The 72,089-nt window shown below is 40.3% G+C and overlaps 2 long non-coding RNA genes across 3 annotated transcripts in view; both read left to right on the top strand.

Moving 5' to 3' along the window:
* LOC112666036 (uncharacterized) overlaps positions 1-7,847 on the top strand; it is an 8,081-nt gene extending 234 nt beyond the window's left edge. Inside the window, exons 2-4 of the long non-coding RNA XR_003140679.3 lie at positions 327-554; positions 665-758; positions 5,755-7,847. This is a non-coding gene — a long non-coding RNA (uncharacterized LOC112666036). The remainder of the gene's footprint in view (positions 1-326; positions 555-664; positions 759-5,754) is intronic.
* A 14,575-nt stretch (positions 7,848-22,422) lies between these two features.
* Positions 22,423-69,321, top strand: LOC112666037 (uncharacterized). 2 transcript variants are annotated; one of them, XR_003140680.3, is made up of 7 exons: positions 22,423-22,573; positions 47,795-47,872; positions 62,755-62,825; positions 64,322-64,395; positions 65,931-66,049; positions 66,244-66,320; positions 67,611-69,321. It is a non-coding gene; the product is annotated as an uncharacterized LOC112666037 (long non-coding RNA). The 2 variants fall into 2 exon arrangements; XR_004807506.2 differs by having other exon boundaries at positions 22,434-22,502.
* The last annotated feature ends 2,768 nt before the right edge of the window (positions 69,322-72,089 follow it).

Raw genomic sequence — 72,089 nt, 5'->3', positions numbered from 1 at the left:
GTCTGAGATGCAAGCCTGGTCAGAGATTAGATCACATAAGATAAATTACCGTAATTCCCCTATTATTTCTGATTACGGTTTGAATAGGACTTTGGGTCACAAGCCACCATTTGCAAAGAACCCAAAGAAAATTTCGTAAAGTTCACAGCATCTCTGAAGGCTGTTTTGATACTTTTTCTCAGAAAGGCAACCCTTCAAAAATATTGAATAAAATCTTATTACTTTCATAAAATTCCTTCATTAGCTTATTAAAATTTTTTTTAATTAAAGTCTTTTTCCGTTTGCTTATTTTGTGATTAAATGTGACGATTTTCCTGGTTCCACAGACCAGCCTGGCTGCGTGCGACCATGAGACAGACTTGTAGCTCCTGAGAAGATGGAAATAGGAGAGTTCAGGGAACGAGCACGGTAGACGTGATTGCTCTGGTCACTGTCTGAACCTGTGGAGGAGACCATCAGTCTTCCCCGGAGACCAGAGCACAGGAGACCTCACACTATGGCTGCTTCTCCATTTGATTCCATCTACTAGATGGGATGATGCATAGCTATTTCAGGTAAGTTTTTCAGATTAGTGGTTTAGAGTCATTGTTTTAGTTTTATTAAGGAAAATGTTAAATGTTCTAAAAATAAAGCAGTTATTTTCATTACCTCTTCTTTCTCTTAGTATTTTGAGGTCCTATATGCAGCTTCTATCTCCTCCTTTATCAGGGAACTGCCTATAGCATCACCTGGATATTCAGCAGGCACTGCTAACTTAGGTAAGCTCTCCTGGCACATATTGATGAAGAATCTGTTGGGTGGTAAACTGGCAGAAACACGGTCCCTGACCTCAAAGAGCGGAGTTTTAAAAGGGCAGACTCAGGGTGCCTGGGTGGCTCAGAGGTTGAACGTCTGCCTTTGGCTTAGGTCATGATCCTGGGGTCCTGGGATCGAGTCCCACATCGGGCTCCCTACGGGGAGCCTGCTTCTCCCTCTGCCTGTGTCTCTGCCTCTCTCTCTGTGTCTCTCATAAATAAATAAATAAAATCTTTAAAAAGAAGAAAAAATAAATAAAAGAGAGACTCAAAATATGTCATTTCAAAACAATAGGGTAGCTACCAAGTCAGAATTATCCCCAGGGTGCCATGGGAAGCGTGGAAGAGGGAACCTGCTTTTGGAAGGAGAAAAAGTGGAGGAGACAGTGTCTAAACTTAGTCCTGAATTGCACATACTTTGAGTGCAATTGAGCTCTATGAGCCTTAGTTTCCTCATTTGTGCAATGGTTATAGTAATAATCATCTACCTTTAGGTCAATGTGGGAATAGGAAAGTTAACATACGCACATAATTAATTTGACCAATGCAATGCCCAACATATAGAATTTATATGAGCCGAGTTGTACACTGAGTGGAAGCTGCAGTTTGAACTACATGGTGACAGTCTTGTGTCTGTGCTCTGAATCACAGTGCTATCCTGTGAAGGTTGGGAGAGATGACAAAGCGTGTGCAGGAAGAGGGAAGAGTGTTGCAAAGGTATAGATAGGTGAAATGGTACAGATAATGAAGGAGACACCAAAAGTCCTGACTTACTAGAGTGTATGTAAGGTCCAAGGCAGAGGGTGTCAGGAGATGAGGCTGGAGCATCAGCAGAGCCTGGGACACAGAAAGACCCATAGCCATTCTAAGGAGCTTGATCTGCATCATCCGAGCAATAAGTTTCTTTCTTTCTTTCTTTCTTTCTTTCTTTCTTTCTTTCTTTCTTTCTTCTTTCTTTCTTCTTTCTTTCTTTCTTTCTTCCTTTCTTTCTTTCTTTCTTTCTTTCTTTCTTCCTTTCTTTCTTTCTTTTTTTTTTTTTTGATTTTATTTACTTATTCATGAGAGGTGCAGAGAGAGAGAGAGAGAGAGAGAGAGAGGCAGAGACACCGGCAGAGGGAGGAGCAGGCTCCATGCAGGGAGCCCGATGTAGGACTCGATCCCAGGACCCCTGAGCCAAAGGCAGATGCTCAACCACTGAACCACCCAGGCATCCCTGAGCAATGGGTTTCAAGCAGAGGGTGCAGGTGGTGTGTGTCAGGGGAACAAGTAGAACTCGTTTTGAGACATCACTCTTGCCACTCTTGAGTGGCAACAGGATGAGGCTGCGGGCAGAGCAGCTGAAAGTAGCATGAGCTGTTGGACTACAGATAAACAGGAGCTAACACCACTGGAGAGCAGTGATAAGCTTTGAGAAACACAGAGGCTGACTGGCTGGGCCTGGAGGTGGCCTCTGGCGAGGCCTGCCCTGACATTCATGCTCTTGTGTAGCTTCCTCTTGCCCTGTACCAGAGGGGCCCATTGTGACCAATGGCGTATGGTAGAAATGGTGCTAGGTCACTCTTGCAATTAGGTTACAAAAGAGTATGCCTTGCATTCAAGCTCTTTCTCTCGGATCACTCGCTGTTGGAGAGGCCCGCATGGCAGGGGACTGAGGCCTCCAGCCAACAGCTGGAGAGCACCTGTGGTCTGCCAACAACAGGAGTGAGCTGGGAAGCAGCTCCTCCCTCCAGATCCAGCTGAGCCTTGAGGTGCCTGCACCTCCGGCTGGCAGTTTGACGGCTGCCCCCGACAGACTTTCTCTACTAAGTCCCGGCCTCATGCCTGACCCTCAGGAATTGCGTGCGATAATAAATAGTTGTTTTCTCATGCTGCCTAAATTTGAGTGTAATTCGTGATGCAACAGCAAGTTCAGTAACTCAAGGAATGGCAGGAAATGGCAGAGGTCTGTGATGATGTCCAGGTTCGGGTGGCTGAGTGGACAGGAGTGTCAGCAACTGAACCAGGCCCAGGGCCAATCTGAACTCGTAGCTTTACACTGATTGAAGTTGATCTTCATAAAGTACCATCTGCCACTGTCTTATTTATTTATTTATTTATTTATTTATTTATTTATTTATTCTTAATTTTTTAAATAAATTTATTTTTTATTGGTGTTCAATTTGCCAACATATAGAATAACATCAAGTGCTCATCCCATCAAGTTGCCACTGTCTTTTTCAAATGAAGTCTAAGCTCCTGAAGCTTGTGTTCAAATCTCCCCATTCTTTCCCCGATTCATCGGCTCACCTCCTTCCCCTCACATCCCCAGCCTTTACCCTGCATCTCATCCCTCCTGCTACGACTGGCCAAACCTTTGCTCCTACTGTTTCTGCCTCCTGCAAAGCTTTCTACTTTTTTTTTTTTTTAAAGATTTTATTTATTTATTTTTTATTTATTGTTTTATTTATTTATTTATTTTTTTTTAATTTATTTTTTATTGGTGTTCAATTTACTAACATACAGAATAACCCCCAGTGCCCGTCACCCATTCACTCCCACCCCCCGCCCTCCTCCCCTTCTACCACCCCTAGTTCGTTTCCCAGAGTTAGCAGTCTTTACGTTCTGTCTCCCTTTCTGATATTTCCCACACATTTCTTCTCCCAGCTTTCTACTTTTGGTCAGGCTTTCGGCTCTCTGTCCATAGCCTGTTTTGACACTTACTTCTTTCCTGAAAACTTTTTGTATCTAAGTAACTAAATATGACTTGGCTTTCCTTTGAGGTCCTCACAGGACATTTATATCTTTTTGGTGGCACTTGGATTACTTGCGTATGAGTGTTCTTGCCTTTTCTCTTACTGGACCTTGAACTTTTCTTGGTTGGGGCTATGTCTTACTCATCTTTGCCTGGCACATGGAAGAGTGCCCAATAAATGTTTGATGAGCAAATGAATTTGCTTTCTTGGCTAAGCCTCCCTAAACTGGTCAGCTTCCCATGATTTGCTATGCTCTTTCTTAATCTCTTTGGTCAAAATTTTATCATCCAGCTACATAAATAAACTACATGAATAAAATAAGCAAATGAATATAATCTACTGTATTTGCATCAAAGTCGGTGTCACTGTGATCTATGTCAAATAGAAAGAAAAATAAAAACCAATTTAATACTTAGTGGTCTGGAAAAATCAAATCTGTTGATACACATGGATAAAAAGTTTTTAGCAACCCAAATCTACCATTTGCAGACCACTTCCTATGTTCCTGGCTGTACAACTCTCATAAATGCTATCTTTAATTCTCACAAGAAATCTAAGATCCTGGAACTATCATCAATTTCCGTTTTAGGAATTGAGAACTTACAGTGTAAACAAGTTGAGTTTCTTGCCTAACGTTGCAGCAGTAGCAGAGGAGTAGTTGGAACTTGAACTAGAATCTATACTACCATTAAATGCTCCTTCCATACTACCATTGCTGTAGGGTGGCCTTAGTTTTGTACATGTTTCCTTGGGGAGGGGTGGGTGCTTGTGATTTATTTTTTAAGAGCATTTGCCTCGAACAAAGACAACTACCCATGCAAGAAGAGGTGGGTTTATATCATTTTGTGCTTACTGGGAATGCAAGAGCACTCTTCCCGACAGGTGTGGCACGCCATTTCCACATGTCCAACCTGGTGTGTTTTTCCCAACACTAACAATCTACTCCTTTTTACTTCTGCCTCTCATACACCCTTTCTCAAAGAGCACCCTGGTTGATCGTCAGCCTAGTGCAAACGCATCTAGAAATACCCAATGTTAGGATACTTGAAGTCATTCTGTTTTCCTTTCTGTTGAGAGGCCAGAATGTCGATGTGGTGGAGGGGATAGAGGTGAGCAACGTTCTGGCCCCCATCTGTACCAGCACCAAGTTGTTAAATCCAGTACAGCCTCCAATTTGTAACCTTTCTAATGGTGCCTTTTTCATCACTATACTTTCTAGCTCAGTGGCTGGCAGAGAGCTCAGGAATTTGAACTGAACCTCAGAGTTCTGGGCATGTGCTGTTCATTAGAACATTCTGCAGAGATGAAATGTTCCTTATTTATGCCGTCACAGGTGGTTCTTGAGCACTTCAAAGCTGGTTTGTGTATCTAAGGAACTGATTTTTAAGTTTTATTTAATTCAAATTAATTTAAATTTAAATAGCCACATATGGCTGGTGGCAAGGTATTAGCACATTTCTTGGCTGCAACCTATTTATCTTAGAGAGTTATGGTGAGGAATAAATGAAGTGCTAGAAATAAAAGGCAGCATCATGATATAAAATCAGATGGCTTGGTGTAAATACCAGCTCCATCCCCCGTTATCTCTGTGACCTGTGTAGTGTGTTTACTTAGCCTCCCTGAGCCTCAGTCTCTTCATCTGAAAAATGGGTTTCACAATAACTCTCTCTCACAGAGGAGTCAGTTGGATTAAATAAGACAACAGAATACAAACTGTTTAGCATGCCACTTGGCACATAGTAAGCCCTCAACAAATGATAACGTTTTTTATAAATTGAGAGTGTTCTGAAAAGCATAGATAGGATTATTAGTAGGTAGTGATGTGGCCCATGATCACTCCACTGAGCTATGCCTTCTCTGGAGAGGATGTGGCCATGTTAGCCTCTTTCTCTTTGACAGCTCTCTTTTGCGGTCATGTATTAAAGAGCTCACAAAAATCTGGTGCTTCAGACGCATCCCTGAAACATTTCTCAGCTCATGGAACAAGTCTGGCTTCTCTGGGGTGAGCAGCACACTGTTCCTTTCCTGTCGTGGGGTTGTACTGAGATCTGCTCCTTAGGTCTCCTCTTGCCTGCCTCCTGACACTGGTTACTTCTCCTTGGAGACTTTGCAGTGGAGATGGGTTTTGTCTGGACAAGCTGAGGCTGGTCTGGCTGCCACAGCAGCAAACATCCTCGATTGTTTCTCTCATGCTGGCTGCTAATCCCCTTTTCTGTTTATCCCCTCAGGAGCCAAGGCTGTAGGTGTGTACCATGGGGCTTTGAGAGAGAAAAAGCAGACGTTCCCTAGATGTCATTGCCAAGGCACCAGCCATATTTGTGGTGTTATGGATATGGCCCCAAGATGGCACGAGCTTCCAGTTGTCAGAGACAGCCCACTGGCTCTCGTTACTGAAGCTGCCACCAGCATTTTACAGCTTCCTCCTGCCAGCCACTGGCCTGGGAAAGTTCAAATCAGTGGAAAGAAGCTGGAGCAAGTGAACTATTCAGAGAGCCTGGGAATACATCCCAGCCCTCTTTGCTCTATGGTCCCAACTTGGCCCTGTGGCCATTTTGCAGATCTATCCTGCAGGAGGTAAGCTGAGGAAGAGATGGACTGGCTCACAGACCTTGAATACTTTTTTTTAGCAAACAGTTGTTGAGGGCCAGGCACTGGTAAGTGCTGATGGGTGAAGAGAGAGCCTGAAAGCCAATCCTGTGGATCTTATTTATTGACTTGGTTCTTTATCATCTGCCCCTGCCAACAGAATGTAAGCACCCCAGGGGCAGGGATTTTGTCTAGTATGTTCCTTAATGTATCCTCAAATCATGGCACACTGACACTCCATGACAAATATGTGTTGAGTAAAGGAATGAAGGATTCTTTCCTAATTATTGAATATTGTACACAAAGCATGTATCCTGAAGGCCCTTGACTACAAATCTGCCTCCAGAAGAACCAGAAATATTGATGTAGGAAACACATTAATTCATTGATTCAATGATGCTCAGCAACTCCCTTCCTTCTTACTATCCTTCTCCTTCTCTCCTTTCCTTTCTTTTCTTTGCCCTGTCCTCCTCCTCTCCTTCCTCCCTTCTGTCATTCCTTCACCTGCTTACTTTTTCTTTCATCTAATAGTCACTGGGCACACGAGTAACAAGGCACTCTGAAGTGTACATGGATGAGACACAATCTTAAAGACATTTGTCTTTGCTCATCCAGTGTGTTTGAAAGAAACAGGGGCCTCTATACTGTGTGAAGGATGGAAGTTTATTGGTGCTTGAAGAATTTGTTGAAAGATGGGATTGAAACTAGAGATACAAGTTGAACGAGGCAGTTTATAGCAATGTCCTGAAAATCACCCAAGGGAAAAAAATGTAAGAAGGGAAGATATAATCTTACTGTGATATTTTTATGGTAAGAATATTTCCTGGACTAAGTCACAGGTTCAGAATACACAACACAAATCCATTCTATTGAAAAGCCAAACTAAATTCTTTTTGAACATGAAGATCTGATGTCAGCAGGTAATAATACAAGCCTTTTGGGGTCTAGGGTAGCCAACATAGAGTAGATTAGTCTAAAGCAGGGGTTAACAAATTATGGGCCACAGACCAAGTGTGGCTTACTATCTGTTTTTATATAAATAAGTTTCATTAGTAGGCAGTGATAAGTTTCATTGTTTCATGAATCACTTCTGGTTGTCTTCATACTGCAGCAGCAGAGTTGAGTAGTTGTGACAGAGACCATATGGCCTGCAAAGCCAAAAACACCTATTATCTGGCCTTATAGAGAAAGTTTGCTGACCTCTGGTCTAAAGGAAAGATGTTCTGATGCCAAATGAGATCCTTTAGAAAAGAAAACACTCCTCACATTCAGTTTGGTACATTTATGTTTATACACCTGCTTTCCCTATCAGTGAAAGGCAGCCAACTGTTCATATCATTACATCATCAGCCCCCAATATGTTATTGTTCCCTGTAACGCTTTCTGCAATATGGCCACTAAATTAATGATCTGAGATAATTTCCCGCAAACTAAATTGTTGAACGATCAAAGTATTTTCACTCTAGGTTTCCTATTGCGCTGCCCTTTTGCTCACTCATGCCAGAGCTGGATAAAACACTCATATCACCTCATGTTTATCTTGAGGCTTGACTTGGCATACAGCAGCCGTATAACTGACGATTTCTTCACCTGTGCTTGTTTTGTGGTTACTGGTCTCAAAATGCCCATAAACTTGATTAAACTTGTCCCTTCTATGCCTTCTCATTTTGCATGTGGATTGTTTATGATTTTGAGTTATGTAATTCTTGGTTTCTCAATAAAGTAATCAGCAGGTGGTATGCCTCTTTGTTTTCAAAGTTACCTCCCTGCGTAAAAAATTTGGAGCCAGGTGTCTCACTGAGTTCATCAGACCCCTGCGTCCAGACCTCCTAGGCCTTTCTTATAACCCAGCCCCAATCTTTAAGAATTGAAAATAAATATTTCCAAAGAAGGGCTGAAGCTTTTTGGCTATTCTCCCTTCTTTTACCACATTGCAGAAACTGAAAAATGAGATCCCCCCTTCACTGTTTTGGTGATAAAGCCTTGTTAGAAAGATAATTATTTAAACAGATGTTTCCAGATACACATTTAATATGAGCCTCACAATCCAGCAGAGTTCTCTTCATTCTTCTGCAAATGAGGGAACTGACACTCAGTTCCAGTAATTTACCCAAAGGGGCACAGCTTTTGAGATGCAAAGGCAAGAATCAAACCCAAGATTTTTCCACTCTGTTGTTCTTCCTCTCAACAAAAGTGTGAGAATGAAGACTACAGAGTTGTCTGTGATCAATATCTAGAGAGAGTTAATATCCTGTAGTCAGAGGTTTAGAGAATCCTACTAGAAATGGAAGTTGGTTTATATAATTTTAACAAGTGTGCAATGAACGATTACTTTTGTTGTCATTTCAATGAAAGTGGAAATGGTATTTGGAAGATGGTGGTGGAATAAATTAAATTTGATTTTCATTGGAGACTTACTGTAAAGGAAGAAGCCAAATCTGGATGATGGGTCAAAGTTAGCTTTAAGAACACAAATATTCTTTAAGTTAGAGAGAGTTTGGTAAAGCGCAATGGATCTCACTAAAAAGTCAGTGATAATTGCTCTATGAATATCAACTCTCTTCTGTCCATTGGCCCCTTATCTTTCCCTCTTCCTTTTCTTGCTTTCTTCTCTCATTCATTCACAAATTTGTTGAGTGCTGATCAAAAAACCAGGCTTTCAGTGAAATCTTGGAGATATAAGGACAATCTGACATAAATCTTGCTCTCTAGAGTCTGAAGTTTAGGGCTTTGATGTTGAAACCATTCTCCCCATTTTCCCACTGTTGTGGATGCAGAATTAGGGGGATAGTACTGAAATACAACCCAACGTATTTCGAGGGTCCAAAAACATTATGGTGTACATCAAGAAATTTGCCTTTACAGCGTGAAGTCTTATCCTAGGAATTGCCTACACAGACCTCTCTGTGCCTTCTCACTGCTCTCTTGTCTTCCCAGTCCCTAGAACCACAATTCCAAACTGACTTTCTTTTGATCCCTGAGGGTGTAGGCTAAGGGAGATACAGGGAATAGCTGGTTTATATCAGCTTCCCAAGCAACCCAAAGGCAGGGAGAAGATATACAAATATAATATTGCTATACTGAGTTAAATCCACATTCTCCTTTCTACAATTCATTCTCATTTCAAGATCCCAAAAAAGATTGGGTAAATGGAGAGGAGAAGATATCATAAACATCCTAGTTCCCATGAATAACTTGGAATACTTCATTGATCCATTTTTAAAAAAACCTTTAGAATACTTTCACTGCTTTAAAGAATTACATGTCTATAGAAAGTACAACATCAAGAGTGGATTCAATGTAAGCTGTGGATCTTGGGTGTCAGTGTAGGTTCATCAATTATAACAAATGTATTAACTCTGGAGCAGGATGTTCCTAGTGGGGGAAATTAAACATGTGCACACGTGTGTGTGTGTGTGTGTGTGTAGGGGAGTAGGTGGTATCTAGGAACACTTAGCTCAATTTGTTTTGAACTTCAAACTGCTCTAAAAAATAAAGTTCATTTAAAAAATCATGCACATTCATAGGCTTATTGGGAAAACTTGTCAAAACCCTAGAAAAGCATAGAAAGCAGCTAAAAATCACCCACCATCCCTCTGTCTTCAATGTGAGATGAGTAGGATCGATTTGGTGACCATCCTTCAGTGCATCTCTCAGACCATATCTATATGTTTACAAATTTCCATAGGAAATAAGGTTGGATGTGTATGTGTGTGTGTATGTATATGTATACTCATGTTTGATTCTATGCATTTTCATGTTAATATTCATGTGCGTAATTTTTAATGGCTGCATGGTATTGGGGATATGAATATGTCATAATTTATCTAGGAGGTCTCTTATTTGAGAATCACTTAGGATTTTTTCTTTTTTTAAAAATATTTTATTTATTTATTTGAGAGAGAGAGAAAGCATATGCATGTGCAAGAGCAGGGGGACAGGCAAAGGGTGAGGGAAGAGCAGACTCCCCGTAGAGCAGGGAGCCCCATGCAGGGCTCTATCCCAGGACCCCAGGATCATGACCTGAGCTGAAAGCAGATGCTTAACTGACTGAGCCACCTAGATGCCCCTAGGATTTATTTTTTCTCATATAAATAAGGCCTCTTACAGTATTCTTTGAATCTGTGTATCTTTCCAGTCCATACCACATCTTGGGGGAGATTATGAGTTAGGCTTAATATGACCTGTGTGAATTCATATATACCATGTGTACTTCTAGGCAGGGAACCTTGAATAATTCTAGACCTAACATTTCTATTAGAGAAATAGGGGAGCAGGTATGACTGTGAGATCACACACATAATGCCTATAGCTCAGACACTTAGGCTCTGGTAAATAATAGCTGCTAATAGGATCTTTGTTGTTTCTTTTGTTTTGGTCCATGTCCCTTTGCTAAGAAAGATCTGAGTATGTGGCACAGGATGGTCTGAACCACAGAAGATGCAAAGAGAATCACATTTCTATTCTTTAAAAGTGTCTGGCTCTGGCTGTAAATAGTTTTAGAAGCAAAGGGTCAGCTCTAGAATGCAATTCACTCAACCATCCTCTTTAGAGACATGGTGAAAGGACTATAAAACAGCATCATGTAGACCACATAGCCAGTGGCCACCAAAATAATGGTCAGACAGGTTTTCTTGTTTGTTGGGCTTCCATAAATATTACTCCCTGTCAGCCTATGACTCTGTCTTAGGGCTGAAGGTCAGTACCAGATTAGTCCTTAACAAAAGCCTCTGGTACTGTCTGCTTTATCTTCTTCAGTTGTAACACAGTTGTAAAAAACACAAAACAAAACAAAACCCCAAAGAAACAACCAACAAAAACAAACCCTAAAACAAAACCTTTAACACCTAGCTGTCTCTGCCTGAATCTGCCATACATTTTGTAAGATCATGTGAGGCTCCTGTTTATGCTGTGATTTTGAACATTGACTTCAGGAAAGAAAAAAAAAATTCTTGCTATTGGTCCAGGCTCCGATTTATGGCTCTGTTCTGAGTCCCGAAATGAGATGGAAGCAATGAGATTAGTTTGGGGCTGTGAAAAGCAAGTAACATGTGCCAATGTTCAGTGACCTAAGATCAGTAGAGCAGGACAAAAAAGTTAGATGAAGACAGAGAAATGGAGAACGCCTTTGTGTCTGCCATTGTGACTCTCCTTGTGTCTGGGATGGTATTCGTTTAAACATCACAAGTCATCGTGTTTTATTAGCACTAGAGAAAACAGAATGGATAGCATTAGATTTGATACTAGGATTAGAAATAACAGCAACAAAGTTTTGCCCGGCTGCCTCCCTGACCCCTACTCAGTAACTTGTCTCACCAGTCATGGCTTCTCCCACATGAAGTCTCTATCATCTCCATCATGAACAGAGTGATACTTTCTGAATCGAAATATTGTTTTATCTCAAACAAATTTAATTACAAATAATAGTTATGACTACTATTTATTGAACACCTATGGAGCACCTGGAACTGAACTAGGTCCTGGGTACACAGGAATCAATCAATCTTTATTAAAAGCTCACTCCATGCTTTTAATGGAGGTATTACTCTAATTGCTGAAGATATGGCAGAAAACAAGATATCTGAAGTCCCTGCTTAAAACTTCCATTCCCGTAAAAGGAGACCACCAACATGTTCATAAACAGTCAATGCCATGCAGAGAATTAAAATATGGTAATAGAGAGTGAGTGACTGGGTTATCAAGCAAAGCCCCTCAGGAGGGGTTATATTGAATGTGAAACTTTAATGAAAGGAAAATCCATCTCATTGAGGGTGAGAATTTAATCCTTGGGATAACCTGGTCAACTCAGTTTCAAAGAGGAGGAAAATGAAGCTCAGGGAGGCTAGGTAACTTCTCCACAAGTAGGGATGGGATTCAAATACTGTTTGCGCATCCAGTAAGTCCCACCATCTTGGGAATGATGATGGCAGTCTGTTCACAAATGTCTCTCAAGACAAGAGACAAGAGATCTTCAAGTGTGTACCTGCCACACTGTGGGAAGGAACTAGAGAAGGCAGGTGATTTGGGACATGGAATCTCAGAGTTTACTACTGCAGGTATAACCAGCCTGAGGGAAATACATTTGCAAAAAGAAAGTGAGTTGACTTTCTGGTGAGTGTCCAAAGGGCTTGTCCAGTTGGAGAACAGGGGATGGCTGGAGTGCACACGGGGCCAAGCCTCACCCAAATGGCCAGTGTTTGATTATAGTGCTCTGTGGTCTGGCACCTTCCATTTGCATCGCTGGAGGTAACTACTTTGGACTACTGAGCTTCACATTTAATATTTATTTAAGAGGAATGATCTCTAAGGAGATTCTGTCTTTTGAGAGTTTCATGACCTGTTTTCTTTGGCTCATTAGCTTACTGTCCCAAAGAGGAAAATATGAAAGAAAAAAAATCTCATCAGGCTCAAAATCTCACACATTTTGGCGATCTCTATCTTTTGAGGGAAGCATCTTTTTGCTTTCTGCAAACCTGTGATCAGGGATTTATGATAAACTTAGACAACTCCTTAGAGCAGGGACCTGTTTTATTAGTTTCTGTATCATCCATATGTTTGTATAAACATACTCAAGTTTAAGAATCTCTGGTTTAGGACAGTGGTTCTCAACTTTGGAAACATATTAGAGTCAGTCACTCACTGAGATTCAAAAAAATCTTGTTCACTGGTTATATCCCAGTCCCATCAAATTAGATTCTCTGGTAGTGAAACTCACACACCTGTAATTTTTTTTAAAGATTTTATTTATTTATTCATTAGAGACAGAGAGGGAGAGAAAGAGGGAGAGAGAGAGAGAGAGACAGAGACATAGGCTCCTTGCAGGGAGCCCGATGTGGGGACTCGATCCCAAGACTCTAGGATCACGCCTGGGGCCAAAGGCAGGCGCTAAACCGCTGAGCCACCCAGGGATCCCACACACTTGTAGTTTTTAAAGCTCCTTGTGCGACTCTGATATGCAGTCAAGATGGAATTGCACTGGTCTGGAGCCTTTCTATGGCATAATTGGTCATTGGGCAAAATTCAAAATAGGGAAGTTAGCTCTGGATTTCATCTACAGAAATACATAATTTTCAAGTTTTTAAGAGCCATCCTTAACCATTAGTCATATTTGGTCCTTTGATCAGAAAGGAAATTTTACCAAACAAAGAGAATGTATGCCTGCAATTATCTTTACAGATTTTTTGGGTAACTTGCTAAAAGGTAGACTCCAGGGCCCTACTTAGGTAGTCATTGATTCAGCAGGGTCAAGGAGAGGCCTGGGAAACTGTCTTTTTAATATGTACTTAGGTGATTCTGATGTAATTTGCCCTTGATCCACCTTTGGGAAATAACACTTTAGACTAGAACTTTTCAACTAGGAATATTTTGTGTTTCACTTTTAGGGCACATTTGTCTGCAAGTGTTTGCAGACATTTTTGATCATAACAACCGGTGTGCGTGAGTGTGTGTGTCTGTGCGCTATAGGGATCTAGTGAGTAGAGGCCATGGGGGCTGTTTAGCATCTTACAAAGCAGAGGGCAGAACCTCCAACAAAGAATTATCTGGTTCAAAATGTCAAGAGTGCTGAGGCTGAGAAACCCTGTCTTACATTCACATCTCATCCAAATCAAATTCCTTCTCTGCTGGCCTCACAGGAAAGACATCACCCTCTTTAGAGCTTCCATAGCTTTTTCCAAATTAACAATCATCTTCATGTGTATGTTTCATCTCCCTGATAGCAGGAACTTTATTTTAGGCCAAGATCCTTGCTCCATTCATTTTTGAGTCTCCCTCCAGCATGTAGTCCTAGCACCATGAATGTTTATCCATTTCAAACAAAATTCATTTTGAAATAGTCTTTGGGACTGACAACAAAATGGCTTTGTGACTGGTAAACCATAACTAGTGTCTACAAGGGAGAAGGAAAACCCAGGGGCCTAATATTTTAGTCTAGAAGTTTGCTAGAAATCCTCCAAGCTTCATCTGGGAAAATGTCTCTCTCTCTCCATATATATATAAAATATATACATATTTTTTCTCTGTGTGTGATATATATATAAAATATATATTTTTTTAAGATTTTACTTATTTATTTATTTATTGACAGAGAGATCACAAGCAGAGGGAGAAGTAGAGGGAGAGAGAGAAGCAGGTTCCCCATAGAACAGAGGGCCCAATGCAGGCCCCAGTCTCAGGACGCTGGGATCATGACCTGATCCGAGGGCAGATGCTTAACCAACCAAGCCACCCAGGTGCTCCTTTTTTTTTTTTTTCAACATTCACCAAATATTACAGTTACTTCTGAATCAGCCTGGGGTATCTGTGGGTGAGCCAGCCATGGACCACCCAAGGAGCTCCATCATTCCCTGAAGGAACCTCACTGGCTGGGTCTGCTGTAGAAACTGGCTACCAGTTGGCACCTTTGAGCAAACTCACTTAGTCCCTAAGCCAATCCCAAATTCCAGGAAATAAAAATTCAACAAATAGTTCTACACAGATCTGTGAGGGAATTAAGCAAGAAACAGTGCTCTCACTGCCTCTAAAAATAGCAGGTAATTACCTTTGAAGAACTTTTAAGAAGATGCACTTAATGGCACAGAGTACAGCAGCAAAGGACTCATTTGTTTGTTGATAGGAGTTGTCTCTATGTCATCAGGAGACTCTGGAGTGTTGGAAACCCAATCAATATTTGAGTACTATGGAGTTACTATGCTACTGGGCTGACCATAGTCAAAAGCAAGAAACTGCCCTTAGTGAGGCTGACCTGACCACATTTTTTACTAAATTGGTCATGTTAGTTTTCCCAACTTTGATTTTTGCTCCCATTTTTACACTTGGCACAAATACTGTGGTGAAATGCATTCACTACTCTTTTGCTTTACGTGTTAGAACAATCTCTCAGTGCCATCAGCTCTTTAAATGCTACTTTGGAGATATTCCAATTCCAGCAAGATTGAATACAGAAATGAGATACTCCACAGATTGGTTGTGAGGGTTCACCAATTTAGCAACTTGCCCCCGTCAGTTAATCGCCCACAGAATACTGGGTTAAGAAGAAATTACTTTTTCTTCTTCCTCGTGCTTTAATTTTCCATCTAGGCAATATGCACTAAAAGACTTGGAATTATGAAAAGTATGAAAAAATGTGTTGTTTCAAATAGTTGGCTGGGTTGTTCATCAGCCGGAGGCCCAGCACAGGTGTGAATATTTGTTTATAATCTAAACACAGCCGAGTAAACAGTCCCATTTTGCACCCATCTTTTCTTTCCATACAATGCTTGGAATATTTTCTTTGTGATGGTCAGTGACTTTGTTTAACTTTTAAAAAGGCTGAATGGGAAGGAAGGGCCTGGAGACTCGTAACTGTTTGTACAAGGCCCTAAAGTGACTGACAGCTGAACTAAGCTGGCCATAGAGCCCTGACATTTTGTCAGCTCCCCTGAGGAGTCAGATGTGATGTCCACTGCTCACCTGTCAAGTGCTGATAGAAAAACAACTCTGTCACATGTAGCCTTCGAGGCTACTCACATGACCCCTAACCCTGGGACCCCTTCGGAGTTCTCCACGGAGTATCAAAATCCTTTCAAATATTTCCAGCTGGACACCTTCTTGAGCTGTAATGGCAGTTTAGCTTCTTGCCATCGGTGGTCATTGTTGAGGGAAACCACCCCCTACCCCCACCCCCTCCACTGCCCTGGGCAAGGTCAAATTTTGGAACCTTGTTGACAGCAAGAGAGAGGGGCTATGCTTACTGGCCAATAAACATCCTACGAATGGAAAAGTGTCTCTTCAGGGTAGCAAGAAAATAATTCAGTTGATTGAGTCCATTCAGAGTACGAATGAATAAATTTCATGGAGGAGAACAAAATCATCTTAAAACTATAACATTTGAGGTCTCACAGGGTTCTAAGGAGTCCCTGGGTTAGTTACAGCATTCCTCAGGACAAACTAAAATGGCATTGGGCAGAATGTCCCCAAACCAACAGATCCACAACGGGCTAGTTGAAGCCAGAATATTTCCACTGCTCGTTCCAGAGATGGTTCCTTTTTTCTCTGGTTTCCCAGATTGTCAGACTAAAGGGCCTAAGCATTTGCTGTGCACATGGAAGCTCAGACTCTTAATTCCTTAACAGAAATTTCCATCAAAATGAGCTAAAAATAGCCAAATGAAAGGAAAGTCATGAACTGTATCTTTCGACAGTATGATCATCATTTCCTTCATTTTACAGATGAAGAAATTGCGATCCAGAGAAGGGAAGTGGCTTTGCCCCCAGCTATAGAAGTGGTAAAGGACCAACTGTCAATGAAGACTTGAATTTCCTCCTTCCCTCCCTCCTTCCCTTTCTCCCTCTTTCTTTCTTTCTTTCTTTCTTTCTTTCTTTCTTTCTTTCTTTCTTTCTTTCTTTCTTTCTTTTTCTTTCCCTTTCTTTCTTTCTTTCTTTCTTTCTTTCTTTCTTTCTTTTAGAGAGAGAGAGAGAGAGAGAGAGAGCACAAGCAGGGGGAGGGGCATAGGGAGAGGGAGAAGTAGACTCCCCCCACTGAGCAGGGAGCCTGACAGTGCTCAATCCCAGGATCCTGGGACCATGACCTGAGCCAAAGGCAGATGTTTAATTGACTGAGAAACCCAAGTGCCTCTCCTTCATTTCTTTAAAGCCTCGTCCTTAAAAGTCACTGCTGATTTCTAAATCTAAATTCATACATTATTGTATCCTATAGATACAACCTGTTTTATAATGTGTGATTGTTTAAAAATAAGCTAGCGGATCATAATAATTATATTTTTGGGGAAAATCAACTGTGAAAGATTACTTCTCATGTTTTTTCCCCCCTTTGGTGCCATTTATGACAGCATCTAATACTAATTCAAGTGCTTGAACTACCTGAATCACAATTCAGTCTGATACCTGGAATTGACATCATATTTGTCTGTCTGTTCTAGGACAACTCCCCATAGAATGAGCTTTGTGATTTTCCCACCTTCCTTAGCAAGTCAATTTAGCTCCTCCAGCCTCCCTGGTAGAGCCTAGTTTTTATTTATTTATTTATTTATTTATTTATTTATTTATTTATTTGGCATTTTTTTGCACATTTCCTTTTGAGAGACTGTGAACCATCCTCCTGAAGTGGCTCAGCTTCCTTAGTTACCAAGGCCCTGGACAAATCAGCCCACTTCTCATTTCCTGGCCCAGGCACTGAGCTGAGATGTCAACCCAGATCTTTAACATCAGAACCCTGGGCTCTTACCGTGTTATTCAAACGATTGAGTCTCATGATCTGGGAAACTGGTGATGGATAAGGATCAATCTCTAGAAGGAACAATAGAAATGTTCCGGATCAAACAAAATTTCTGTATATCTGTCAGTTTGTGAACATACCTTTTGAGACCATTTAGTTTATCTTGAGAAATGCTGTTAAGGTTTTAACTCCAAAGGATACTGTGCTATCTTGCTCTTCCATGTACCAGCAACATCAACTTCACTTTGAACAAGATCCTCAGGTGATTCATGTGAACAATAAAGTTTGAGAAAAGCCTTGGAGGTTGGAGAGAGCCACAAAAGTTACTCTTTAACTTTGCCTCCCTTGTTCATGGCTAAGTAGGTAAGGTTTTTCCAACCATTTATTTTTCTTCTCCACTACCACTAGGCTCATCCCTTCCCTCCTCTTTCAGTTTCCTTGTCCTGTCTACCCACCACTAACCCCCTTCTACTTAAGTCCTTAAAATCCTATTTGTTTGACATGAAATATTGTTGTATATTCTGGTCTGTTTTCTAGAAACCTTTAATGTATTTATAGAATTCCCTTTTTCAAGTAGAGGTCACTCACTCTTCCTTATTTCGTATAACACAAGACAAAAAACAAGAGTCAGATTTCCCCTTACTTCTTTTGGTTGCTTCCAAGATCACATTCATTCTAGAACTATTTCTAAATTTTTTTTTTTATTTACTTATGAGACAGAGAGAGAGAGAGAGAGGCAGAGCCACAGGCAGAGGGAGAAGCAGGCTCCATGCAGGGAGCCCGACGTGGGACTCGATCCCGGGCTCCAGGATCACACCCCAGGCTGAAGGCAGGTGCTTAACCGCTGAGCCACCCAGGGATCCTCTCTAGAACTATTTCTTTGAGGATTTTTAAAATACAGCAGAGAAAAGCTCGATAAACTTATGTGTATTAAAATGAAGAACATAGGTAAAATTAAGAACAAATGCAGCAAGAGCAAAAGGAAAGAACAGAGTTTTTAAATGCACACACAATTCAGAATTGTATCCAGAATGTGTAGTGAAATCCTAAATATGAATACAACAAAACCCAATTTAAAGGAGATGGGAAAAACGTTTGAAGCAGTCCTCAGATCAGGAAGCATGAGTATCACACATGAAAATGAAAAGATGCTGAACTATGCTACTAATTAGGGACACATATGCTAAAGCCTTAGTAAATACCATTTCGCACCCAATTAAGAAGCTGGACAACATCAAGTATGATGATACTGAGTATTGGAAACTTAGGCTCCTGGATGGAGTATCAATGTTGATGACAGCATTAGAGAGCAATTGGTGTATCTAGTTAAGCTGAAGAGCCCTTACTCTGTGACCCAACCGTGTCATTGCTGGGTGAGTCCAGAGCAACTGTTAGCCAGATGCACAAGAACTATGTATGAAATGTTCACTGGAGCAATATCTGAGATGACAAGAGTTGTAAACAACTTCATGCTCACCAGGAAGAAGGATACACTGTGTGTTTATCCAGTAAAAAACTACACAGCAATTGTATGTGGATGAAACTGAAGTAGGTATATGTGTATGTTTATATATTTATATTTATATATCTCAACTTGGATCCATTTCACCGTGTAATGTTCAATTCATTAATGGTAGAAGAATATAAAGCATACCATTTATGCAAAATTTAAAAACATTGAAAACAAAGCTTTGTTTAAGGATATACGTATATGTAGTAAAAACATAAAGCAATGCTTGGTGATGATAAACATCACATTTAGGACAGTCGTTATTTTGGTGGAATAGGAAGGAGGACAAATCTATGAGGATTTACGGAAGAGGTTGCAATAATGTTAGTGCAGAGCTTTATTTCTTAAGCTGAGTGATAGATACAAAGGTATTTATTATATTTTCTTTATATTGTGTTGGAGTCTGAATATTGATTATATAATATTAAGACAAAAGAACTTTTCCTTTTAAGACTGTGTGACTCAGAGCAGATTCTCATCCCATCTTTGATGAACTCTCACCATATCCAGCCTATAGTTTTCCTCTCCGTGTTTCCTATCATCGCCTGCATAATTTCAGCAACCCTGTTGCTCAGTCAATGACCCCGCAGGTCCTAGTCCTTCTATGCTCCAGCAATCTTGAACATCACTTGCCCAAGGAACTCAACAGGTTGCATTTTGGATTGTGTCACCCAGAACATGTCTACCTAACATCCCCCTGACTCTCTTCTTCTATTTCTTCCACGTTCTTGCTTATCTGTACTTTGACCTTCTGGTGAGCTCAATTTCTTTGACCTCCAATCCTCTCCTGAGTTATTTTCTGCCTTCTTAACCACCCTGGACCCATAGTCAATACCTTAGCACTTTGATCACACTCACCTTGCCTAACTCTGATTGCCCATTCTCTTGAATCCTGGCCTACGATATGGAATAATGCTCACAGAAACCACATAACAGTCCTGACTGGCATCATTACAAATCCATTTTCTACAGAGCAGCTAGGCTCCAGGCTCTGACACCAGTCTTTTCACTCACTCCTCGTTGAAATCATTCCTAGCCTTCAATATCAATGGGCAATGGTTCCCCTTGTTCTAGAATGGTGAGTTAACTGTGTCCTGCAGAACTAAGGTTTCGGGGAGAGGAGTGGGATATGCTTCAAGAGTAGCTCAAGAAGTCTTCTCAGGAAGGCTCTGGGTTGCCATTCTCACTTCAGTCAAAGAAGATCCACTTTAACCATTTAAAATATTGGTCTTCCAAATAAGATTGCAACCAATCGGGATCCCTGGGTGGCGCAGTGGTATGGCGCCTGCCTTTGGCCCAGGGAGCGATCCTGGAGACCCAGGATCGAATCCCACGTTGGGCTCCCGGTGCATGGAGCCTGCTTCTCCCTCTGCCTGTGTCTCTGCCTCTCTCTCTCTGTGTGACTATCATAAATAAATAAAAATTAAAAAAAAAAAAAGGATTGGCTACATTCAGTTTAAAAAAAAAAAAAAAAAGATTGCAACCAATCAATCAGCCAATCAGTAAAGGTGTGGGGGGACCAGTTCAGGCATTTTAAACCCTTCGGTGGCTTTCCATTGCATTTGATATAGAATACAATCCCTTAGCATGGAGTCTGTGGGACCTGGCCCTGTCTCCTTCCTGACTTCATCTCATGCTTCTCACCTGTGGTGAGAACGCTATCCTCCCACTGCCCTTCGGCTCCTACCTCTAGGCCTGTGTGACGTACCACATACCTGCTGATGTACTTGTTTCCTTGTTCTATGTCTGACTCCTCGTTTTCAAGTATCTGCTTATATGTCACCTTCCCTGGTCTTCCTCATTATTCTCCATCACACTATTTTACTCATTTCCTTCATAGTACTTCTTGCCATCACCTTTGTCAAATATTCTGTTTGCTTCCTCATTTAGTATCTGTCTCTCCCACCCCTACATTGTAATTCTCTTGCAGGGAGGCCTCACGTTCGTTTTGTTTAGCATTCAGTGGCAGAGTGAAAGGGTGGCTTCAACCCCTCCTCAGGTCCTTCAAAGTAGGATCTTCACCCCAAACCACCTCAAATAAATTAGTAACTAAAAAGGAAACAACACTCTTGCTGTGCACGTGCGGCTTCATGGAAAGCGCTGCATCCCTTTCCTTTTCAGCCAGATGCTGCCCCTGGACCTTCGCCACAGAGAAATTTGGGAGCTGCCCTGGGATCAGCTGATCCCTAGTGGATCCTATTCACATTAATAGGAGGTACTCAGGAAATATTTTTTTTTTTGAATGAATGAATCAATAAATCTTTGAAAGTTTGAAAAAGCAGCAGCCTAGGGAATAAAGTTCATCTCGCGTAGATCAATCTGAGCAAGAAAAGTAGTTGACGTCAATCTTCTCTCCTCTCCTCATCATCTACTACCTACCCTGCTAGTCTATTCCGGGACAAAGGACAATTAGACAGAATGAATATGCAACCCTGACTTCTAATATGTGTGCTATGTTGAGTCTTCTGATGTGATATGATGCATCAGGACACTTGCAAAGGTCTGTGGTGAAAGATTCACTGATTTTGGAATAAGTTGGTTAATTACTTCAGTGTTTCAAGACACAACTCAAGCATCCTCAGTTTATCTCGAAATAAGTGGCAAGCTTTCAGAGGTTGGAATGGCTGCGGTTACAGTGGATCACACAATTTTACCACTGCACTGCAGGACAGAGAACAGTAGTTATTACTTCAAACACAGGAGGCAGATTAGATATGATCAGTAGTTAAGAAAGCCAAACCCCAAACAGAAAAATCTCAATTATACCCTGTGTATACCTGGGTTGTCATGGCCACACCTTCCCTTGGCAAGTGTGTCCAAGTACATTTTCTCCCTAGGCTGCCTTTCCTCTTGCCTGCTGTGATTGTCCTCAAGGCTTATAATGAAACATGGTGAGATAGCAAACATGTGGTTTGTGTGGGTGTATTTGTTTTTCTGTACAAACAAGATTGAATCCTTTAGAAGAAATACACAAGCAGGAATTGGCTTCAGGCAAAAAACAGGGTGAAGCAATGGTGAAGGTGGGTGGGTGGGTGGGTGCAGGGTGCTCAGGCATGTGAGCTGGGCATCTGGATTAATACAGGGATTGAAACTGAAATGGAAGAGGGGGGAGTTTTTTTTTTTTGTAGGGTGGGTGAGTATGATGATTTCGTAGCTACTTTTTGGAGGGAATAAGTGTCATGAACCAGGTACTAGGTTCTTTAAGTTCAGATTGCTTATTAAGCCTTTCAGAAATACCATGAAACGGGCACTCGTTATCTGCATTTGACATGTGAAGATAGTGAGGCTCAAAGAGGTTAACTCATTTGCATAAGGTGCCACAGTTAGTGCCAGAGCCAAAATTTTAATCTAGGATTGTCCACCTCCAAAGTTTGGGCTCATAACCACTGTTCGGCACTCTGCTTCCAATTGGGAGAATAGTCCAGATTCCAAAGGAGAAGTTAAGTTTACAACTAAAGAGAGACATTTCTTAGGAGATAGCAAGAGACAGAAGTCAATCTCTGGCAGTTTCATTAAGGTATGTCATAAAGGAGAGACCTGAGGAGTACACAAAGCATGATCCATGAGTCATCAGCATCACCTGAGCATCACCCTAGACTCACTGAAACAGAGCTTGCATTTTAACAGGATCCTCAAGTGATTCCTATACACAACAAAGCCCGAGACGTACTGCTTTAGAATTTATATTATGCCATCTTGGCAACTTGGTGAACTCCTATTCATTCTTCAAAGCCCAGGTCAGATATCTTTCTTTTTAATTCCAGTATAATTAACACACAGTGTTATATTACTTTCAAGGGTACAATATAGTGATTCAACACTTCCATACATCACCTGGTGCTCATCACAACAAGTGCACTCCTTCGTCCCCATCATTCCCTTTACCATCCCCCTACTTACATCCCCTCTGGTAGCCATCAGCTCATTCTCTATAGTGAAGAGTCTGTTTCTTGGTCTTCCTCTCTCTTTTTTTCCCTCTTCGATCGTTTGTTTTGTTTCTTAAATTCCACATATGAGTGAAATCATATGGTATTTGTCTTCCTCTGACAGGACCTCCTACTTATCTCTATCCTGTGCTCATCACACTGTGCTTGTTTACCTGTCCTTGAGAAGGGGGTATCTTTGTATTCTAGCATCAGTCAACTATGTCCCTTCAACATGATAGGTTCCAAAAAGTATTCAATTATTTAATTTAGTTAATTGTTATTCAAATTAAGTCTCTCTTGGACAGTAGCTTTTAAATTTTCCTGTGCCCAAAAGTCACCTGATAAGCTTGTTAAACTGGAGCTGTGGACCCCGCACCCATAGATTCTGATTCTGCATATTTAGTTGGGTCTCAGGAATTTGCATTTAAAAAATGTTATTTATTTATTTATTTATTTGATTTTATTCTTAAGTAATCTCTGCACCCAACATGGAGCTCAGACCTATAATCCTGAGATCAAGAGTGGAACATTCCACCTACAGAGCCAACTAGGTTCCACAGGAATTAGCATTTTTAACTAGTAGCCCTAAGTATTTCGGGTGCGTATAGTCAATGTAAAAATCTTGTTTAGAAATATTTCTAAACTGGAGCCTGGGATTTTGAGCTTCTGGTCAAGGGGGCTGCTATTGTTCTGCTTATTATACTGGGCTCTATGTTGTCCAGACACCAAAAGTGACCAAATCTGTCAGTGAGGGAGCTGCTCGAGTATGTTTGGACTATGTTTCAGGAAGGACTATTGTTCTCTTTATAGAGAGATGAATATGTGGTCAATTTTAGGCCCTAACAGTCTGAGTTACTCTACTGATAGGCAGCTCCACTGTTGTAGAAGTCTCCCTCCTTCCATTGACCCAGTGGCGCCAGTATTCGGGCGACACATAAGTATTTTCCATATGTACAGCTCTGATTGTGCAAGTGCTGCTAAGTGCCAGGCAATGGGTGATATTTATTTAATTCATACAACAATGCTAGGGGGCAACACTATCTCCCTTTTAATGACAAGGAAACTGAGCCTTGGAGACATTTCACAACTTACTTGGAGTCACAGTTAAAAAGGGGCTGACCTTGGTTTCTCTGATTCCAAAGTTCTTGCTTCCTTCTTGTTTGTCTCTGTTTCCTCAGCTACACTTTCTGCCCCAAATCCCCCGGGGATGGGCACAGCTGGGGATAGTTAGAACCTTCCATAACATCCATTCCCTGCACTTCTATTCTAAGCAGCATCCATAACCACTTTTCTCCAGCTGTAGAGTGTATCTATACTAACACAATTCTGTTCCTAAGAGAGTTTTTAACTGGTTTGACTTTTCCCTTAGCTGGTGGTCTGAGTCCCTACATATCTTCATGGCTGGAAGAAAAGGCACATGGAGACATATTTCTGAGTTGTTACAACAACTGACTGAAATCACAAGAGTGGAGGCAATCAATCCAATCCAAGAAATTGGATCGGCAGGGCTGTAGCTGCTTTAGTTAGCTATCTAAATTTCTCAGGAAACAAAGCAAAGTTGTTTTTTCTTGGGAGGTAGGGTTTATTATTCTGGTGGGTAGGAGGAAAGAATGGGTTAAATATAATATGGTATATTCTTAAAATGAGACACTATGCTGCTGAATTTTCTTCAATGTCTACTATACCAATAGGCTTAATTCCTGTCTTCATAGAATTTACTATGTATTAGATGAAGTGGAACAATGTAGATCTATATATTCTATCAAAGAAAGTCATCCAAGGTATGTTGTAACAATGCAAAATGTAATTCTCAGAGGAATAAATAAAAAAGAGAAAAATGTTCAGGAAAAAAGTCTCTACAGATAGATAAATTTGCCTGATTGTTGTACACAATGTTATTAATGGCAGTTATCTTCAAGGACTAGGAATGGGTTGGGTTAGAGATGGAGGAATGGATGAGAATAATGGACTTCGTGCATTTTTGTGGCAGGGATTGACAACTGTCCTCCCTCAAATCCCTTCTTCAGTTAAAAAACAAGGGAGAACATTTTCTAGACTCCCTGTGGCTCAGTGTAGCCGCGTGACTAAGTTCTGGGCAAGCAGGAAGTTAAAAGTATTGTAGAGGACAGGTAGCAGGGCCCCTAAAAAGGGAGGGGACTAGCCCTATTGCCCATATTCCTTTCTGCTGCCTGGAATGTGGATTGATGGTGTGGCTCCAGCAGCCATGTGGGGACCAAGAGTCTGTCTTGAGGGAGGGAGCCACAAACAGGAGAATACAGGAGGAAGAGCGTTAGGTCTTCCCCATACCAATCTACTACTGCTCTGCTGTCTACTTTGGGAGTCATAAGCCACATGTGGATATTTTAATTTAAATTAATTAAAGTCACATAAAATAAAAATTTCGGTTCCTCAGCCCCACTAGCTACATCTCAAGTGTTCAATAGCTATGCAGTGGCCAGTGGCTACTGAATCGGACAACACAGATCCCAGAACATTCCCATTATCACAGAAAGGTCTCTAGTGCTGCTCTACTGCTTGCTTCTAGACTACAAGAGAGACTAAATCCCCATATATTTATGTCTTTGTTACTAGTAGCTGAGTTAAACACACATTATACAAATTCTTTTTACGAATACACATAACAATTATATCTTATTAAACTAATACAGTTTTGAATACATGATTGAATATCAAATATGGATTAAAATAGATAAAGATGTACTATATGTAACCTGGTAATAAAATAATAGAGGAATATTGCGTCAAGAACAGATTTTAAAAAGCCTATGGTATATAAGAGATCTGGAAAATTATAAACCTTTAGATTTGTCTCCTTGTTCAAAAGCAAAAGCCTGGGCACCCAGAGTTTATATAACCTCCACTTTGAATTGACGTAGACCACACACCAGGTAGGCATACACATTTCTATAGAGTTGTTGTCTACACATTCAGCTATGGAGCATATTAAGAATGTTCTAAGAGATACAGTTAACATTCACGGGAGACACTTTTATAAGGATAAGATATGGTCTAGTGCTCTTTAGCTATTCATCAAACTCTCTGCTGTTTGCATTTTGAAAATATACAATGACATTACATTTTAAATACACTGAGTTATACTGTGCTTTCTTTGAACCTGCAGCAAAATTATGATACCATTGTGTATTTTTAAAGATTAAATATTTCTCATATTTTTGTGCTACAGCAAGCAAACCAAAGGCTTTTAGCATTCCAGGTCTTGTAGACAATTTCAACAAGGTTGTTTATTCTTCATTCGACGTGTGCGGGATTCAGGGAAGTCATTTTCATTCTTCTAAGAAGGTGCCACCCAGGTAATCTCTGACAAATGAACGTCAATGCATTTTCTCATCAGTCTGGAAAATGCAGCATATAAAACCCATGTATCGGGGCTGAGGTAGCCAAGGGCAGATGGACCAAGATCCTATGGCAGATGCTTATAACAAAACAGAGAAACCTGCAACTTACTTTTAACAGGGCACCAAATGTACTAAGTCCCTAAACTCCCCATCTGGTACTCTGCCAGCACAGACCAAGGACATGTGTCTTCTCCCCCTCTTGTGTGTGTGTGTGTGTGTGTGTGTGTGAGTATGTGTGCACATGTGCATGCATTTTAGTTTTCAGGACATGATGATATGACATATATGCTATTACTGTACATTTTTATTTTTAATTCTGCTGAAAGTCTTAGAAGCTCATTGAGATGGATGAATATTGAAAGCCGGGCAAGTGTGTTCTCAGCCGGCAATTGGTACTATTCTGAAATCCCTTTTTTGTTACGCTGGGAAAGAAAGCGGTTACAATGGTGGGTTCGGTATGACCACCACTTCCTTTTCACCTTTGCCAGAGAAAGAAAGGGATGAGAGCAAAGACTAATGGTGGCTGAGGGCTCTGGGTCCCACTCCTAATTTTGACTTAACATTTCATTGTTTTTCCTTCCATCCTCAACAGCGATGGTGATTTTTTGGGTGCAAACTTTAGGATCTGGGACTATGGCCTACTGTCCATTCAGTGCATCACGTCTGATATCAAGAAAATGCTAAGAGCAATTTAAATTTTTACTGAAGTCTCTTGAAATAACGTGCAAAGGGGATTCAGCCTTCGTAACTTTGTAGAATCCTCTTTCCCCCTCTTTGTCCCTTGTCTCTGGAAGGCAACCACCTCTTGCTATACTTCCCCACAGCCCCCTACTCTTTCCAAACTCCCTCTTATATAAAGATTTCTCCATTTTTCACACCGTTTTTCAATTCTCCTTTGCTATTACCAGCACTAACACAACCGAAGGCCTCGAGGGTAGAGCAGGCACCTTGGGAAGCTCCATGGGAAGCAGTGGGAAGGCAAAAACATGAGTGACTTGCATCCTGAGTTGTTTTTTTGTTTTTTGTTTTTTTTATTTCTGATACAAAACCTCTAACACCTTTCTGACTCATCCCTCCCTCTTCAGACGTCCATGCCCCCTTACTCTTACCCGATCTGCAACTTTGCCAGTTTCTTCCCAACTACTGACCCCCATCCCACTACTAGCCACTTGTCTCTTCTTTTCTCCCACCTTCCTCTGCTATGTGACCCTGAGCTAGTCACCCTCATCCCAAGCCCTTGGTTCCCTTAGCTGGAGACAAGGCATGTTCTAGAAGGTCTCTGAGTGTGCTCTTATTCTGCAGTTACAAGATTCAGGTCACACCTGCTCAAGAAAAATACATGTAACTTGGTTAAAATTGAGCACCTGGACATCGTTACCCTTTCTACTTTGAAGTATTTTTAATGGCACAGATAACACATGAGTATTTATTCCTACGCAAAGTGAAAGCACTGTAGATAAGACTCAGATTGTTCCTTCTACCCAGCCCAACCCATACCGCCTTCTTGTTTTCAAGATCAAAGAAACACAAAACCCTCCAAACTTTATCTACTTTACTTCTTTAGGAGTATGACCTGTGCTTTTCCCGGCAGTTTTCTGTTTCTATTTTTTTTTAAGATTTATTTATTTATTTTAGAGAGCGGGAGAGAGAATGTGAGTGGGGGGAGGAGCAGAAGAAGAAAATTTTCATCTTCAAAATGATTCCCCACCGAGCGTGGACCCTGACATGGGGTTTAATCCTGTGACCTGTGAGATCACGACCTGAAACTAAGAGTCAGATGCTCAACCGACTAAGCCACTGAGGCGCTCCCATTTTCTTTCTACCCATACGCGTATCCGAAGAAACTGTGTCATATTGTTTTGTGAGGTTTTCAAAAATATATACATGCAGTTTCTGTACATTTTTATTTTCCGGTCCTACTGACTGGCTGAGGGGGCTCATCCAAATAAGAGCTGAAAGTTGCGCAAGTGTGTTGGTGGTAGGCCATTGATGGTGTTATCGATGTAAAAACAAAAATATAAATGGTATATACTGGGCTTGTCGTTTTGCACTTGCTTTTCCCTCCCCTTACTACCAGTTGTTACAGAACATAGGTCACTCTTTTTAACAGCTTGCTAGTATTCCATGTAGGAATCATAATCACAGCCACAATTTATGGTCTGTAGATTATTTGCCAAGAAGTGTTCTTTCTGAATCCTTGTGGAACTCCATGACGTAACTGTTCCCATTTAACAAAGGAGAAATCTCAGAACCAATATAAAAACACCACGCTTTATTTCATCTCCTGCTGGCCACGGAAGGTGTTTCCAGCTGCTTCCATGACAAACATGCTACCAAACCTCCTTGTCCAGGTGTTGCTATGAGAATGGTATGAGGATGAGTGTAGGCATGGGCATGAAAGGAAATTGCTGAGGGTGACATATGTGCATTTTTAGGTTTAAGAGATACTGCCAAACTGCCTTTGATGATCTTATCAAGTGAAACTGTGAACACTAAGAAGGGAGAGGATGTGCTATGAAGTAGGGAGAGGCTGGCAAGGTGGCCGGAAAAGGGACACCCCAAACTCTAATTTCGTTCATTTTTTAAGGATTATTTATTTATTTATTAATGAGAGACACAGAGAGAGAGGCAGAGACACAGGCAGAGGGAGAAACAGGCTTCCTGTGAGGAGCCTGATGTAGGACTCGATCTCAGGACTCCGGGATCACGCCCTGAGCCAAAGGTGGATGCCCAACCGTTGAGCCACCCAGAAGTCCCTTCATCCATTTTTCAACTGTGTATAAGAACAATCCTGGGTAAAGGCAGAAGTTTCCCACTATTTCTTCCAAGTCCCCTAAACTCTAAGGCATCTTCCTGCTTCTGCTTTGCCTTCCTCAGCCCATAAGACCCTCCACCCTCTCAGCAGTGCATCTGGGCACCAGCTGTGCCAGCTTTGTTAGGCTTAGGAAAGACGTCAAGCCCTTCAGTATTTACTTTATCCCAAGAACATTAAGGAAGGTAGACAGCCCTCCGTCCCTATGCACCATTTACACAGATGTCAGGCTGTGGATGTGGGTTCATTTTTCATTGGGTAATCTGCAGGTATGAATTAAACCATAACCTGCCTTGCTGACACCACGGCATCAATATTTTCTCAGACTGGAACATGGTCTCCCTGTTCTTATCCACCACTTAAAAATAAACTTAACATATGGCGTTTGTCTTATGGCAAAGGAATGCAATGTGTTTTTCTTGACATATGACTCAATTCAAACATTAGGCAAAACTTTGATATTTCAGAGAAGTTTGCTGCTGGAGGGAATATGCTTGCTACCTTCCCCATTAAACGGGCTAATTCCTTGAGGCAAATATCCGGAATGAAATCCGGAACTGAGATGTTCCAAGTTTCTCAGATAATTGAGTTCCTTAAATCACAATATGTGTGGTACAGACCCTAGGGTACTGCTGGATACTCCATGAGACATCTTAAAATAGTCAAAAGAATATACAAACTGGGTACAAGTTGGGAACACACATGGTGATATTTATACAGCTTTCCCAAAGACCCCACAATGCTTGACCAATCATTTAAACATGCCCCAATGTCACCACACAGATGGAGGCAAAGCAAAGAGGACCATAGACACATAGCAAATACTTGCAAGTGAGGGGGGCTTGGCAGGCCCAATCAGTAAAGCGTGAGGGTTTTTTTTAGTGTTTTTTTTTTTTTTTTTTTTTTAGAGAGAGAGAGAGATTGAGCATGAGCAGAGGAAGGGACAGAGGGAGAGAGAGAACCCCAAGCAGACTCTACAATCAGCTCAGAGCCCAATTCAGGTTCAATCTCATGACCTGAGCCAAAATCAAGAGTGGAATGCTTAACCAACTGCTGTAATTCTCGGGGTTGTGAATTCAAGCCCCACATTGGAGGGTAGAGTTTACTTTAAAAAAAAAAAAAAGGCTTGCACGTGGAGAAAACATTCAAATATTCAAATACAAGCAGAAAAACAATAATGAAATAACTACCACTTACTGGGTGTTTATGAGACTCAAAGCACAATGTTTAGTGCTCTGCCTTTGTGGTCATATTTAATACTCACAACAACCTCTGAAGCTGGTAATGTCATCACATCTCCATTTTGGTTTTTTTTTTAATTTTTTTTTTAATTTTTATTTATTTATGATAGTCACACACACAGAGAGAGAGAGAGAGAGGCAGAGACACAGGCAGAGGGAGGAGCAGGCTCCATGCACCGGGAGCCCGATGTGGGATTCGATCCTGGGTCTCCAGGATCACGCCCTGGGCCAAAGGCAGGCGCTAAACCGCTGCGCCACCCAGGGATCCCAACATCTCCATTTTGCATATGAGGAAACTGATTTAGAAGGTCAACTCTTCTGCCCAAAGGTATCCAGCTATTGAAAAGGATAGGCTTAGGATCCAAATCCACTTGTATCTGATTCCAGAGCCTGGCCCCACTTTGCTAATCCTTAGCAGAGACTTATTATTATATGTCACCAGACAGAGGAGATTTTAAAACCCAGGCCTCAAAATGTCACGACAATTCTGTGAATTTTACCTCCATGCAACTTCTAGACTTTCTAATCTGCCTTAGTTCAGGTCTGCCCATTCTTACCTGGTGCACTGAAGTAGGCTCCTAGCTGCTCACTCTATTTCCTAATTTATTCTCCAAGGCTACTGGGAAAGCGACCTTTCAGGGAGAAACAAGTATTGTGCACCCCCTTGCTCATAAATCTTCGGTGGTTCTTACATGTAGTTCCCACAATGGCTTGGACGGTGCTTTAGGGACAATGAGCCTCCATGGGACACCTAGTGAATGGCTCAGCATTTTCCAAACTATCCCCTCCGCCCCCTTACCAGATGGAGTTTCTGAAATTAAGTATCCAAGGTCACAGCTATACATCCAGCAATGTTAAATACTAGAAAGTGCCTTCTTTAGAATCTGAAAGGTTAAGCTCTGTCTTTATTAGCTCCACAACCTTGGAAGAGTCCTTCTTTTTCTTCATGCATCCCTCTTATCTGGTCAGTGTGAAGTTAGAGGTTGCATATACGTCTGAGGTATATAGCATTCTAATATTATTGATAAAGATTGTGAGAACATTCCATCGGTCATTTACACCTTAGTAACTTGATAGAGCTCGACCATTTTCCCTGTGACAGGAAGGTGGGAGCAGGGTATTGAGGGAAGAAAAGTTTTCGTGGGCAAGATAAAGGAGGAGCCCCACCTGGTAGAAGGCTGGTGGTGATAAGTTGCCCCTGTTGGGGGCCCTGGCATCCTAGAGGTGTCTGTGGGAGGACAGAAGCTCCTACAAGAGGAAAGAATACATAACAAGAAAGTCCACAAACACTTTATTGACTTCATCATTCTGCTTAGGGTGAACCTGGGATCCACATTGAGCTGTTGTGGGCCTGGGAGAAGCAGAAACACATGGGGAGTAAGTGGTGGATACAGCTACCATAGTTTCTGGTGCAAACCATCCTTGCCGAAAACATTTTGATCCTGGGGCCTTTGGGGAAAATTTTCAGGTACTTATTTCTGAGAAACAAGTCATCCTCAAACAGCAATGATTTATTTCTCCCAATGTGTGTGTGGGGGGGTGGCAGCCAATGTGGTTCTTTTGCTGGTCTTGCCTGAGGTTGCTCATGTAGCTGCAGTTATGTGACAGATTGGGGCTGAAAGTTCCAGAGAACTTCATTTAAATGGTGGGCGGTTGGTGCCAGCTGTTAATGGGCAGCGTGTCTCAGCTCTCCATTACATGCACCACCCGCCAGCCCATGCTCCAACAGGCTAGATGGGGCTTCTCCACAGCATGGAGGTCTCAGGATTCTAAGACAGTGGGAACTGAAGCCACGGTCTCCTATGGCCAGGGCTCAGAGCTCATACATCACTTCCACCACTTTTGATTGGTCAAAAGACGTCACCAGACTAGCACAGATTGTGGGGTGGTAGGAAGGAATGCAATATCCTATTGCAGAGATGCATGCATAGGGGCCATTATTGTATCAATCTATGACAGGGGGTATTCCTTCACACAGGCCCTATTTCCAGAAAGTTCTGTCCCCATCAGCCTAAGGGTTTTACCGTATTTGGCTTTTTGGAATCAACAGGATATTTAATGGCCTTTAGTCAATGTGGTTAGTTAATGACCAAACAAGGGGCAAAGCCAAAGCATAAATTTTGTACTAGAGTTTTCACGGTCTTTGGATTGACTTCTGTCACCTTCCCACTCTTTCGCCTCCTGAAAAGCATTTGGGCTGTATATGGTATATGTGTAGGATGTTGACCTAACGTCATCCAAATACATCCTATTTTTCAATTAGGAAAAAGCAAATTATTTTGACACTTTAATATTGGCTTTACCACCTTTAGGAAGAGGTTCTAATTCTAAAGATGTTCTATCATCATAATATAAGGCAGTGATCCATGGGCCCAGGCTTGGAGTAGCATCAAATTTAATGTGTAAGGCATTCTAATCTGAACTTGCATCTCTTGAGGGACATTGGAAAAGATTCGATTCCTAAGCCAAAGTACCATGTCCTCTCCGTTGCTAACTCTCTCATACCTTGAAGTTGCCCACATTCTTTCCCTGCTGCTCCATATTCTCTTCAGACTCTCTTCGATGTTCCCAAATGGTAGGCCCCACTCTTCTCTTCTTGCTCTTTCCTTTGCCACATGAGTTTTTCCCCCTCTAGAACTCTAGAAGTGGCTCTTAAGGCTTTCTGAAATAAATTCTTTTTCTGAGTCCTTCATCCCCCTGATTAGCTAATGTAACCAATGACATTTGGGTCCATAAATTTTTTTTGTTGTTGTAGGAGATGTCCTGTGTATTACAGGACATTTAGCAGCATTCTTGGTCTCCATCTACTAGATGCCAGTAACATTTCCCCCCAGGTGTGACAACCAAAAATGTCTTAGGACATTGCCAAATGTTCCCTGGGTGGCCAAACCAATCCCAGCTGAGAACCACTGGATTATCTCAATCTGTCTATTAAAGGCCCTAGGAGACTGAGGAGGAGAGATAAATGCTTTACCTGGGCAGTGGCCAATGCCAGTTTTCCATAGTGTGAAGGAAAGAGAAATAAACTGAAAATATATTTATTAGTTAATAATTTATATCTGTTATAGTACCATAATCCAGCAGTATGGTTAGGAAAGAAAAATGACTCAAATATGAGTTAAAGTATATGCCCTCAGCTCTAGCCTAAGATGAGCATGAGAAGCTAATGAAAAGTTACCAGCTGGTACCATGAAACAATCAGGGACCATTGGGTTCAGGTATGAGATCTGCCACTTGTCATGAAATTCCACAGATCTGGGCTGGACAATGACCTTGAGTATTTGGAAAGGCTCTTTAGGTGTTTCTGATGTGCCCTTCTGGTTAAGAACCTCATACTAAAGGCTCAATAAATGGAGGTGGCTATGATGGAGACCACATTAGTTAGAATGGAAGATGAGGGGCTTGAGATATCAGGTGGATCACTGTTTAGCTCTATGACCTTGACACTGGCATTTTGCCTTCTAGAACTCATTTTTCTTATTTTCCAAACAAGGGGTTTGGTCAAATCTGTGCCACTTGAAGTGTGGTTCAGGAGTACCTGGGATGTTGATCAAAATGCAGATATCTGGGCTCTGATTCACATTTAATAAGTTGGTATCTCTCAAAGTGGGAATCCAGAGATCTACATTTTAAAAACACATCCTAAATTTTTCCTACACAAAAGCAGTAACCATTTAAAGATTATTTCCAGGTATCAGATTCTATTCTATTCTAGCTTTTTTTGATATCATAATACCTACCCATGACATGAGTTTTGTTTTTATTGTACCCATTTTACAGATGAAGAAACTGAGGCTCACATCAAGTGACTTCCTCAAGGTCTCAGAGTAAATGTTGGGGACCAGTTTCCAATCCAAGTAGTGTGGCTGCAGAACCCCAACCTCTAACCCTTGTACACTCTGCCTCTCTTTTGAATACTGATCTTTGAGAGCCTCTGGACTTTTAACAATTACAAGGGCTCCTGACACCTTGCAAATTTTAAGTCTAATTAAAGTTCTTCAGAACAATTTGCCTCTGTTGTCAGCCATGATGGCTTCACGAAAGGACAGCTTTGGTGGGGGGGTGGGGAGAAGGGAGAAAGGAAGAGGAGAGGTCACTAAAATAAACATGAGAAGAACTTGGCTTCCCAACATGAGCAGTTTTTCTTATTAAGCACCTTTCTCCAGACCATCGTGTGGCTAATTCATTGCCATATTTCATTACAGAAACTAACTGAAAGATTCTAAATAAGTACTTTTCCGTCAGAGGTTGCAGTTAATTTCAACTTCAATACTTAGTGATGTTTCTGACTTCATGCTGATTGATGATGAAATGCCAAGGAGTCACATGGAGACGGCTTTTCCTCTCCATCCTCTCGTTTTCTTTCTCAGATAGACTGTGTAAAACAGCCTTGCTGGAGAGTCTGGGAGATGCATTTGTTTTGATTTTCTTCATTAATGTTTTATCCATTCAGGATAAATCACGGAGAACGCACACCAGGCTGGACATTTGCAAGCAGATTCTGCAAAATCAAGTCAAATTCAGGAATAATCTGGTTATACCAATTCATCATGTCTAGCATTACTGACCATATTCAGACAATGTAATTCCTATTACACCTGCTTTTAGAAAAAAAAAAATCTAGTCAGTAACCCTAAATTAAATTAACATTTTTAGTGTATATAATTTGTAGTTCGGAATGAGCTATAATTATCATTTAGGGAAAACCATATGGAAAGCATTACCAGCCTTCACTAAGTCTCGGGTTTTAACAGTGATCCATGACTCAAAATGCTTTATCCAAACAGGTTGTAAATTGTGAGACAAGCAAGATGCCTTTCAGTCATTTTTATATTAATTCCAAATGAAGAATTCATTGTCTTTTCAAATTATAATAAATTGGAGAGCAATTTCCCACTAAACAAATCAAGGAAATTGAAAAATTGCTTCTCTGGGAGCTGTTTTCTACGTACATTTTTAAAAAGCACTCTCTCTCTTTTTAAGACGTGCTTCTATTATTCTTGATGTGTATACTAATAGACATCTGCATTGCCAAAACAATTTTCTTCCTCTTCTTTAAAGTGGAAGGTGAACTCTGAAAAATGTTTAATGTTCAATGTAATTTCATTCTAGGGGGGATCTGGAGCCTGCAATGAGAGCTCACATTTAAGAACCTCAATGAATACTTAGATTAGCTTCCAAAGCTACCTCCCTTCTCTCTCAAAGATGCACTTCACTTCCTGGGGAATCACAGGACTGTTTGTATCATGGTGAGGCCACAGATTCACCAAAGTTGTGCTTTGTGGGCACTCAGGCATCCTCAAAATTCTTGAGATTGCTAAATTAAGCTGAGATTTTAAATGATATACATAATAATCCCATAAAATAGGGAGGAAATGGTAACAAACAAGGACAATATTGAAAACCAAAATGAAGAGAAACCCAAGCCAAGAAACAGTGTTATTGCATAGAAGATAACTAAAAGCAAACAAAACAAGTTTTAAAAATAATATTTACTTTGCCTTTTGAAAAAATCTGACCTCCTTGCCACCTCCTCATGTAGAAATATGGGAAGATTCTTTGAAGAAGAGAAGAGGGGCCTATTTGTGTATTGATATTTCATAACCAATTCAGCTAAATATTTTGATTTACTTCTGCAACTGACTTGATCTCTGGGTAAGGTTATCTGGACCCAAGACTCTCCTGTGCCAAGCCTATTTTTATGGTTATTGACACTATGGAAATTTCTGACTTCAATGTGCATGTTTTAGAAAATGAGTCAGGAGCTTTCCATACTACATGCAGCTTTTCTGAAGAGACTGGGTGGCAACCTCTAGAACAAAACATCTTTGGTTGGAAGAGGAGTTTGTCCAGTGAGCCATATGTGGTCAGAGGAGTTACTGAATTTTGAGGGTCTTTTCTGAAGGTGCCATGAAGGGTTTCTCTGAAGGGTGACCTGTTGGCAGGACTTGTTCTTGGGTTGGTCTTTGGATGTGGGGATATTTTAACCTGATGGTTAAAAATCAAGTGACAAATCAAGTGACAGACATGACATCAAACTGTCAGTTGAATGCCTGTTGTCTCCCATGAAATTGTCCTGTTTTTGTGGCATGAAGACAGTCTTATGGAGAAGGGTAATTTTTGTATGGAAAATAAGTAACTGTCACCATGTGATAGATATTCCTTATGGCTTCATCATTCCAACAAATCCTCCCAATTTGTGTCAATACAAATACAAACACAAACACAGACTTTTAGAATTAATAATGAGAGTTACCAATATACCAATGCCAACTAAGTCCAAAGCCAAGATACAGACTATCTTGGAGATCAGTTGTAGGACAACGCTGGTTCCAAAGCTCCATTCCAGATGGGAACCAAAGAGGGTTGGCTTTAGCCAAGCACTGATATGGCATGATGTTAGCAGACTCTTGCCAGCAGGATTCCATATAATTTGGACAAAGAACATGAGAAAGTTCATTATAGATCTTTACCAAGGATAGGGAAGAGGACATCCTGTTATTTGTCTCTGTTTCTTCTTTACTCCTTCCCTCCCATGCTTCTTTTCTTTTTCCTCTTTTATAGATTAAGCATGGTTTTGACATAGTAAAAGTTTAGAAGCACTGAAAAAATGTTTAATATTTTCCCCTTGATGATTCTCAGAGTAGTAATCCACAGAATTGTGAACGAAGTCCAAAGATTTCATTGCATTTCTTTTATGTCTCTATATAAAGTGCCTGTCACAGCAAGTATTAGAAATATGTTTGCCATTATTATAACAATTACTGTGAGGAATAAGTGAGATAATGCATATAAATCCTTCAGCAGAATGGCTGCCACATAATATGTGCTCAATAAATGGTATAGGCTGGAGATATACATTCTTATAAATCACATAATAAAAGATATAAATTTACTTTTATTATATTATTGTCTTTGCTTCTCAAACTTCTGTTTGACCTCTAAAACCCCAGCTTGAGTTTAGCCTTCTGTATCACCCTCAAACAGAACTAATTATTCTTTCTTCTTCTTCTTCTTCTTCTTCTTCTTCTTCTTCTTCTTCTTCTTCTTCTTCTTCTTCTTTCTTAGAGAAAGAAAGAGAGCACAGAAGAGCAGGGGTGCAGGTGGTGAGAGGCAGAGGAAGAAGGGGAGAGAATCCTCTCTTGAGGGGCTCTATCTCACGACCCTGAGATCATGACCTGAACCGTAAAAAAGAGTCAGATGCTTAACCAACTCAGCCACTGAAGCAAACTAATTATTCTATCTTCTACGGCACATGGGTACTTATATAAGCACTTATTATATTGTATTATAATGAGCTCTTCACTGGTGTCCACTCTGATAGGTCCTGAGATCCTGGAAGCAAGGATTCTGCTGTATTCAGCATCGGACTTCCTACAGCACAGGGTAGAGTCTGGCCATGTGTAAGTTGCTCTAGAGACTTCTGTTAAATTGAACAAAACCACTAGGCTAGAGACAAAGGGAATGCTCCCATCTTTGTGCCCAAATGAAGATGGGAATGTGAAGAATGTTTTTCTTTGAAAAAAGGGAATCTCAGGGGCTTATTTGAAAACAGGCTGAATGCTTAGAGAAATGAGTGCCAAAAGCAACGTATAAGCAGCTCAGGCCTGGTGCAGCCCCAGTGCTAGAGAGTATCCCAATCTCCGTCTTTGAGCAGCTGCAAAACAGATGGGAATGAGTGTGGCTCAGTCACGCTGCCACTGGATTGGGGAAAAAAGGGCCAGGCTCAAAAGGAAAAGAATGTTCTCTCCCACGTGTTCGTTTGAAAATAAAATTTTCTTTCAAGATCACCGCCACCATACCAACATAACTTGATGTGAGTTTTGGTGCTTCAAGCAGGCAAGAAAGAGTCTAAAAAGCACTGAAAACGATCTTACATGCCCCTCATGGCAGTTGTGAGGCTGACATGTGAGCCATCTTGCCTAAAGATGTCCTTTCATCTTCCCCAAGGCCTTGCATTTCTTCAGCCCACAGAGTGACGTGATTTGGACAAACGTAGTCAGAGTGGCGGGAAGGATCCGAGCAGAGAGCTTTGGTCCAGAAAATGTCCATTTATGGGGCTGAGTCTGCAAAAAAGTGCAATAGTTTGGCCCTGAACCAATGCCACACAAGCAAAATTCTGAGCAGCTGTGTGTGAGTGTCCCCCCCACCTCCAATGCCCCCTAGGCTGAGAGATTGGCCTTCATCTCTACTGCCTGACTACAGGAGAATTCGCCAAGTTAGCTGGCTCTTCTTAACCACATCATCATAAGCCCTATCCCCAGTCCACGAAACAAAGTCTAGCTTTTCTCCTCTGGTTAATGAACTGAGTGTCGCATCCATTCAACATCAACTGGGCTGTGAACCAGAATGGTGCGAGGTGAAATGACACACAAAGTTGAAGAAGCAGTTGTCTTGAAGGAACTCCCAATCTTGTTGGTGACAAGGATTGTAAACATGTGGTTAGAACACCATTTAATAGAAGTCTCCACAGAAAAATATGTTCAAATAATTATCAACAGTGACACAAGAAGAGTAATTCTATTAAACTCCCTCGGTGGATTGGTAAGATGAGAATCTTTGGTTTCCTGGGGGGCACTGGTGGAGGTTCGTACCAAGTATGGATTCTAGAAGAGGAATCGGATGTAAGAGTAGAGGCCATTGTGCTATAAACTGTTTAAACAGCGATCAATTACACGATAGGTCTTAGGGAAGTAGCTTGTTTGCATTGAACTTTTCCTCATGAAACTGGGTGGGTGGTTTGTAGGATTTTAATGGCATTTGTCTAGCACTACCATAGTCTTAATTTATTCCAGGTATTAGGCTTTTGCACACATGGTTCCAATCCAGAAATTTCTTTCTGTATGATAACCATGTGCCTGAAGTTCCTATTCCTTGTGTAGTTCAGCAGAAAGTACATTTAAGCTCGGCATTCCATTTCCACACATTCTGGATAGCCGTTTATTTGTTCCAACCCCTTGAAGGTGCTCCAGGCTCTGTAAAGGATCTATATTCATTAAGGAGCTGGTGGTCAGGGCAGAGGAAACTCAAGACAGTTGAGAGGAAGAATGTATTGTCTTAACCTCCAAACATGAACTCACAAGGGGAGAGGATAGAAAGGAGGATAGAAAATGATCCATAGGCAGAAGAGTTCAGGAGCCTTGTCTAACCTCTGGAGTGGTCTCCAAGTTTGTAAGATTGTAGATTCATGTGGGCCCCAAGAGGTTCTGATTTGTGTCCTTCAGAGTCTTTACACTGAAGCATCTTTCAGGACAACTCTATCGATGAGCAATAAGGATCATCTCTTACAGAAATATATCGATATATTATGAGGGTCCCATGTCTTTGTTTTGTTTCTCCATCTTACCAAAAATTCTGTCTCCTTACCAGGGCCATAGATAGGTGGGTAGGAGAAAGTGGGACAGCTGGAAAGAAAAAGAAAGGCAAGACGAGGAGAGAGGCAGAGGAAATAAGAGCAGGTGAATGGGTGAGGATGAGATTGGAAGTGGTGAGAAAGGAGAAACAATCCAAAATTGCCACAAATGTATTCCAGGGGAAACTTCTAGGTAGATAGACTTTGGGGCAGGGTGGGGAGGGGAGAGGAGGCTGTTACTCTTTAAGAATAAAACTAAAAATGAAGACAGGATGGCTCAGCAGTTGAGCATCTGCCTTCGGCTCAGGTTGTGATCCCGGAGTCCCGGGATCAAGTCCCACATCGGTCTCCCCACAGGGAGCCTGCTTCTCCCTCTGCCTATGTCTCTGCCTCTCTCTGTGTGTCTCTCATGAATAAATAAAATCTTTTAAAAAATAAAAAATAAAAATGAAAACAATAATTATTCTGACAATTAAAAATTACTGCAATTCATAGATAAAACGAGACTTTCTATTCATAGCAGAGTGGCAAATTTCTTCTGCAAAGGGTAGGTAGCAAATATTCATGGCTTGGTGGTCCTGTGGTCTCTGTCACGGCTACTCAACTCTGAGGTCACATCTCAAAAGCAGCCACAAATGATGCATAAATGAATGAGTATGGTCGGATTTGGGCCTCCAATAGTAATAACTGCTTTCAATACATCTTTTGAAGATTTTATTTACTTATTTTAGAGAAAGAGAGAGACTGGAAAGAGTACACAAGTTGGGGGACGGGCAGAGGGAGAGGGATAGTCATCTCAAGTGACTCCTCCAGACTTGGAGCTCATGACCTGAGCTGAAATCAAGAGTTGGACGCTGGGCAGCCCAGGGGGCTCAGCGGTTTAGTGCCGCCTTCAGCCCAGGGTGTGATCCTGGAGTCCCAGGATCGAGTCCCACATCCGGCTCCCTGCATGGAGCCTGCTTCTCCCTCTGCCTGTGTCTCTGCCTCTCTCTCTCTCTCTCTCTGTGTCTCTCATGGATAAATAAAATTTTTAAAAATCTTAAAAAAAAAAAAGAGTTGGATGCTTAACCGACTGGGCCACCCAGGTGCCCCTCAATATATCTTTGATTCAAATCAGAAATGTGGGGCACCTTCATGGCTCAGTGGTTGAGCATCTGCCTTTGGCTCAGGGCGTGATCCTGGGTCCTGAGATCAAGTCCCACATCGGGCTCCTGGTGAGGAGCCTGCTTCTCCCTCTGCCTGTGTCTCTGCCTCTCTCTCTGTGTCTCTCATGAATAAATAAATAAAATCTTTAAAAAAAAAAAAAAAAAAGAGAAGAAGAAATGTGTCCTGGGACCCATTTCATCATTTTCCCAAGGTTGATAGGCCATAGTTATGTGGTAAGTCAGGAAACTTCATGTTTTGTGTTTGAGATGATTTGGGCATGATTTGGGGCATGATTTGGGGCATGATTTGGGGCATGATTCTTTCTCCCAACTTCTCACTCGTTACATTAATTTGGATCTTGTATATTTTTAAAGAAGGGAGGTAGCTTTGTGCCACAAGAGAATAAGAGATCGATAGATTTTTGGTGCCATCTTTTTGGAGGCTCAAAGTAAAGATACTGTGAGCACATGGATGGTCTTTTTCCAGAAACACAGCTAAGAACTTGACAGAAATTATATATAATTTTCCCAGAAGTTGTATGATCTAATTTCCATCCTTACAAGAATAGCTCATACTATAGCTTTTCATGATCTCCCTTAGAAATCCTAACCTTCAAAGAACACTTGTTTTGTACTTCTGTCCTTGTGTATGTCCTTGAGCTCTGTGAAATTGTGGGTCAGGCACCGAGTTACAGAACCTACTTTGCCAAAGGATAAAATAAAGAGTGAGAAAGTTGAGACAATTTCCCCTTAGAGAGTTCCAGAAAAATAGGGTCCTGAGCATATTCCAAGCCATCCAGGCACCAACTCCCCAGTCTTTACTTTTCCCTTAGCGCCAAGGTTGAAATAGAATGACTTGGATGTCAGATAGGTTACATTAAAATCACCATGTTGCAAAGAAAATCCCTAAAGGGTAAGAATATTTCCAAGCTCTAGCCAATGGTCTATTGATTTAAAACAGTAATAGATAAAGCAAAATTCCTGCACAAGAAAAGGATCTGACAAGGCCCTTGGAGGTCATTTCAATAGGATTTCTGGGCCCTGGCAAGTGTAAAGGTTCCCAGCGTATCAACAGAGACATTTCAAAGAAGGATTTTATTTTAGTTACAGCAATGACTCACTGTGAGAACAAGGACAATAGCAGCCCAAGAACCTGACAGTTATCAGAGCAAGGAAGGGACATTTGACAAACGGAACCCTTTCTTGATAATCTCAACAATGTAATCTGCCAATGTGTGTGCAACTCCACCTCAGAGGCTGTGGGCCAAGTGTAGGGGCTGCCCAGAGGACGTGCTGGCCTCAGAATATCTGGAGGTCATACACTTTTTTTTTTCTTTCCCACCAGCTTTCTGCCTCTAAAGATGAGCTGGGAAATTGCTTTCTTTCCAAATTACATTTTGAAAACCTTACTTAATCTTCAGCAATAGTAACAAATGTTGAGAAATCAACCTGTATTGTTGGAAAATGTTGAAATTTGTTCAGATTCTCCCACAAGCCCTTTGCCTTATCAGCTGTTGAAAATTTTTCTTTTCTTCCAGCCTTGTTCATGTTTTTCCAAGCAGAGTTTATATGAATGGAAGTGCACAAAGCCTAAGAGTTCGGCTAGATGAATTTTTAATAAAGCTGAACACAAAATTAGCCAGGATCAAGATAAAAAAAATATTACTAGCATCCTTGAAAACACCTATTGGACACCCCCCCCCCCACACACACACACACCTGTACCAACCAGTCTTCTAAGCAGAGATTGCTTTGTAGCAGAGGCTCAGTTGAGGGTGATCCTTGTCTGCCAGGGCATTTGCCAATGCCTGGAGACATTGCTGGCTGTCACAGAAGGGGAGTCGGTACCGCTGGCATCTAGGGAGCCCACGGATGCTGCTAAACACCAGACAACGCACAGCCCCTGATCACAGAGGGTTAAGTGGTCCCAAATCTCACTAATGCCAAGGCTGAGAAAGCCTCCTTCACAAAGAGCACCAGTCAGGATGTTTTCCTTTGGGTCTGGCTTCTCTCATGCATTGTGATTTCTGTGAAGTTCATCCCCATTGTTTCATGTATGGAAACTGTACTCATTCTCACTGCTGCGAGCATTCCTTTACTTGATTTTTAGAAAGTTTTTCTTCTCTTTTCAGATTTTAACTCGAAGATGTTTTTCAAAATATACAGGTCTTTTTCAAAATTTCAAATCTTGATTCTATGACTTGTGCTTTAGACACCTTAAAAATTGCATTGCTGGTTTATTGTGACAAAAATTACTATATTACTCACTTGTGTGTTTGGACGCATATCTGGTTTGTTTGTTCTTTTGCCTCTTCGTTCATTCAGGTAACCAATAAGTAGCCATTTCCTGCCAAGCTCTTGCAGGTGCTGGAGGATGTAGAGATAAATAAGGAACTTACTTTCTGGCACTTTTCTTGGGTACCAACAAAAGCACACTCAACTGTTAGGGTCGGGGGTGAAAGTGATGTCACACTTGGGAGTGAGACTGGGTTGGGTACAGTAAATATGCAAAAAGGATGCCACCATTTTACCTTCTCACTTATTGTCTGGGTTTGCTTTTATACTTTTATACTGCTTCCTCCAACATCTTTTCATCATGATCTTACAAACAACCTGAAAACTCCTGAAAAGCCAGCACTTTGGGAATATGTGCTTAGGGGGAAGCAACTGCTTCCAACAATTTATCTTCTACCCACTGCCATCTACTTCAGAGTTCCTACAATGGATGTTACCTAATTGGCAAGGTAATACATTCATTTGGGACCTCAGTCACTAAAAGCTAGAGAGGATTCCAAGTTAACCTATTTCCATGTAAATTTTATACCAGTTCCTAAAGCAAGTTGCAATGCAGTGATGTCCTAGACCAGGGTTTTTCAATCTTAGTATTATTGACATTTTGGGCCATTAAATCCTCTGTTGTGGGGTACTGTTATATGCACTGTTGGATGTTTTGCAACATCCCTGACCTCTACTCTCTAGATGTCAAAAATACCACCCTTGCTCTCCATTGGTGGCAACCATAATTGTCTCCACACATTGCCTCATGTCCCCAGGATGGGTGGGGCAAAATCATCCCCACGGTGAGAACTACTGTCCTAATGTACAAGATGCATTTCTTTACCAAGCAAAAATTTCCAGTGCTTTATTATTAAACAGCCCAGCTTAATAAAATTATTGAGATTTGAATGCAGGCAGAGGGGTTATCTTGGATATTCATTTTGTTTAAGAAAGTAGATTTAGGAACTGTAATAAACATAGCAACCAATGAAATGATCATTTGGAGATCAGACTCAAAACAGCTATGGCCCGCTTCCACGGTTCTGTTTTCCTACGTAGAGCTTTGGAATGTTTAAAGGTCAGCTTTGGAAGATAAACCTTTCAGTTCATAGCCTCTGTTTTGGCTTGGACCTAGGTTTAGTCTGGGATGTCTGCGACGCTGAGATCTGAGGACATTTCCTTTTGCTTAACTTTTTGGTAGACAGTGTTTCTATTCTGCTTCAATGTTCCATCCCAGGATCATGGTTTTCAACACTGAGGTTCCTGAACATCCTAACATTGGAGGAAAATCAGCCTTTGGTAGATAGGGAAGGAAAGAGCTAAAATTCGTTCAACACTTACTCTCTTCCTGACACTGTGCTAATCATCCTATACACTTTTTTCTTGAATCCTCATAGCAATCTTAGGGGTAAATATTATGATGCACATTATTCCTAATGAGGGAATTGAGGTCAAACAATTTGTTTAAGGCAAAATAGCTGACTTGTGGTCGAGCTGGGGTTTGAACCCAAAGGTGATGGATTCGAGAAAGCTGCAGATTCTTTGTCACACTGCTCCTCAGTTCATTTCCTCTGACCTTGAACCTTGGCTGGCTCTGTGACTGGTTTTGATCAACAAGAAAGAAGCAGTTCTTTTTTTAAAATATATTTTATTTAAATTCAATTTGCCAACATATAGTATAACACTCAGTGCTCATCCCATCAAGTGCCCTCCTCTGTGCCTGTCACCCAGTTACCCCATCCCCCCACCCACCTCCCCTTCTGCAACCCTTTGTTTGTTTCCCAGAGTTAGGAGTCTCTCATGATTTGTTCCTTTCTCTAATTCCCCCCCCCCTCAGTTTCCCTCCTTTCCCTTATAGTACCTTTCACCATTTCTTTCTTTCTTTTTTTTTTTTTTTTTGGTACCTTTCACCATTTCTTATATTCCACATATGAGCGAAACCATATGATAATTGTCTTTCTCTGATTGACTTATTTCACTCAGCATGGTACTAGAATGAGGCAGTTCTTTTTTTTTTAATTTATTTTTTATTGGTGTTCAATTTACTTCATCTTTCTTTTTTTTTTTTAATTTATTTTTTATTGGGAGTGAGGCAGTTCTTAAGAGATCTGTGGTCTCCACTTTTCTTTCTCTTGGACTATTCCCTTACACTTATGCAGCAAGATGCCATGTAAGTGGTTTGATTATCCTAAGGCTTCCTTACTCTGAAGAAGCCCAAGTTAACTGATGTGGAGAGAAAGCTAACCATGAGGAGAAGCAGAAGGTACCAGAAATGTGAATGAAGCCTTCTCAGACCTTCCAGCCTGATGCAGTTTAGAGCTCAATGAATGACCTCACCTGATGCCATGCAGGGCAATAGCTTCATCCTTTAGCTTCATCCTGCCAAGCACTGCTCACATTCCTCACACACAAAATTGCGAGGAAATAAATTGGTTGCTGTTTTAAGCCACTAAGTTCTGGGGTTGTTGGTTATACAACAATGGATAAGTAAAACACTAGGTTTGCTGACCTGCAACCCCAGGTAGTTTATAGGAAGGCTAGAGGATAGAGGTCAGGGGAACTAAACAGCGGTTTCTCCAGGCCCTTGGGTTTCATGGGTGAGAGTGGATGAAGCTCTGCTCCCAGTTCACAAACTCTGGGATTCCAAATGTTCAAGAAGCCTTGCAAAGCCTGTATTTTTGACAAGTTTTCTTTAAGGCTTTTCTTATAGATCTCTCCAGAATCCCTAGATTGCATTAATAATCTAATACAGTGGATTCTCTAGCTGGACAGTTAAAGCAATATTTCCCAAACTAAGGAAAAGATGTTTTATGAATATAGTTAAACAACTAAGAGTTATGTAATTATTTTATGGTTACCTTCCACTTATAGCAAGTGATGTTGCCTTCCATATGCCAATGATAGAAGTGTTAAGACAACTTTAAGTTTAAAAAAGTGAATTAATTAAAAAAAAAAACCCATGGAGTAAGTAATAGTACCATTAGTATGGAAACAAGGCTACAATATAGTGAAGGTGGTGGATCAATAATTCAAGCTTGGGGAATATCCAACAACACAAAGAAAGAAAAATGCCATTGTAACAGTCATCTTTCTCATTCTTTCTTTTTGACCTGGTTATTCACTCCTGGGGCTGGCATATCTCACAAGGGGACTACTCTTGGTATATGAATCATTACTCATCATGGGCAGCAATACTGACACTATTGAATTTGACTCAAGACAAATTCCAGAGGGAGAAGTAGCATACAAGGACAAAGGGGTGGGGGTGGGGGGGTGGGGGGAGACAGAGTGTGGAATATTTGAAGTTGGGAAGTGATGTATTTAGATAGGAGTATTATGTTTCATTTGGAAAGCCTGAACAATAATTAACGTGACAGGTTTTGGCTACAAGGGTAGTAGGGGAAAACATGGAAAAGCACTGAGCCAGAAGTCAACTAGCAGGCTCTAGACATGTGGGCATGGCCAATGCTTCTGACTAGGTCTGGTTTGTAGACACCACTGCGAAACCTGGCTTTTGCCACCACTCTTGGGCAATCTTACCCTGGATACTACAATTGCTAACCTGCAATTGGATGGTGATTCATGCTCTTTGCATTTACAGTAACACAAGCATAGAAATAAATCTGCACATATATGCAGATTCACAAGAGTGACTCTTATGGGTAGGAATTAGTGAGACTTTCAATTCTTAATGTTTGCATTTTTACAATAACATGTATTACATGTCTAAACAAAAAATTTTTTAAGTTGAATAATAAAGAAAAATTAGAGTATGTGTATAAATATATATATACACACACACATCTTATAGCTTCCATTTCTCCATAGAACCGTGACTAACACAACAATTAATATATGTAAAAAACAAACAAACAAATGCTAAATTCCTTACTGCATTTGCCCCCACAACAAGACTCCAAGTTATGCAGGATAAGCAATATTCTTTTTCCTGAGTGAGGAAGCTGAGACATACAAAAGCTAACTGCCCCCTCCCCTGACAAAGAGGTTATTCATAATGCAGTGGGGCAAGTATCCTCCTGCCACCATTTCTTGTTCCTGCAGAGCTTGTAACATAGCATCACAGGCACCTCACCATTTTGCTCGTTAATATCTAACTGCAGATATCTCTGGGATCACTGGATGTATTATGAAATGGACTTGACATAGAAGACTCCTGCGCAAGCTACTGAGGTCTTTTTACCTCGGATATACAAGTGTGCCATGCCACCCCCACCCCCATCTCTTCTCTTGCATAGAACCTGACTCCTGGTGGTTCTTCACACAATATCTACACATTATACTGAACTCTCCAACATGCTGCTAACTGGTTATGCTCTAAGACCTCTAGAAAAGCTGACAGCTTAAGAGAAAGAATGAGAACACAGACAAATTTTGTGTTTTATACATGTACACACACACACACATACATATATAATTTTCAATTGATTTGCTTGCATAATAGGGGTAATGGGGAAATCATAGTCTTTCAGTGTAAAGGCTTCTATTTCTAACTGCTACTGAACCTTTTGTCTTAGGAACGTACTGTTCTCCTTTGGTATTTGGGTTGGTGTAGAACAATTTATGTTGTGCAAAGAAATCATAAGTAGGCACTATCCTATTCCTCAGCCTGACACATGCCTCTGGTTTTCTGGAACATTCAATCCAGTTCTGTTTCCTTCCTCTGTCCTTACCCCTCACTTCAAGGCCAAACAGAGCCTGGGTTAAGGCTTTTGGTGATCGGATAAGGAAAGACCATTATTTTAGATTGATATGGGTTTTACTTGAGTTCGCATCTACTTTAAGACATTTGTCCTCCTTTATCTTTCAGATCTAAAGGTCATTTCACAGGTTGCAAACATCATTGCACAATGACTCTATTTGAAATTCAGAAGATAGTGGAGTCAAGGTAAAGACTATTTCCTGCAATACATATTATGCCTATAAGATTGAAAGAGATAGAGTGATCTAGGTAAATGGCATAGCTAGAGAGTGGCAGATTGATGTTGGATATTCTATATCCAAGGCTTTCCCTTTAGTACCAATCATGTCTTTCATCTAATCAAGCACATTTTTTTTTTTATAGAACACCTTTTATGTGCATAACACAGTAATGAAAAAACCACACACAGTTCCTGCTCTTATAGAGCTTATATTCTACTGTGGTATCTTTCTTTCTTTTAAGGATTGTAATTGTTTATTTGAAGAGAAAGCATGAGAGAGGGACGCACAAGCAGAAGGGAGGGGTAGAGGGAGAAGCAGACTCCCTGCAGGGAGCCGCTGTGCAACTCCATCCCAGCACCCTGAGCCGAAGGCAGATGCAGAATCCAGTGAGCCAATCAGGTGTCCTCTTTTTTTTAATTAAAGATTTTATTTATTTGAGAGACAGAGAGCACAAGCAGGTAGGGGAGAGCCAGAGGAAGAAGCAAACTCCTCACTGAATAGGGACCCCCTAGGACCCTGGGATCACAACCAGAGCTGAAGGCAGATGCTTAACTGACCCAGGCACCTGCCTGGGGTTATCTTTCTGAAGCAAGTTGTCTAAGTGGTTCCCAACCAGGGTTAATTGTGGCCCCTCAGAGGATATTTGGAATGTGTGGAGATACTTTTATTGTCCTAACCAAAAAGGGGAAATGCTACTGTCATCCAGTAGGTAGAAGCCAGGGAGGGATGTTGCTAAATCTCCTACAATCCACTGGACAGCCCTGTCAACAAAGAATTACCAATCCCAAATGTCAATAGTGCTAGTATTGAGAAACCTTGGCTTGGATCAACTATTTTCTTCAATATAGATATAAAGAATAGAATTTAAAATTTATCTTAAATAAGGAGCCCCAGATACTCATGATGGAGGTCCTATCATGCAGAAACTTTTTTGGTGAATTGGAGCAGGAACATGAAGGGATTTTTCCAAAAGATAAATATCAAAAATATGAATTCAGTAAAAGTGAGGGAGGACTCATTCAGGTACACACAATATTGTGTTGCTAATAGCGACATGCTACATGTGCACCTCTGAATTTCCCAATAATCCAATCACAAGGAAAATGAGAACCACACATTCAAATAACTAACGGTCCACTCTTGCCATGAAATTGGAACACTGCCATCTCATAGTCTGTGAACTATTTAATTTAAAAGTCTAATTTCTACAGAAGCAAGGAATCATTGTAGATAAAAATGACGTCTTAGTAAGATGGTGGGATGGCTGAGTCTACAGTTTTCTCTTCCTAGGGAAGAGAGAAAGGTGGAAATGAAGTTACTGTCCTGAGCCTTGCAACCGTCACCCCACCACCCCAAGCTATCTAGTTACACAAGGGTGGCATAGATTGCGAAGGCTTAGTGCAATAGTTTTCTCAGGCCAGGACAGATACACGGATGGTTCAACTACCTTTGCCCTCTTTTTGACTGTAACATGTCCAGCTTTTTCTTAAACACAAGTTTTGGGATGCTAATAGCTCCTATAGAAGGAATGAGCAGGAAGTTAAGTAACATTAAGCGAATCAGTAGCTGGGAATAGACATTAACATTATGCTTACATTCATAAACATATATGACCTTGGACAAGCTATTTTCTCTCTTTGATCTTTAATCTCCTTGTATGTAAAATAAGAAGGATGGATTAGATGATTTATGAAATCCTATGACTCACATATTGACAGAATAAATTATGCTTATTGTGAGTAAGAGGTGTTCAGGATGATCCCTTCTCTTCATTCTCTTGCTCTTTCTCTGTCTCTTCTGCTTAGTTTTAAAGACAAAGTGTTTAATAAAATGAACAGGATGTTACTTGTCTCTGTAAAAAGCAGACTGACACTAGGCTACATGAGCTCTTAACTTTAGGTCAAGTACTAAATTTCAAACCAATAAAAATATGTCAAGACAAAAGCTGAGAGTTAATACAAGGCCAGAGGTCATACTCCTACCTTATTTGCTCTGCTCATGGTCAAGTTTGCTCTAAATGAGAACTTTTAAAATTGCATTAAGAGTGCCATGCAACCCCCTTATTATAACTGGAAAGTCATCTGAAGCCCCTCTAAGTGGAACCTTCTTCTTCCTAACAGGGGTAGAGTTGTAGTTAAGTATGGAGGTACACTCAGGTTCTATCTAGAGTCTTTATTTTCAGTTGGGTGTTTGTATTGTGCACTTTTGGCTGGGTTGATCCCATTGGTTTGTGAGGGTGTGTGTGCTGGGCATAAGCCTCAAATCAAAACCAGCAACTTCCGTTCATAGACTTTTTCAATCTGCATGGTTTTTCTGAAAATATTCAGTTCTCCAACTCAACTCAAGTGATCAAGAGATTCCAAAAAATGACACCAAATCCAAGAAGAGTGGTACCATCACTATTTCTCTGCTGAAGATGACTGCAGGGCTCTTCTTTGGCATTGAGCAATGTTTTTGTCAGGACTGACTTCCCTTGGCCCTGACAGTCTCCCACCAACTTTAGTGAAGGAGGTAACCTGTAGGAGATGCTGGATATTCAGGGCATATTAGCTGATTTTCAGAGCCCTTTTTCTCACATCCACACTCTGGTCTGGGGAGTTCCCTAAAAAAGTCCTGACAGCAGAACAAAGCATATTGTCTGTCTAGATAGTGCTTCTAGCAGTCTCTAGACTAAATCACGAAGGAGTCAATTCTCATTGCAGGAATTCACAAGGAAAACAGACCTTCCCTTACCCAGGGCAGGAACAAAATAGGCAATTTATCACCCAGCAATAAGCCCCAGGTTAGTAAATTCCAGTTCTTATTTTATGGCCCTCAAAGAACCAGGTCAAGCAAACTCTATGCCCCCAAGTAACCCTGAAACCAGGTGGTTCCAGCTCTTTAGGCTCCTTTCCCAAAAATCTGTACAGCAGCTTCCTGGAGCTGGCTGGAAGGAGTTGATACTATTGGAATTTGGCCTGGGTTTGTAAATCTTTAGCTAATAGGGGCCTAATGCAATGCTCCTTTTAAAAATTGGAAAGATAATGAATGTTACTTCAAATTACCCTGGGGCTTTGCAACCTTTGTGATTTCCTGCTCTCCCCATGGAAGACATTCTTTTTTCTCACCATCTGCGGCACCTCTGTAGGTGAGCTGTACAATGTGCCATGCCTTAAAAAAAAATGTCTTATTGTTTGAGTCTCTCATAGTTGTCTTTCAACATGCTGATTTTCTCTGGCTACACTTTTGGAAACTGGCAGCCTTAGGGAGGATTTTGTGACCAGTATTATGATTTTGCTGTGAGCTTGCCCATCCTCTTCTGATTCCGGTAGAGTCAGTCCTGTTGGGTCTTGATGCTTATTCTCTTTTCTGTTTACTCCACAGGGGATTTCATCACTGTGCCTCAGGAAATGGACTGCATACAATTTTCTGTATATATGATAGGACTCAGTCTCAAAGTATATTCCAAGTATTGGGCAATCTCTCTTCAGCCTCCTTCCAAATGGTACTTCCATGCCATTTTTTTTTTTTTTTACCTGCTTTCAATGGCAGGTTTTGCCTCACTTGCATATCAAAGAAGCTGATGTTGGATTTTTTTTTTTTTTTTTTTTTTTAAAGCTCTAGATTGAGGATGATGTAGTTTGAGGGCTGGAAAGTGACTTTCTGGGGAGGCTTCTTTCTTTCTTCAGGACCTCCTTTGGTTTGGTTCCATCATTTAGAATCTGGAGTTGTGTCTAGTTGGAGAAGGATCCACTGTAATTTAATGACTAGACTTATTACAGATTTGGTAGAGTGAGTATCCCAGGATGGCTCTTGGATCATACCCATCTAACTCAGGTATTCACAAGAGCTGGTCTCTTTTTCCACTCAAGCTTTTCTAGTGTGATTAAGGACAGTTCTAACTGTAGATCAGAGCACCTAGAGATGGCAGTTTTCCTATTACTCAAAGGAACAGAACAGAGAGGTCTTTTCATCATTAATCAACATCAAATGTTGGGAAGTCCCAATTAGTATTTCTGGGCCCAGTGAAACTAAGTCTGGGCTAATTTCAAACCCCAAGGGATCTTGCAGCAAGGCTGCTCGGCCATCTGAAATCCTTTCTGGGAGCACAAAGAAAGCTCTCAGATGAGTCCAGTCTCTATTTCTGGAGCATCTGTGGTCGTTAGGATTGATTGTGTAGACATGGCTCACAGTCCCAACTTTCTTTTCTTTTCTTTTCTTTTCTTTTCTTTTCTTTTCTTTTCTTTTCTTTTCTTATTATTCTTTTAGGAGAGACTTAAGTCTTCTTATCTGGTTTTGGAAACAGTGATGAGACCAGGTGACCTCTGCATTTTAATTCCAAAATGCAATATGTGAAAGTGAATTCACAGGATAAAAATTCCCAAAACATGTCAGCAATTTTATGCACTGTTACTTTTCTGCTCTAAATTCTGTAATGGTTCCTTATTTCACTCAGGGTAAAAGCACAGCTCTTACAGGGGCTTCAAGGTTCAAAGCTTCTGGCCCCATTGTGCCTTCTGGCCTCATCTCATATGACTGGGCTTCCTGCTAACTCCTTTCTGTTTCCCAAGCATGCAGGCATATGCTTGCTATAGAGCCTATGTTTTAGATGCTCCTTCTATCCCCAGATATCCATCCACATGATTCACTCCTTATCTTCTCCGAGGGTCTGCTAGGATTTCACTTTCTCAAGGAGGCCCTCCCTGACTGCCCTATTTAATCCTGCAAAGGTCTCCCTAATCTTCTTTGGGATTCCTGATTGCCCTGTTACTTTTCCCAAAGCATTTAAAAATACTATGTAACCTAATTATTACGTTATATCCCCCACTGGAATGTAAGATCCACAAAGGTAGCAATTTTTGTCTTCTTTTTCAAAATAAATACCACTTGCCTAGAATAGTGCCCTGGTACTAGTACATAGAAGGTGATAAATAAATAAATAAATAAATTAATTAATTAATTAATTAAATTTTTAACTTGTTTCTTTAAAAGATTCTACATATAAGTGAGATCTATGGTACTTGTATTTCTCTTTCTGACTTATTTCACTTAGCATAAATGCCCTCAAGATCCATCCATATTGTCAGAAAGGCAGAATTTCCTTTCTTATAGCTGAATAGTATTCCATTGTTTGTATATATGGGTGTATGTATGGATATACACCCATACATACACCCATATATACATACACACAACCATACATCCTACGTTTTCTTTATTCATTTATTCATTAATGGATACTTAGGTTGTTCCATGTTTTGACTATTGTAAATAATACTACAATCAACATGGGTGTGCAAGTATCTCTTCAACATAGTGATTTTATTTCCTTTGTATATATACCCACATGCAAAATGGCTGATTCGTATAGTAGTTCTATTTTCAATTTTTTTGAGGAACTCCAGAATTACTCACCAGCTATTTATTTATTTATTTAGATTCTATTTTTTTTTTCGAGCAGTAGATCTTTTACCTGAAACCAACCTCTCTGATCCTCCAGTGATAGGAAAATTCAGAACTCTATAGAGATTTTGTGTGGACAGTTAATTGGTTCAATTTGGGACTGTCCTGGTTAGAAAGAAAGAAAGGAGAGAGGAAGGGATAGAGGGAGGGAGGAAGGGAGAGAAGAAAGAAAGGACAGATGGAAGACAGAAAGAAAAGAAAGGAAGAAAGGAAGGAAGGAAGGAAGGAAGGAAGGAAGGAAGGAAGGAAGAAAGAAAGAAAGAAAGAAGAAAGAAAGAAAGAAAGAAAGAAAGAAAGAAAGAAAGAAAAAAGAAAAAGAAATCTTTTGTATTTGTCAAGAGAATAGTGACCACTTGCAAAATCACAGAGTAAATATGGTTCTTTGCACTGGGCCAAATAGTGGAGCTAGAGAGATTCTTATAACTCAGATAATATATTCCTCTGTTCAAAACCATCTAGTGGTTTTGTTATCTCACCATTAAGTCCAAGCTCTTATCCTGATATATGTCATAATTTGCACTTATCAGTTTGGTTAGGCTGGAACTACTTTCCCCAGGATCTTCTTCCCTAAATGGTTCTGGGTCAGATTGGCCTAAGAGGAATTTGTTTGAGATTTGGAAGGCAAGTGTGTAAGTGTCATTACTCTTGGAAGGTCTTTGCAGTCAAATATGGTAAATGACAAACATAGATGTGTTCTAGGTGGTTTTTTTTTTTTTTTTTACTGTCTTCTGCTCTATCCTAGCTCCTCATCAACAACTGTCTGAAGACCATCTTCAGATGCTTATCTATGGACACACAGAGATGGTGGCTATGCACAGTCTACAGCTTTCTGTAGACTCCTCTGTCAGCTCTTCATAGTCCCATCCCAACAGCTGGATGTGCCTGGCTCCTCCTAGATCCCCCTTGCAAGCTCTGTCTTATCCACCTTTACCAGGTCTAGTCAGTGACTCTTCTCTGATATCCAACAACCTCTTTAAGGCTGTTACTTCCCCAGCCCCTCCCACAATGTATAAAGTCTAATTCCCATAAAAAGCCCTGCTCCAAAAATCCTCATAGTGGTTTTGCCTCCCTGGCTGAATCTAAATCCCAAAGAGGTAGGACCACCCTTGGTGCTTCCTCTGCTTAAAATGTTTCTGCAGATAGTCATAGGGCTCATTTCCTTACTTCCTTTAGACTACTGTTCAAATATGAGCCTGGAATGGCATTCCTGATATAAAATAAGAACTCTTCCTCCACTCTCTGCATGGCTCTATCTCTGTTACCCTTGGTAATACCTTTTATCACTTTGCAGGTTATTTGCTACATGCCTTCCTACAAGCAATGGATACCTAGAGTAAACCTAGGCATTTAGGAGGTCCTTGGATATGTAAATACTCATATTTCTAGTTTCATTACCCTCTAACTGAAATTTAGCATTTCCTTCAACTATACAGTTGAATTTACAGACAGTAAATCCCATGGTTTAGCAGCGCTTGACTTGTTATCAACAAAAAGTCATGAATGTGTTTTACCACATTATAGTTGTCAACAATATCTGAAATATTATTTATGCTCATCACTTTGAAATTGTGGTAGTCATTAGGCTTGCAGTAAGATTACATGTGAGTGAAGCTTTCCTGTCCAGAGATGCTCACAAGACATAGCTGGCCAATTATAGAGAAGCTCTGTGCCTGGTTGGCAATCAGCCACCAAATAGTGAAATCATGGCTTCTTATATTGGTAACCCAGCCATCTCATTGCTTTCTAGTATTTCATACTTACAGTGTTAATCAATACATAGAAGGAGTTGTTTCTCTTGTTTGTTAAAATTTTATAAGACTGGACAGTCCTATTAAAAAGAAAATAATAGGTCCCAAATGGAGTCACTTATGCTAAGCCCAATGCCACCAACCTAAAGGTTAACTTAATTACAGTTTCAGCTCTCTCAAAAATGGAATCTTGAACCAGTCCATCAGGAAACACCTGATCAGCATAGGTGATCTGCCTAATAGACCCCTGCCATCTCCTAAAGGAAGTGACCTTGCAATAATCAACTTGATTTTTTTAATTTATTTATTTATTTATTTTTTTTTGCCTAGTATAACTTCCTTGTTCCTGCTCCCTTCTGCCTATAAAAGTCTTTCATTTTGTACAGCTCCTTGGAGCTCCTTTCTATCTGCTAGATGAGATACTGCTTTCTTCATGAATCATTGAATAAAACCAATAAGATCTTTAAACTTTACTTAGTTGAATTTTGTTTTTTAGCCATTCAAATGAAAATTCTTTTTTTTTTTAAGATTTTATTTATTTATTCATGAGAGACACACACACAGAGAGAGAGAGAGTCAGAGACACAGGCAGAGGGAGAAACAGGCTCCATGCAGGGAGCCTGGGTCTCCAGGATCACCCTCTGGGCTGAAGGCGGCGCTAAACCGGTGAGCCACCCGGGCTGCCCTCAAATGAAAATTCTTAATTCTTTATAAGGCTGCATGGTCTTTTTAACAAGACTAGGCATGAAGTCTGGGAATAAAGACCAGGTAAGTTTACACACAGTGGATGGCTAAGATAATTATTGAATTGTGTTACTTAATTTATTGCAGATAGACCATGCAGTAATGTGAGGTCAAGCACAGTGTTGCAAGTTACTGAATTTCAATACAATTGTTTTTCTTTGAATTCTATGTATTTTGTTTAATACATTTGAAAATACTATTTTGAGAGGGCATCCACAGTCCTTACCAAGTCTGTGCGATCTCTGGCACGAGAAGAGGTTAAAATCCTACACTAGAATGTGAACTCCAAGACAGTATAGACTTTTTCTCTTTTGTTCATTGCAATTGTTCTTTTTTTTTTTTTTTTTTTTTGCTCAGAAATCTACCACTTGGTGATACTTGATTAATTTCAAGAGTAACCTAAGGCCAGATAGAACTCTGTTATTAATATCCTCTCCACACCTTGATATATATCCCTTTGCTTTTCCTGAGGGCAGCCCTTCCCTTTATTCACTATTGGTGGCATATTCACCAAAGAAATTGCATCCTTTGCTAGTCACTGGAAACAACATTGCTGAAGATCCTGCCAACAGGTAAGGTCTTTTCAGGACACAATGCTAGACCTTCAAGACAGCCCTATTAAAAAACAAAAAAAAACAAACAACAAAAAAAACTAGAACAAAATACTCTACAACAAGAAAGAAACCCAGTAATAACTTGTATTTTGGGGATTTCCATTTTGCTTTTTTTCCTCCCATGAAAGAAGCATAACATTGTATTCTAAATTGGCATTTTCTCTGTTTTAAGAACATTGACTCAAACTACCTTCTGTAATATAGATCTCAAAAATTCCGAGATGACAAAATTTTCTCTGCTGAAGACCCCTGGAACCAGAAGAAAGCTCTCAGGGCCCATAATGCTCTACTATTTGGATAAGAAACTCTTGAACACTTCTCACATTAAGAGAAGAAGCCCTGGGAAAAAAACTGCAGTTTTTAGCACTGTGGTTCATTTTAATGAATGCAACCAAGACACACTAGTCAAATAGCACAGCTACAACATGGCCTAAGTAGTAATCCCATCACTACTCCCTCTGTATGCAAACTTTCTAAGGTACTTCCAAACCTGCTTCCTCATTTGACTTCCCAACATCCAAAAAGACATGGACTGAGAAGTTCCAAACAGATTAGAAGAACCTAGTTATGGAACCACTTTCTAACATAAGTGTAAGAATATATACATAAGAATACATAAGAATAAACTCAAAATGGATTAAGGAACTAAATAAGAGACCTGAAACCCTAAAAATCCTAGAAAAGAGCATAGGTTGTAGTTTCTCTGATATCAGCCATAGCACCATTTTTCTAGATATGTCTCCTGAGGCAAGGGAAACAAGCAAAAATAAACTATTGGGAATACATCAGAAGAAAAAGCTTCTTCACAGCAAAGGAAACCACCAGCAAAACTAAAAGATAACATATTGAATGGGAAAAGACATTTGCAAATGATGTATCTGATAAAGGTTAATATCCAAAATATATAAGGAACTTACACCACTCAGCACCATAAAAGCAAACAATCCAATTAAAAATGGGCAAAAGATATGACAGATATTTCTCCAAAGACATGCAGATGGCCAATAGAAGAGATGCTCAGCATTACTCATCATCAGTGAGAGGCAAATCAAAACCATAAAGAAATACCTCACACCTGTCAAAATGGCTAAAATAAAAAACACAAGAAACATCAAGTGTTGGTGAGGATATGGAGAAAAGAAGGAAACCTTGTACACTATTGGTGAGAATGCAAACTGGTGTGGCCACTGTAGAAACAGTGTGGAGGTTCCTCAAAAAATAAAAAATGGAACTACTATATAATCCAGTAACTGCACTACTGGATATTTACCCAAAGAACACACACACGAAAAAATAATTCAAAAAGATATATATAGTCTTATGTTTATCACAGCATTATTTATAATAGCCAAACTATGGAAGCAGCCCAAGTATCCAACAATAGATGAATGGATAAAGAAGATATGGCATATATACATATGCTATGGAATATTACTCAGTGATAAAAGAATGAAATCTTGCCATTTGCAATAACATGGAAGGTTCTAGAGGGTATAATGCTAAGTGAAATAAGTCATTCAGAGAAAGACAAATATTATATGTTTTCACTCAGATGTGGAATTTAAGAAATAAAACAAATGAAGAGAAAAAGAGACAAATGACAAAACAGATTGTTAAATATGAGAGAACAAACTGGTGGTGGCCAAAGGGGAGCTGAGTAGGGGAATGGGTGAAATAGGTGAAAGGTTTAAGAGTATCATGATGAAAATGGGGTGATCTATGGAAGTGTTGAATCACTCAATTGTACACCTGAAACTAATATAACACTGTATGTTAACTAGAATTAAAATAAAAATTATAAAGTACCAAAAAGTTTCTTTTAATTAAAAAATTTAAAAAATGTTACTTTTAAGTAAAAGTAATAATTACTTTTAAAAGTAAAACTAGAGCAGCCCCAGTGCCTCAGTGGTTTAGTGCTGCCTTCAGCCCAGGGTGTGATCCTGGAGACCTGGGATGAGTCCCACGTCGGGTTCCCTGCATGGAGCCTGCTTCTCCCTCTGCCTGTGTCTCTGCCTCTCTCTCTCTCTCTCTATGTCTCTCATGAATAAATAAATAAAATCTTTAAAAAAATTTAAAAAATTTTTAAAAAGTAAAACTAAACTTTATTTCTTTGTTGATTTTGTGTAGACAAAGAGAATGGAAATTAATGCTTTCCTATGTCTGTCTATAATAAGAAAGGATACATTAAATTGGAAAAGAACCCAGTTGCAGAACCCCAGTTTCCTATGATGGAACAAAATGATGAGAAAGGGACTCTTCTAAGAGAATTACATTAAATCTGATTAATATCTGATTAGTAGTACTCTCATACCTGAGGATCGTAGGAAAGCTAAGGTATATTAAACGATCTATATTTTCTTATAAATATTTTGAGAAGAGAGAACTAACATTTACTAATTTTTAAATTACTCCTAGACAGTGTGTTTGTTGCTATATAAATAACCTGTTTGAATTTCCCCACCTATCCTAAGAGGTCAATATTAGTGGTACTGAAGCCTAGGAGAGTTAGGTGTCAACAAGGTCACACTCTTTCCATCATAATGTGCTCCTCTAGAGCTCACAGAATTTCCCAGACTTCCTATCTCATACAGTCTTCATGATTCTATTATTTATTTAGGGTGGCTTAAAAGATTATATACATGTATTTAAATGGGAAATTTTGCATTGTTGCTGGTATTAACTTGTGATAGGTTGTGATAGATTGAGGGTAACTGTACCACTTGTGATAGGTTGAGGGTAACTGTTAAAGTAAATGCAATGGAAACAGGATAGGATTAGCACATTTTAGCCAATGCTGGTTGTCAGTAGAAGTTCCTTTGTTTTTTTTAAGTTTTAATTTTTAAAAAAGTTTTTATTTAAGTAATCTCTACACCCTATTTGGGGCTCAAACTCACAACACAGAGATAGAGAGTTGCATGCTCCTTCAACGGAACTAGCCAGACACCAAGTTTTCACTAAAAAGTTCCGAGCCTGAAGTTGACCCTGCTAATCAGAGAGCTAACAAGTCCTGGAGATAAGGCATAATAAGCCATAATTAATGTATTAGTTTGCTAAGGCTGCTATACACAGTATCAAAGCCTAGATGGCTTAAATAACAGAAATTTAATTTCTCACAATTCTGGAAGCAAGAAGTCCAAGACCAGGGTGTTGGTGGGGATGTTTGCTTCTGAGGCCTATGGTGGCTTGTTGATGGCCATCTTCTCCCTGTATTCTTACAGATCTTCCCTCTGTAATGTGTGTATCCAAACCTTGTCTTTGACAAGGACACCAGTCATACTAGATTAGGGCCCACTCTAATGACTTTGTTTTAACTTAATTACCTCTTTGAAGACCCTATTTCCAAATTCAGTCACATTCTGAGGTACTGGTGGGGGTAGGAGTTTGAATTATGAATTTTGGAGGGACACTATTCAGCCCAGAGCAATTAGGACCAAAATGAGACCTTTTTCTTGGATTGCACGGGTTGAAACAACAGTGAAAAGAACTTTCTCATTATGTGATTCAATGTTATTTATTATCATGACCCAGAATCATCTAAAATCGTCTCCTGAACCACTGGAGGTTCTTGCCCACGCATGGAAAACATTATACGCTGTACTCTATTGCAGATATCTTTGTCAGATGCTGTGGGCAGATCCCCCTGGCCCATGCTGGATGACACCTGACGTTTTTGTAGAGTTTCCTTGCACACAGCTGGCTTCTGAACTTAGGTTGAGGGCTTTAATGGCCCACAGGAGCCTGCTTGACTGGCTTGCAGGAGGAGGTATGGGCCTGAGTGCAAGTTCATATCCCTAGGAATGTGGAGGTGGTGGATATTCCTGCTCTTTTATGACTTGTAGGGCCAATTTCAAGGCAATTCTACACAGTCCCTTAAAGAGCCTCCTGCAAAACTGAGCCCCAGTACCCAGAGCAGCAAACCTGCTCATTCACATGCCATGATTACCATTCCTCTCCTCTCTGTTTCATTCCTCTATGTCCTCACTGTGCTGCCTGGGATTTCTGCCCCAAATTAACTACTTTCACGTAAATCATTTTCTTAGGGTCTGCTTTTGGAGAATGCAACCAAAAAAGCATATATATGGTTTGCCATCTAAAAAGGAATAAAGAAATAACACAAAACAAAGCTATCTACTTGCTCTCATTTCTGGATAATCAACCCAAATCCTACATTACTTTTTCTTAGAGCAATGATGTCAAATGCAGATGTAGAAATAGGCATGGAGATTGAAACTCCAGTAACCAAAAGTCTTGAACTCAAGTCTTGATCACCTTCTTTGGTGACTCAATCTCCCTTCTTGCTCTGAGAAATTGAAATGTTATGTTTAGCATGGCCTTAGAAACCATAGTGGGTGTGCTGAAGTTATCTTTTCTTTCTGGTCTTTGGACAATTTGGGAGATAATTTGATTACACCTTAACTTCCTCATATTGACTAGACTGGCTGGAAGTAGATTTTCTGATGATAAATATAAAAGAAACCCTTTTGCCAGGAAAGACAGAATAATCTGATTGATCATTTTACCTAAAACCAAAGGGGTTTGCTGAGGATGTGTAGAGTTGACTTCAGAGCACAATGTAAACAGAATTTCCTTCATGGTGTCAGAACGTTCTCTGCAGAAGTTATGTACAATGTCTTTCTAGATCCACAAATAAAGCAACAAACCATATGAAGTCATCTAGGTTTCTTTTCTTTTCTTTTTTTTTTTTTAAAGATTTCATCTATTCATTAATGAGAGACACACATACACACACACACACACACACACACACACACACAGAGGCAGAGACACAAGCAGGCTCCATGCAGGGATGCCTGACGATCCTAGGTCTCCAGGATCAGGCCCTGGGCTAAAGGCAGCGCTCAACTGCTGAGCCACCCGGGCTGCACCAAGGTTTCTGATTCCCATAGAGCTTTAAAATAAAGTGTCAATAAGAAAGGATAGAGAACGATATATTGAATGCCACTTACAGTATAAATTTATCTTAACAATGCCACAGCTTCCTTCTCCTTTCAAAGAAATAAAACAACACAAATGTGTCCGCAACTCTCTACTACATCTCTTTATTCCAATTCCAACACACAGATAGATTTTGTTTTTATCTTGGATTTTGTTATCATCCCCAAGGATGTCTTACTATTTTTACTACACGTGCAGTATCATGAACTATATAATATTGTTTTACATATTCTTAAACTTTCTGTAAGTGGATCATTCTGTTTGCATCATTTTACAACTTGACTTTTTTATATCCATTATCATGTTTTAGGGATTTATCTATGTTTATATATGTAATTTAGCTCACTCTTTTTAACTGCTTTAAAACATTCCACTGTACAAATAAGCCACAATTTGTTTTTCCACTTCCCAGCTGATAAACATTTAGGTTATTTCCAATGTTTTTCTATAACACATAATGGCTTTACAAATATTCCTGGACTTGGTTCTTTGTGCATATGGGCAGAAGTCTCTTGTAAGATATATGCCCAGGAGTGGAAATGCTGGGTTATATATGACGTGTTGCTTCAACTTTATTAAAGACTGCCAAATTGCTCTGTAAGGATTAATTTATAATCCCATCAGCATGTGCAAAATTTCTTTCCCCCACACTCTCAACCCACATTTAATATTGACAGACTAAAATTTTTTGCCAACCTGAGGTCTGTGAAAAGTATTTCATTCTGGTTTTAGTTTGCATCTTCCAAATTACTAGTGATGGGAAGGGGTTATTTATACCTCTTAGATACCAATCTTTTGTGGTTTATATGCATCACATATACTTTCTCCCAAGTGAGTGAATTTCTTTGCACCTTACTTTTGAATGGAAGGTCTGGATTTTAATGTAGTCAATTTTATCAGTCTTTTTCTTTACACTTGGTGCTTTTTATGTACCATCTAAGAAATCCTTTCACTAAGGTCATTCAGACATCCTCCTACATTAATTCTAAACATTTTATATTTTTACCTACACAATTAAGTCTAGAATCCACTTGGAATTAGCATAGAGAAGAGCTCTGATTTAATATTTTTCATTACAGGTACTCAAATGTCCCAGCATTAGTTATTGAGAAGACAATTATTTTCCTGCTGCTCTGCAAAACCACTATTATCATAAACCAAGTATTCAGAAGTACATGAAGATAGTTCTTGTTCTCTAGTCCATTTTGTTGGTCTACCCATCTGTGTACTACTTCCACAACATTTTCATTGCTATAGATTTATAATGTTGACATACACCAGGGCAAATATTTTCCTCTGCATTCTGCTTTACTCTTAATCATGATTGCTTTGGCTTTTTATAGCTGTTTCCTCTTCTACATGAATCTGAGGACCAGCTTGGGTAGTTCCATGAACAGTCCGGCCTGTTAAAATGGTAATTATGTTTTTTGAATTTATGGATTAATTTAGGAATAATTAATACTTTTACGACATCAAGTTTTCTATCCATATCTCTATTTATTTTATTTTTTAAAGGCATTTCAACAACATTTTATTTTTTAAAAGATTTTATTTATTTATTCATGAGAGACACAGAGAGAGGCAAAGACACAGGCAGAGAAAGAAGCAGGCTTCCTGTGGGGATCCTGATGTGGGACTCCATCCCAGGACCCCAGGATCATGATCTGAGTCAAAGACAGATGCTCAATCAGTGAGCCACCCAGGTGCCCCAATAACATTTTATAATTGCTTTTATGTAGATGTTACATTTTTCAGGTTCCTCCCAAAGGAAGGCTAAATAGATTCCACATCTTGATAGGAAGTATCAAGGTTATAGAAGAGTATATGAGACCAGAAACATGCTGTGGCCATTTTGGAAAATACACTTTGCCACAATCTGCCCTCTGGCTACTGTAATTTATATCCCTCTCATATTCAAAGCAGTTTACTCCCTCCTCAAGAACTACAAATTCTACTTCCATTATGGCTTCAATTTCAGGCTCACAGTTTAAGACTTTGCCCTCTAAATCACACTTATATGCAGCTGAGGCTTTTTGGGTTTGGTTCCTCAAGTAGGGCTTCTAGGGACAGTTGCTATTGATCTTGAGTCTTGTGAACTTGAGAAACAATTGGGCTACAACATATATATGGAACATATACTGATGGGACAGGTATACAGTAACTGCTATAGATCCTTCTCTTTCAAAAGGGGGGAAATGAGAAGCACACAGGAATCCATGCTAATTTTGAAATCCAGTAGGGTACACGTTGCCATGTACTTGACTAAGTGCAGTACTTAGTCTGACAATTGTGCACCGTGGCTCTTGCTTGTACTCTCCAAGTCTTCTTTCCTTTTCTATTAATAATGGCCCATGTGACAGCTGAACAGTTTTCTCAGTCTACTTTCTGCATGTAAAATGTTAACTAAACTTCCCTTTCCAGCCAAGCTGATATAATTATTTTAAAAACCTTGTGAGTTTCTTATGAATCTGTGCATTATGAATACATTCCATTAGACAAAAGCTACACCCACCAGTCTTGTCAAATAAGCCCTTTTCTACCTTGAGCTTGCTGTAAAATTTCTAATGAGCACTCTTCAGGTTGTTTGTTCTATTGGTTTACAGAGGATCTGGGGAGCATTCCTGAAAGATCGCCAGAGGGTCTTTTGGGTGAGCAAAGCAGTTCTTGAGGCACTGCCTTGGGTCTTTCTGAGGTTCTAACAAAGGGTCTAACTATCCAGTCCTGGTTTTAATATTTGCTCCGAGGCTATTTCAAAATTTGAAACTACTGAGAAGGCTGGGAATTAGAAATCATTTTATTCTTGAACACATCAAGTCCTGGCTCCTTTATATTTCTTCTCAATGTTACTTGAAATGTGAATAATTCCTTTTTTCTTCAAGGTCATCTTTTTGCTTTCTCATTTTATCACAGATGATAGGAAGAAGCCAGAAGACACTTTCAAGATGCTGCCTGAAATCTCCTTAACTAGATCGTCCAATTAGTTGGTACGTCATCAGCTTCCACATTGCTTCAGGAACGGGATTCCTAAACTTTGTCTCATGACATAACAAGGACTTCTTTCAGTTTCTGAAAATATTTTTCTTACCTTCCTTTAAACCTTCACAGATAGCTTCATAGGGTTATCAGGCATTCTTTAGTGGTCTCTTCAAGATCCTTTAGGCTTTCACTAACACTCTCCTGAAGGTTTTTACAATTTCTGCCCTCTACCTTGTTCCAAAGTCATTTCCACATATTTTAGATTTTTTGTTGCCACTGCATCTCACTTTTGGCACCAAAAATATACTCTCATGTTAAGCTATATAACAAATTACTCCAAAAAATAGTGGCATAATTAGCCAATTATTTTGCTCATGAATCTGTGACATGGGTTGGTTTTGGCAGGAATAGTTCTTGTTTATTCCACTTGACATCAGCTGGGGCAGCTTGAAGGCTGTGGCTGGAATCACCTGATGGCTGATTCACTCCCATATCTGGTGACGGATGTTGGCTATTGGCTGAGACCTCAGTTTGACTGTGGAATGAAATACATTCCACAATGTATACAATACTTTATATATTTATATAAAAAATATATATAAAAAAAATATATATATATTCTTATAATATAAATTCTTATATTTCTTATATAAGAATTTCTTATAAAATTCTTCTTTATAAAACGGGAGGTGAGTTCCAAGGGCAAATATCCCAAGAAAAGGAGAGCATCAGAAGAAAGCTGTATGACCTTTTAAAATTGAGTTTTGGAAATCCCCAGAATTATTTCTCCTGTGGCTGAGGCAGTCACAAGTCCCATCAAAAGCAGAAAAAAACAGATTCTCCCTGTTGATGAACAGTTGCAAATTTCTGGAAGATCATATGGGGAATCCTGGTGTGCCCTTTTTATGGAAAACACATTTTACTTTAGTTACTATTTTATATAGAGTTGTTAGGCAGGCTTCTCTCAAGGTGACATTTGAACACATATCCATGAAAATGAGGCAGTCATGTTTATGCTTGGGAAAGAGCAGTGGAAACAAGTGCAAAGACCCTGACGCAGGTTATGATTGATGTATTTGAATCAGTTTGGCTGAGAACAGATGAGCAAAAAAAAAAGTGTTAAGTTCAGAGAAATAACCAGGGGCTTATTATTTAGGGTCTTGGGTCTTGTAGGCCATTGGAAAGATTCTAGCTTTTACTCCAAGCCATGAGAAAGGTGTGAATTAACAGAAGGGAGACATTATTGGCCTTAGGCTTTAAAAGGATCACTTATTGAGATACGATGTGCATGAGTTTGTATTATATTTGTTATCACTGTGAAGATGAGCCATATAGAGATAAATAGGAATGAAGTTTATTGCTACACACCCAGAGAACTCAATTATATTTAAGCCAAGAAGGTAAGTTATAAATCTTAGACTCTTGTTAATGTCTTTCTAAAATCTGTATTTGGTTTAAAGTTGAATTTGTACCTTTTAGGCATCACTAATAAAATTTAGCACTCTCTAAAACCAAGTGTTTTCTAATTTTGAAACTTTTTTAGGTATGGGGTGACAAGTATGCCGGATATCTCTTCTTTGTCCTCTAGATCCATTACCAGTTTCTATTGTGTTGTCTGCTTCAAGAGCTGACCTCAATGTCTCTTGGACCTCTGACTTCAAGGTAGGTATAGCCAATGAAAAGTTCTAGCAGGAGAAAGGGAGGAAGGGAAGTGAGGTCAGGATATTAATTCTTGTAGTCCATTTTGACAGCTCCTTAATTGTATCTTAATATAAGGTCACAGCTTCTCTCAAAGGAGCTGTTCTATGAGACTCTTTTTTCAGTCCTGGTCACTTCTATCTCTCTCTCCCCTGCAGGCTAACGTGGTGGACTTCACTCCTGCTAGTCCTCCATTGATGCACTCTTCTCTTTGGTTCTCCATACCCACACCACTGTAAGTAGATCCTTTGCAAATAAACCCTTCCCAAATAATCTTTATTTTGCATGTGCCATCTGTTCTTTTTGGGACCCTGGGATGATATAGCAATTCTTAAGCTTTAAAAATTAAAACTAGGGCTCTTATGTATTTAATTTTGACTTACCTCTCTCCTTTCTTTTTGTCATTTCTTCTTTTGTTTCCTCCTAACCCTAAAACAATGGGAGTAGAGGAATATGTCAGACATGCTCAGAATTTGAAGAGGCAGTTTATTGAAGAGTACAACTCTTCAAACTTGGATGTAATATAAGCAAATACATATCCACTTATAGGTGTCTGGGCATCAAAATCCATGTGAAATTGGCACATTTATTTTTCCTATGTTAATGGGGAGAGGGTAGTGGTGACCTCTTATGTCCTACCACCTCTATTCCTCATTCCCACCAACTAAACCTTTTAAACTATATTGCCACTTACGGACATTTTATGAGGACATTGAATAGAGGGCTAAAAGAAGTGAGCCACACTTACATCTGAGGAAAAAAGCTCTAAAAACATGTATAAAAGCTCTGAGGTAGGGACTTGGGAGGCCAGAGCTTCATAAACCCTAAACATCCTAACTCTTACAATTGAACTTAACATTAGTACATTTTCTCACTTGGTTCTTAGGCCATTGTATTTCTCTCTTGGTTTGCCGATCTTCTTCTCTACTGTCTTTGACTTTTTCCAGAGAAGAGAATTAAACAGAGGATCAAATAGTCAAGATTTCAAACACATGGTGCATTTTTTCTTTTCTTTTCTTTTTTCTTTGGAAATTATTGTACATTATTTCTTGACTGAATGGGCTTACTTGGACAAAGCCCAATAGTGGTCTGAGTAACTCCTTAGTCAACAATTGTTGAAGGACTGGCTATATCTTTCCTAAAAGAGGCCAATTCTGCATTTGGCTTAAAATGGCATTTGGCTTTCGGGCTCTGAGATAGCTTCTTATTCCCCTATGAAAGGCCCACGAAACCTGAGAAAAATACAAAAACGTAAACAATAATAGAAAGCCTAATGGAAATAATTGTCCCAGTGGAGTTGGACCAAGAAAAATCCAGGCAAGATTTCCTTCATGGCAAACTCAAGCTGGTGATGTACCAGAGCGGGCCAGAACAAAGGAGGGATGGCGAGTTGCTGAGAGCTTATCTTTGCTGTGCTACAAGTTAAGAGCAATGTTCCAATGACACCGCCTATATAACAAATTACCTCTAAAGTTAGTGGTTTCAAACAATGGAAATCATGTTTTATCTCTTGCAATTTTTGTAGGTCAGGAATTCAGACGAGGCACAGCTTGGCTCTGCTCCATAAGTTCTTCGAACCCCAACAGGATGACTGGAAGCCTGAGGCTGGGATCTTCTAATGGCCCATTCACTCACATGTTCAGTGGGTGATGCTGGCTCTTGGACTGGGCCCTCATTGGGATTGCCAGGCAGAGCATCACATAGGCCTCTCTATGTGGCATGGGCTTCCTTAAAATATGGTGGCCGGATTCTAAGGGGAAATGTTCCATGAGAGAAGGAGCTATGCAAAAGTTGTATTGACTTTTTTAATCTGGCTTTGAAAATCACTCAGTGCTACTTCCAGCACACTGTACTGGTCAAGACAGTTACAAGGGTTCAATTAGGTTCAAAGAGAGCAACACAGATCCCCACTGTTTGATGGAGGAGTACTACCATGTAAGATGCCAGGTGGGATGAGATATAATTGGTGCTGCCATCTTTGGAAAATACAATCTGCCAAGATGGGGGCTGTCAGGTGAGATGGCCTCGGTCAGAACTCATACTGTGCTACTTCCTAACCATATGACCCAGGGCTTGTAAGTCACTTGACTTCTCTGTACTGTACTTCCCTCATAGGGTTGGTGTGAAGATTCAGTGAGTTATATGATAAGCAATGAGGATAGTACTTGGCACATATTTAGTCCTAAAAAATGTTAGGTCTTACCATATAATGTAACAGGAAGGGTGCTCTGTCCTTGCCATTTATTTCCATCTTCCTATTCTCTAGGTGAAAGGGAGTGTCTTTTAGCACAAAACAAGTTAAATTACACCATGAGAGATGGCTCATAGTGGCACAGAGAGGTGGGAGTTGTTAGTCTGCTACATTTTCTTTCCTTAAAGAATCTGAAACCCTTAGCCTGGTCCTTGGAGACCTACAGGAAACTGCTCACTGCAGGAAAAATACGATCTGCTACAGATAACGGCTCCCAAGTTAGATGGCCATGCTCTGCCAGTTACTAAGTGTCTGATGGTAGAAGCTTGCAGGATAGAAGAAGCAACTGAGACCCCTTGAGTGGGAAGATAGATGAAAGGAGGAAAAAAAGAAAAAAAGGAAGAATTCTCCCATTTCGGAACCTAATTTTATATGTCTCCAAAGGTAACATAATGTGTTCATAATGCCCGACTAATGAGAATGGGTTTTTATGGACACAAAGGTTGTACTTGCATGCTTTCTAGACATCATGGACATAGGGAAGTTGCTGCTCTACCTCTCTATTCACAGGAAAAGCCACCAAAATATTAACACTGGTGCATTAAAAGTGATTCTTGTTTTATTTTTAAAAAATCTTTTCCAAATCTTCTACTATTTCATAATTCAAATAAATACTAGGGGGAAAATGTCCTCCTGATACACAGCAGCTGTGCTTGCACATCACTAATGCCTCTTAGTATCAGTTACCAACACACGGACATCAGCATTTCAATGGAAAGAAATGGGCCAAATCATCCTCTGCAGCTTCCTTTTCTTAAGAGAGAGAAGAATTTGACAAGTTTCTTCTGAACCTAATTCTGCAGAATCACCAAGATGCAGTGATTTACAGAATGGAAAAGACGTCACTTTCATGGCCAGAGTGGAGTGACCTTAGTGCCCCCCAAAGCCCCTCCAGTTTTTCCTGTTGACATTTGCTGCAGAACACAATGAATTTTCCAGTGACCCAGCTCCCTGTGCCTTGAACAAGATTTCAATAGAAACCACCGTAGCCCATAAAAAATACAGGGGTGGGAGCGGGTCATATGAAAGATCGCAGAACGCAGCCAAGCTGCACCTCACCCCTCCCCTCTACAGCTAACAGCACACCCAGAGGTCCTTAGGGAGGGGTGAGTACAATAAGAAAACACCTGTGAATTCCTTGCAGAACTCCCCCGATGGCTACATTCCACCCTTTCCTCTTTTATAAAAGATTCCATTTGCTCCATCTCTGACCCCAGGGCATGGACAAATGGATGGAGGCCTGGTGTGGCTTCTCTGCTTTTGGCTGTGTTCCCCGCACCAATTAATCACTGGACCTCAGCCTGACAGGCTCAGCTCTCTGCTGCTGCTCATCCTCTGGCTGTTCTGGTAATTACTCCAAAGCCTTCCCCAGATGCAAAAATTTCTCAATGTTTTTTCTTCCCCACCTCTCCAACTCATGTGCTGGCTACTGCACAGAGAGTGGCCATGGCCTCCTCTTATTTTACCATCTGGAGTCAGTAAGGAACCCTGAGCATCCAGTTTGAGTTCAGGCTGTGTTACCTACTAGCTTTACCACCTTGGACTTGTCACTTCCCTATCCCCTATCCTTCCTCAACCCTGGAAAGAAGATAATAGTAACTAATAAGTAGCAACCTTGCCATCTTCAAGGAATCATTGTGATAATCTGATCAGGGGTGATTCTTAACTCTTCCTCATTTTTTTTTGCCAAAGATCTTTTTGGCAGTCTGGGAAGCCACAGATCCTTTTTTAGAATTGTGTTTTTAATGCATAGCATACTTAGGATTGCAAAAGACAACCAAGCATATTGAAATACAATGACTGGATTATTAAAATCAATTGATATAAAAATAAATGTCTCTAGCAATACCTTAAATAACAAGATTTAGCAGTTAGTCTGAGGACTGTATGATTTCTAACTAGTATGGAAGCTAAATGATATGTTCAGATATCTATAACAGCAGTGATGTGATATGAAAATATTTGTGACTTCATTTCATGATAAAGTCACAGGTACCTTTTGGACTGTGGTTTGTTGCTTGTATTCATAATTGATGGAAATGCTAAATTCTAGTTAGAAATTTTTAAAAATATTTTATTTATTTATTCATGAGAGACAGAGAGAGAGAGAGAGAGAGGCAGAGACATAGGCACAGGGAGCCTGATGTGGGACTCGATCTCATACCCCAGATCATGTTCTGAGCCAAAGGCAGACGCTCAACCGCTGACCACCCAGGTGCCCCTCTAGGGAGAATTTAATGAAAAAATGTTTTCCCCTTCAAGTTCATAGTGCTCTGAAATCTGTTCATGTTTTCTTGAGGGGACATGGACATCATGTCAAGAAATTCTAATACAAATAAATGAGATAATGTATGTGAAAATGCTTCATAAACTGTGGGATTTGATGCATGTGAAAGATGGAGAAAGACAACCCCTGCCCCCCCAAAAAATCCCATCAGGTTCAAGTTTTCCTGAGTCTTTGTATTTCTTCTATGTTGGCTTCCTTCAAGAATTTTTTTTTAAAGATTTTATTTATTTATTCATGAGACAGAGAGAGAGACAGAGAGACAGAGAGACAGAGAGAGAGGCAGAGACACAGGCAGAGGGAGAAGCAGGATCCATGCAGGGAGCCTGACATGGGACTCCATCCTGGGTCTCTAGGACCATGCCCTGGGCTGAAGGCAGCGCTAAACCGCTGAGCCACCGGGGCTACCCTCAATAATTTTTTAGAGGTTGGTTGGGGGAGAATGATCTTTACAACACGTGTCATTAATATACACCTGAGGACTGAGGCATCATGTATAGAGTTAGTACATTATATTCGTTATCCTCAGGTTAAGCAAGTGTGTCTCTAGCTATGGTCCCTAACACATCTATTAGAATGGCCTAGGCTGGGGAGAGGGTAGGCAGTTTACATTTTAAAGACAGAGCTTTTGAGACCCTGCCCTGTCCTAGTGAATCAGAAGTAGCCCCAAGTGACCTGTTTTTTTCTCCCTCCTCCTCCTTCACCTCCTTCTCCTCCTTTTTAATGCATACTGGATGATTCTAATACACACTCAATTCTGAGAACCTTTTGATTAAGGGAAATTGCATCTATTATTATCATTCTTACTTGGAGAACCAGAGCTGTTGTTGGGACAGAGGATGGAAAGATAACTTTCTAGAAATTTTTCAGCTTGATTACTACTTGAGCCAACATCAAATAACCAGAATCCATGCTCCAATGGTATCCCATAATCTTTTCCTCAAGTATCTACCCCAATTATGATGGTTGGAAAATAAACATCTCCACTCAAGGTGGAAACCCAATTCCACCATCAGCTTGGCACTGCTGGGATGCTTAGAAGAGTCAAGGGGTGAAAAAAAAAAAACCCTCATACATAGGTATGCAAGTCACCAAAAGTCTGTGTCCAGCATTTTATCACAGATATATTTTGGAGTATTAGGAGATGCCCCAAGCCTGAGATATGCTAGATGCTGAGTGTTGCTTGCAGGAAAGTAAAGAGGGCCAAGGGTAGAGGGAGTCAGACCTTACCATAAGAAGCCTTATTTCATTTTGGTCACCCTGTCCTAGACACAAAGAGCCCAACCCAGGGACTCTGACATACCAGTACTCAGGGCTTGCTGATGCTTTCCTGGTCTCTGAGGCAGGGCGGATGGAACAGAAAAGAGGAGCATTGAAGGTGGTGCGATCCCTACAGAGGAGCTGCCTGGCTTGTTCTGTGAAAGTATTTTTTTCTCTACTCAAGAGCTTGATGGGGGATGAAGAAGAGA

Source organism: Canis lupus, chromosome 20, assembly GCF_003254725.2.
Source record: "Canis lupus dingo isolate Sandy chromosome 20, ASM325472v2, whole genome shotgun sequence".
Lineage (NCBI taxonomy): Eukaryota > Metazoa > Chordata > Mammalia > Carnivora > Canidae > Canis > Canis lupus.
Note: the sequence above shows the minus strand (reverse complement) of the source record. Positions and strands in the feature narration are given on the sequence as shown.